Source organism: Astatotilapia calliptera, chromosome 5 (genome assembly GCF_964374335.1).
Source record: "Astatotilapia calliptera chromosome 5, fAstCal68.1, whole genome shotgun sequence".
In the NCBI taxonomy this organism is placed as follows: Eukaryota; Metazoa; Chordata; class Actinopteri; order Cichliformes; family Cichlidae; genus Astatotilapia; species Astatotilapia calliptera.
In genome coordinates, this window is record NC_137426.1 from 13,103,683 (window position 1) to 13,164,630 (window position 60,948).

At 39.2% G+C, this 60,948-nt stretch overlaps 1 protein-coding gene and 2 long non-coding RNA genes across 3 annotated transcripts; 2 read left to right on the plus strand and 1 right to left on the minus strand.

Moving 5' to 3' along the window:
• Positions 1 to 33,301: 33,301 nt before the first annotated feature.
• Positions 33,302 to 46,453, plus strand: LOC145428867 (uncharacterized). The gene is made up of 2 exons (XR_013909201.1): positions 33,302 to 33,454; positions 45,750 to 46,453. It is a non-coding gene; the product is annotated as an uncharacterized LOC145428867 (long non-coding RNA).
• A 1,932-nt stretch (positions 46,454 to 48,385) lies between these two features.
• On the minus strand, positions 48,386 to 52,527 carry LOC113022172 (U6 snRNA-associated Sm-like protein LSm3). Its single transcript, XM_026167303.2, has 4 exons — positions 52,412 to 52,527; positions 49,801 to 49,911; positions 49,533 to 49,628; positions 48,386 to 49,138 (listed from the first exon to the last, which is right to left on the minus strand). Exons 1-4 carry the CDS (start codon positions 52,430 to 52,432, stop codon positions 49,058 to 49,060), a joined length of 309 nt encoding a protein of 102 aa, XP_026023088.1. The 5' UTR covers positions 52,433 to 52,527; the 3' UTR covers positions 48,386 to 49,057.
• A 293-nt stretch (positions 52,528 to 52,820) lies between these two features.
• Positions 52,821 to 55,653, plus strand: LOC113021660 (uncharacterized). The gene is made up of 3 exons (XR_003272335.2): positions 52,821 to 53,636; positions 53,765 to 53,819; positions 54,742 to 55,653. It is a non-coding gene; the product is annotated as an uncharacterized LOC113021660 (long non-coding RNA).
• Positions 55,654 to 60,948: the final 5,295 nt, after the last annotated feature.

A 60,948-nucleotide genomic window follows, 5' to 3' on the forward strand; every position in this document is an offset into this window, starting at 1 on the left:
ATCATCCATTTATGTCTTCCCAGGTTACAGGAATAAAAGTAGGTCAATTGTTTTATTAATTTTTAAGCCTACGTAACTGTCTCGCTCTTTGAGTATGAATAAAGAAATGAATTGGCTTACTTAGTACAGCTTTGTGTATTTTGTGTGGGAAAATCAATGGCTGAGAAGCAACATCTGATCCTTGTTTGGGTAAGAATAGGTTTTTCAAATTTCAAAGCTGTTTCAAATTTGTGTGAGTTTAGATAGATAATAGTGTTACCTGTGCAAGGGACTCGAAAGACTTAATGTAGAGCAACATACTCGAACGCTGATGTTAAACTTAAATCTAAGATAGAAAAGAGAATGAAATTTACACGGAATTTTTTTTAAATTTTATTGATGTTTTATAGCTGTTTGTATGTCTGTGGAATTTCCCAGAAAGTACAAAGAAGTCATAGAAATACTGTAAATGATTTTAGCTCGGCATTCCAGGTTGATTTGTGCCATTGCTCTTGGTATTCTCTTTTATATAACAATAAATCTGAAACAGGAACATGTTTGAAAGGTTTGCATTGTTGAGCTTTCATAGTGTGTTTACCCTGCAGAGAACAATCCCCAAAAGGAGCCATTGCTTCGCGTTTTGATATAACAGAATAGTATGAAAGAAAAAAAATCAATACAATATACCCTTGTTCATATCGCTGATATTTAAAGCTGAGTTTTTTGTGTGTGAACTAATGAAACTGTCCTTCATGACCCTATTGATATAATCTGTAGGTTACAAATTACAGTAGCTGAAAAGAAAGAAAACCTCAGAATTGAGCTTGTGGTGATATTGTTTCCTGGTCTCTGTCTCACTGTTTCCAGTCTGTGGTTGGGAACCACTGATTACTACCCCCAAAAATTTCAGGACTGGCTTTCAGTGCAGACCAAGTCTTTTGCGTAAACAGTAATGTAGGTAGTTAATATATATATGTAGCTAGTTCCTCCTTTACAGAACTTTTGTTCAGCCAGGAGAATTGGATCAACTCTCGTCTGAGACCGCTGATGTTTTGCTGCTGAGGTTTTCTCCACTGCACTGCTGAAGGAAAGTACCACATTTCAAAACAAGTAATGCATATTTTCTGTTGTTTTTATATCTTCCCACTTTTCTTGCTTTGAAACTAATAACCAGCTGCTCAGAATCAGCGCACAATGAATGAATTGTATTGTTATTGTATATCTCAAAACCTTTGAGTACTTCAAAGTCAGATATTTCCTTTTGTTTGTATGTTAATTCAAGTTACTTCAATTTTATTTATATAGTGCCACGTCACAACAACAGTTGCCTGAAGCCACTGATGAAAAGAAACAACATATATTATAACAATATAATATAATGTATATATTTAACTATAAATAAAATTACCAGTTTTAAAGTGCAAATATACCACATGGTGCTTAGTACTGAAATTTGCTACTTACTATAGACTGTGGTTTAGGTAACCTTCTGACTAGCATATGGTGCCGTCTGTCACCATAGCATTCCACAGATGATTTGCAGCAGGCAGGGGGTTTAGCAGGCTTTGTGCCCACCCCAGACAAGCTTCAGATCTTCAGTAACACCCAGCAATAATATTGATTATAAACAGTGGAATCAAGTTTTGATCTTGGAAACGCATAGCTTGTCATTTAAATGATATACATATATACTTTCTAGCATTTTAAAATACATTAATTTTACCCACAAAATAGTCTGTCTTTAAAAGACTGTTTCCAGGCCATAATGAGATCTTAGACCTGGCTGACTAAAAGGAACAAGACAGCTGTCAGTTAAAACAAAGGATTATACAATTGAACGGATTGAAAGGATTATAGAAATCTGTTCAATCCTTCACAAAGGAAATTGAAGTTTGGCAAAAGGTGTTTTTTTTCTTTCTCAGCTGTTTGAAGCAAGTTCAAACAAAACATGCTTAGAAAAGAAAAGCATAGAAGTAAAAACTGTTTAGTGTAATGTCTATGATTTCTTATTTTTTTGCTTCGAAGCAAAACAGCTAAATGAACATCCTCCAAGTGTGGGGATTCCATAATTTCTGCTAAGGTTTGTATATGCTCCCAGGGCGATGTCAATACAGGAATGAAGAGAAGACAAACAGCATATTTCAGTAAAGATGTTGCCAGTGGAAATGCCCTGACTGTGGTACATCATAGGGCGTTGTCTGGAATATAAAGTTTATGTTTAATATAATGTTTAATATTCGAATGGTGACCAGGGTGTACCCTGCCTCTTGCCCTGTGACAGCTGAGATAGGACCCAGCCCAACCATTACAATGAATTTAAAGGCTTGTTATGATACTTTATCATACCTGAGTGACCTTTTCTCTAGAACCAAACTGTTATGTGACTTGGATTTTTTATAAACTTTTTAATTTTAGTTCTTCCTCTTAACAGATGAATCCTTCACTATACTGTTTGCACACTTCAGGAGGAAGTAGAAGAGTTACAGCCTCATTGGGGGATCTTGTCCGGATAGGTGGCATAGAAACTGAAGACTGAAGACTTTCCTGAACATTTGTTTTTTCCTGACTAGGGATGGGTATCGTTTAGGTTTTATCTGATACCGGTGCCAAATCGGTACTTTTGAAACGGTGCCGGTGCTCAAACGGTGCTCAAACCGGTGCTTAAAGAATGGAGAACACAAAATTGGTCCAAAAACCTCTCATGTTCAGCTGGTTTTTTGTAAAAAGATAACAATGTTAACCTTTTCTGCAGCTATGGGGCATATATGGTATCACTCTTGGCTGGAAGCAGTGCTTAAACAATGGAAAAAACACAAACTTTATCCAAAAACCTCTCATGTTTAGCCGTTTCCCTCTTTTTCTTTGGTCATTTTAGCCTTTTTGGTCAGGGTGAAGGGAGCATCTGCCATCAAACAAGAAGACAGCCGCATGTAGCTATGATGATGTTTGCTAGTTCACCTTACATGCATTAATGTAATAACGTGGTTAGCCTACTCAACGTAAATTACACACGAACAACATTAAGCTACTCACGCAGAGAAGAACGGCTGCTGCTGCCATCATCATCCTCATCATTTCTGCTACACTGGCAGAGCTAGGGGTCAGGACTCTCCTCTTCGTGTTTTTGGGGATGTTGCTAACTCCGGGTCTGATAACAGGCACCACACCCGCAGTAGATGTGCACAGTGTGAGGTCTCGCAGCAAGCTATGAAATGCGGCGCATTTTTCGGCTTTTAAAAAAAAGCCCGCTATGCGTCGCCAGGTATTTCATCGGATTTGAGGTGTTACCTCCTTTGACAGTATCACAGTATCAGCTTAAAGCACTTGTTGCAGGCTGCTGAGTTTGCATATTTTGCTGTGAAGTACAGCCAGACTTTTGACCACTTCGCCTTGGGCATTTTTAATCTGTAGCTCTGCTCTAAAAGAACGTACGTACCTGGACCCACCTACTATCCTCGGAAACGCAAAATGATTGGCTAGAAGTGTATCACAGCTCAGGGAAAAAAAGCACCGAAATGTGCGCTGCTTTTCGGTCTGGTTACTACCGTTTATGTCAGAACCGGTACCCATCCCTATTCCTGACCATTTCTTAGCATTTGATTTTCCAGTATTGGATGACACAGTGGAAACACTGGAAAAACAATTCCAGCACACCAGGTGTCTTTCTGAAAGTGCTGTAACATAATTTCTATTTCATTCTATTTCATTCAGATTATTATTGTACCAAATGACATCTAAATAGAATACATAAACAGACACGGGTGCTTTCTTTTATCTGCGCAATGTATTTATTACTTTTAGGTTGAACTATTGTAATTTATTATTATCAGGCTGCTTTGAAAGTTCCTTGAAAAGTCTCCAGTTGATTGTTAAATCCAGAATCAAATCTATAATCTTTCTCCTCACATACAAAGTCTTGAATAATCAGACCCCATCATACTTTTAAGACCTCGTAGTACCATATTATCCTGAAAGAGCACTTCACTTGAAGACCTGTGGTTTCTAGAGTTTCTAAAAATAGAATGGGAAGCAGAACCTTCAGCTTTTAGGCCCTTCTTCTGTGCAACCAGCACCCAGTTTGGATTTAGGAAACAGGCACCCGCTCTACTTTTAAGATTAGACTCAAAACTTTCCTTTTCAATAAGGCTTATAGTTAGGACTGGATAAGGTGACCCTGAACCATCTCTTAGATCTAGTGTTACCAGCTCAGACTACTGCAGGACATCATGTGATACACTGTGATGCACTGAGCACTTCTCCAGTCACCTCTTTTCACTCCCTGTCACTCAACATGTCGTCATTATTATTTAATTCCTTTATTTATTTAAATCTGTTTCGCAAATTTAATTGCTTTTCCCCTTTACTATCATTACATACATACATATATAAAGTCGTTAATGTCGTTAATATATATATATATATATATATATATATATATATATATATATATATATATATATATGTATACATACATATATATTAGGGGTGCAACAATACACAAAATTCACGGTTCGGTTCAGTTCGATACTTTGGTGTCAATATTTTTTCGATACAAAAAAAAATGTTCATGCTTTTTTAATTTGTCATTTATTAAAATTATAAATATATATTTTAACTCAAAAGTACAGTTTTTAAATTTAATGTTGCTGAAACAACAAAGTAATAAAAAATATATATATATCTGATTGAGAAATCACTCATCTTTGGAAAAGAGAGTTTATTACAGAGAAATGGCTCTTTCCAAAATAAAAGCTATACTATACACTTCTTCTGGGCTATATTCTCAGCAGCATATTAAACATATCAGGTCCCCATAAGGAGAATCACGTGCTAACGGATGTCTAAATGACTCGGGTAAAGTTTGTAGCATGCATGCTTGTTGTTTTTGTCTGCTTCTACTTGTCTTTGCACTAGGATGATGTCGGTGTAAATGTGCAGTCATATTTGTTGTGTTCCCACTAGTGCTGTCAGCGTTAATCTGAAATGACGTTAACGCCACAACACGGCAAATCTCCGTTAACGAGCTACCGGGGATCGCCCCGTGCGTGTGGCTGGACGGCCAACACGTTAACGAGCTAACTGCGCTAACGCACTAGTTCCCACCCATGTAATTGAGCATTGTGTGGCACATCCAACATACATACTGTTTTACTTTAGTCCACTGTACACCTTCAGGGTCATATGTCACATGAAAACCAAAAGTGTACAGTTAGCAGGAAGGGGGGAAAAAAACAGCTACAATCTGGGTTTGGAGTTTTGTTGCTGTTCTTTTTTTTCTTTGTCTAGTTTCAAACGCCAGATCTGAATGAGGGTGGGGGAGGTTCAATTTGCCATGTTGCAAGGAGAGCTTAACTTCTGTTTCGCTAGCTTGCCCTGCGCTCAGTGAATCTGCGTTGGACTATTCCGCCTAGGCTGCACTGTCGAGCGCAGATCCACTGAGCGCTCAACACAGACAGCATCGTCAGAAGGAAAGTTGATAATAAATAAATTAAAAATATTATATATTATTCATACATATCGTACCGAACCGAAAGCACTGTATCGAACGGTTCAATATCGATACGAGTATTGTTGCACTCCTAATATACACACACATATATATATATATATATATACACATATATATATATATATATATATATATATATATGTGTGTGTGTGTATATATGTGTGTATATATGTGTGTATATATACATACATATATATATATATACATATATATATATATACATATACACACACATATATATATATATATGTTTTCTGAAGCTTTAAAGTGCTCAAATGTTTTGTTTTTGTTAATAGTCACTATCTCCTTGAGGGGGGGAAAAAGATTATTAGATATAATAGATTAACTAAAACATAACATTTTAAACCTCTGCAACCTCAGCTTCCATGCTGACTGACAATTATGCCAGAAGCAAATTGTGCCAGTTAAAATTTAAATCAAGTGACTCCAACTTCTGTCATCCCACTTTGCAGTTATCTATTTGTAAGAAATGTTTGGAATCATGTATGATTTTCGTTCCACTTCTCACGTGTACAACACTTTGTATTGGTCTTTCACATGGAATTCCAATAAAATTGATTCATGTTTGTTGCAGCATGTAAAATCCTTTTTATTCTAGTTTTTCATTCATTGGGCTTTTTCTATACAACAGCCACATGACATAGCTGCTTCTCAGAACTAAATAACAAATGAGTGAACTATTTAACTAGCATTCTGGAAGATCATATTACTCGTTACTGCCGTGTGTTTCTATGACCGTCCTTGGAACAGAATATGAGATCACATCATCACAGCCATTTGGATCACTTAGAAACAACTAGCACTTGTCAGCATTTCGTCCGTTTTTTTCTCTTTTTTTTCACCTCTAGCTCACTCTGAAAGTTTATTTCACACAATCTCACCCCCACACATGACTGTCATATAATTTAACACCTACCGAAGTCTGATCAAAATAGCAGGTTGCCAAGCTGGCACAGTACTGTGTCCCATTGTGCTTTCACAAGAGTCAACAACATTCTACAGTAGTAAGGCCAAAACCTTCACACATCTCTCATCCTCAGTTCATACAAGGTCGTGCATCTACATGTAGAAAGGGCATAAAGTCGTTCCATTTTGCATTGTTTGATTGTTTTTTCGAGTAACACTGAATCTCAAGAGAATAGCATATCTACCAAGTTATTTGAAAATAATTGTGAAAAAGTATTGCTAAAAGAGGTTTGTGCTGACCTGGCTTCCTCTGACCTAAACCCAAACTCTTGTAAAAACTGGTAAAATTGGCTGTGAGCCAGATTTTATTGCCCAGGATAAATCCTGACCTCTCTAATTGCCAGAATTGAACTAACACTTTCCAGTTTGTTTGGGGTTTTTTTGGAGGGGTGGGGGGGTTTCAGTAAAAAAAAAACAAAACATTTTTTTAAATAGCCTAGCTCTTGCTGAGGCAGAATAATATGGGCTGACCATAAAAGCCATTAATCTCACAGCAGAGCAACCTTTCATCAGAACCTTTACAGAATGTTCAACCCAATGCCCTTAGGTTCTTGGTACAGTGCAAGATGAACTTAGAGCTGATTTAGAGCTATCTCTCAGTTGCCTTACTGGATTCAAAGCTTTTTTGTTTATTTCACCTATAGGTTAGACTAAAACTTGCAAGAGAAGACAAAACAAAACAACCAAAAATACTTTCATTTACTCTTTCAGGCAATATGGCAACATTCATTGCTTCTCTAGTGGATTGCATGGGAAATTAGTTTGCATCGTACCTGTTGCCTTTTATACTGCAATAAAAGACTAACATGCATGCAATGGAGGTGAAGGAATACCATCCTCAAGTTTCAGTTGAGGGTATCAGAGCCCTTACATTTTGCTTTTCCCATGATACCAAGTGTGGGTTATTCCCTAAGGCTGAGCTCTTTTTTGAAGTATGAGGGAAGATAATACTTATACATTCATTCTGTTGTCCAACATCATGTTTGAAAGAACACAGTGTGTGTTGTAAAAACTGTGCAGAGACCACCTCAAGCTAAAAAAGGTGTTCCTGACTCGACTACTTTTGTGGGATCTAGTGAAAATTCTGCTCAGATGACAGTTTTCATTGTTCTCGAGGTACCTCGTGAAGTGTTTGTCAAAATGCATTGAACACAGCTTTCTTGGGATGAAACCATAGATTTTATATAAAGGATGTAAATAAAGACCATGTTATTCTTTTTCAACATTTTTTTTTCAAATTCAGATTTATTTGCCACATATATCATTGTATAAATATAAAGTGCATTTAAATGCATATGTAAAAGTCCACCTGTACACAAATAAAGAAGACACTGAAGAAGACAAATGGAGATGAATTTCATTTATTTAGTTATTTATTCAAATATTCACTAACTTACCTAACTAGTATCACAACTATAGTCAAGGACTTAGTTGACTAGTGGTAGATAGTGGGTCAGGTGAACTTGCCCTGATGGTCTAGGAGTATAAGCCCCTCCTCATTACTTCCTTCTTACTGTCTTCATAGCCAGCACTGTTGCTTCCATATATGACTTATTGTCTAGAGATATGGGGTAATGCATATAAAACAAATACTCTTCCTAGTTTCAAGTTACAAAAGAGCTATAAGAATTATAAATCAATCAAAGTACATAGAACCAACTAACATTTTGTTTATTAATCTGAATACCCTGAAATTTTATGATTTAGTTGAATATAAAATGGCACAGGTAATGTATAAAGCACAAAATAACTTGCTTTGCCGCAGTACTCAGAAGCTGTTTAAAGTCACAGAGAGTCAATATGACTTAAGGGGAACAGATTTCTTTAGAAAAACAAGATAAGTACAAACATAAAGCAGAGATGTGTTTCTGTTAGAGGAGTTAACTTGTGAGTAGTTATGACAGTGATTAAAAAGTTGTAGTTCATTTTCCTTGTTTAAAAATGTGTTTAAAAATAGAGTATTAGAAAAATATATAAATCAAGAATGAAAGGAGCCAAAATAATAATACTGAAACTCTTGCTTATTTTGCTTTGATTATTTTAATGAAATTTAAGTTAATGTAGTTACTCATCTGAGGTGGAAAGTTTTTTTTTATGTCTGTTTGTTTTGTTTTTGTTTGTTTGTTTGTTTGCTTTGTTTTCTTTTACTCTTTGCTTCGAGCCCTATGTATATGAGCTGCATGCTAAAAAATCTTTTGTTAAAAGGGTTGGCGTAATAAGCATATGCTTCAGCCAATACCTTTTGATTAGCCTTTTCTCGTGCTTTCTTGCTTTGTGGTAATCTTTATTCTGTATTCACTGAGATATTTGAATGCTAATCAATCAATCAATCAGAGCACATGGTAGTGTCTCCCTGATGGGAGCATAGAGAACAGTCTTCTGTTAGAGTGACTGGAATCCCTTATGATCCGCCTGGATGATTATGACCTGCTCAATGTGACGGCTGGGGTTGGCACTTCTCTCAGGTGAATGGACTATCCTGCTGAAGGTCAAGTGGTCCATCAGGTGCAGCTGCCCTTTCAGATGGTGATGACGCAGCCACACAGTCATAGGGAGAGGGAGTAGAGAAGAAGGCTCAACTCAAAATCTTGGGGGAGTACAGTGCTGAAGGTGAGAAGCCACTTGGTGGTCAGCCAGTATGATCACCAAGTCTGGAAACTTAGGATCCAACTACATGGGATCTCCAAGCTAAGGTCACTCAGTTATTTGCCAGCCTGAAGGGAAATATCATGTTAAATACTGAACTGTAATCTATAAATAGCAGTCTAGAATAAGCCCCTTTCATTGTGTCCAAGTGGGCAAAAATGGAGAGGAGCAAGTGGACAATGGTGTCATCTGTGGATTTGCTGGGGCGGTGTGCAAATAGTAGACGGTCCATGGTGACAGGCAGGGAGGATGTGATGAAAGTTTTGATGAATAAGGGCTATGGGCTGATAGTCATTAAAGCTGATGAGCTGGTGTTTCTGTGGAACATGGACTATGACTGTCTTATTGAAGCATATGGGAATAATGCACTTAGAATACAGAAACATCTGTGCCGCATATAGTTTAGAAGTGACAGAAAAGATACCACCAAAGGTGGCTGAGAGCAACAGGGAAGCACCTGTGGAACTTCCAGTTCCAGACAGACAAGCAGCTGTTGGCCAACCAACCAGATATAGTGGATGACAAAGTGCAGAAGAGAACCATATCAGAGGTCTCTATTCAGACCAGTGCCCTCCTAGGATCAACCAAAAGACTGCACAAAACTCTCAAACGGCCATGACAACCTGAGTTTGAGGATCGCACGCACGCACACACACACACGCACGCACGCATATATGACTCTTTCTTCTTTGACTTGTTATAATGTGACTGTGTGATGCACTGTTTGAGGTGGCATGTTCTGTAGTAGAGGACAATACATTACACTTCAGCTTGGAACAGCTGCAGATGAATTTCTGTCCTCATGAATCACCCCTGCTGAGGTGAAAATTGCTTTGTTTTTGTCTCAGAAATACCCATACTGTGCATCACCTAAAGTAAATCCTCAGGTGAAATTTGTTACTGTAGTGTTGAAGTTCAGTTATATTCTCCTTTATTTTATTCAAAACATTTGAAGTAGCACAGTGGTCTAAATCCATAGAATGGTGCTGCGGGTCTTAATGTAGTCTACTGGTCTTGGAGACAGTTCAGGTTCTGAGATAACATACAGAAATTGGATCCTCTCTTTGTTCAGTCATCTCTTGGGGACATGGGAATTACAATCATATACGAGTTTTAGGTCAAGCTGACAGTCACAATGTCATGTCTTTAAATGTATTAAAGATATGTGAGTCAAGCTTCACAACACAGAACACGCACAGACACAAACATCAGTGTAACTGATCGGTACTGACCACAGCTGGGGGGTGAGAATGCATCCTGAAGAGAGTGGGAAAGAATGTGTGGAGAAAAAAAAGTGCACTGGCATTAAGGACAAATCTGCATTTCTTATTTAAACATACAAAGCATAATATCATGTTGAACTCTCTGACCTGTTTTCTTTAGCACTCTTTATTTTTTTCCATGGCAAATTTTTAAATAAAAAGGCTCGGGATGAGAGGTGAATGGTCTTCATGAAAGAAAAAAAAAAAGGAAGTCCAGTCACTTTCTTTCAGACCTGTTAAGCCGTTTCTGGTTGTACATCCTTCTTGTTTCGATGCTTCCTTTCTTTACCATTGTATTTTCCTGATTCTCTGTACCGATGTCTTGTACCCTTCTGCTGCTTATATAGTCAGTACGCCCTGTGTACTTTGTTAAGGTGTTGCATTGCATCAGGTCCGGACCAGGACAAAACAGTCAGCTCTGGCATTTCTTGTCCAAATGGCCCACAATGATTGGTCAAAACAGTGCAGTACTATATGGAAAACACAGAAATATAGCAATAATAAGTCACATAATCGCATTATATAAGGGCAGCACGGTGGCACGGTGGTTAGCACTGTTGCCGCACAGCAAGAAGGTCCTGAGTTCAATTCCACTATCAGGCCGGGGTCTTTCTGTGTGGAGTTTGCATGTTCTCCCCGTGTTTGCGTGGGTTCCCTCCGGGTACTCCGGCTTCCTCCCACCGTCCAAAGACATGCACCTTGTGGGGATAGGTTAATTGGATAATCCAAATTGCCACTAGGTGTGAATGTGAGAGTGCGAATGGTTGTCTGTCCCTGTGTGTTGGCCCTGCGACAGACTAGCGACCTGTCCAGGGTGTACCCCGCCTCTCGCCCTATGACAGCTGGGATAGGCTCCAGCGCCCCCCGCGACCCTGAAAAGGATAAGCGGAAGCGAATGGATGGATGGATAATCGCATTATATAATAGGAATAATTTCACTAATTTTACTAGGTTTTGCAGGTACTATTGTTCATGGATCAGCAGAAGCTGCAGCTGCTCCGACATATTGGTTAATTTGACACATTTTGCTGCATTTGTTTCTAGTTTCTTTTTCATTTTCTCTCTTAGCTTTTCTGCCCCAGCTTTTTCAGAGACATGCACAACAGCCCTTCAACTTGGCCCATGGCCAGCATAATTATAGTGTCAAAAAGAAAATAATTATGATAATAAAATAGAATTATATCGACACATCAGCCCAGCGATGTGTCCCAGTGTGTTGTGTTTGTGTTTTTTGCTCATGGCTCACTTTTTGTCTAAAGTTTTGCCTGCAGTGGTCTGCATCTAAGTCCATCTACATTCCACACACAACACTGTGACATTACCAAGCCAGATTGAGATTTTAAAAACAATTTTATTTGTAATACAAGGCAGCCTCTTAATAAATGCAGAATCCTTTTCAGACTTTGACAAACTCATTTTTTATAACATGATCTCATCCCTGTCCCTTTAACTTGGAATAAGTAAAGCATCTGTTGCTTACTTCCAGTTGTTCTAGTAAATCCTCTGTGGATTTGTTTTCCTCATCATTATTTTCTTCTAGCTCCCGTCCTTGTGTTTTTCAGTCTGATAGATGCACTGAAGACAGTAGGAACTGACTTACTCTGGTTCATCCAAACACATTTTGTCTAATTTAGTCTAATTTGTCTAAACATCTATTTTTCATGTTTTTAATTGCAGATATAATGAACAGAATAGATTACAACTTTAGCAAACAAAACACTTCAACTCAGTATTATTTGCGGACACAACAAAAGTGTCACAACTATAAGCCTTCATGGAGCAAAATTAAGAGCCAAAGAGTTACACCAACCATGTGCCAGGTCACTGTGTTCTGTCTTCCTGAATCAGCAAAGTCACAGAATGCAGCCAACTAACCCAAGATATAAATTTAAGACTCGAGCTCAAAGACAGCACCAATAAGTAAAAAGTAAAATCCTGCATGGTAACTAAAGAGCACAGGAATATGTCTCATACATTCCACACCAGGAATCCATAAATAAATGCATAAGTATAATGTATTAGCAAAACAGATGGCAAAAAAGTACTGTAGTGTGTCTTTACATCTTTTCATCCAGCCGTGTTGCAGCATCTCGGCTGGGTTTAATCTTATGGGGCAGGATATGCAGTAGCTGTTGCAGCTGCTGTCTAAAAAGAAGTAGAATTAGTGATATTTTAGAGCCCTGAACACTTTGATGTTGCATTTACACTAATAAGCCACAACATTAAAAACCAACAGACAAGTGAATTGAGTAACATTTATTGTCTCAATATGATAAAGTCTTCAGTTTTAAAGCCTTGGGTCCCATCATACCTGTGTATGTTTTCAATGTATCACGCACCAAACTCCAGAACAGGTACCTCTGTCCAGTCTACTCCCAAGGTAACTACACTTCCCAAAGACAAGGACATTTTTATGGGCTCAAAATGTGGTCATAAATATTTTGTACTTGTAAATCAGTTTTATACTTGTAAATCAGGATTTGTATGTGTAAAAAGAATTTGTGTGTGTGTGTGTGTGTGTGTAAAAAAGATTTGTATGTGTAAAAAGAATTTGTGTGTGGACTTAGCCAAAAAAAAACCCTACAAGTTACAAGTACGAACTTTGACCCTATTTTTCGTCCTTTCATCTGATTGGTGAATGTCATGTCAATCACAAATGTAACAATCCAATCAGAGGACAGATGGGTTTGGCTGTCGGAGGGGTGCTTTTTTGAACTGCAGGTCCTTGAAGGGTGATACAGTTTGAAGCTGGAGGATCTCTATATAAATATCCGATAGCAGCTAGGTTCCCTAACTTTCAGCAGCTGTTGAAAGGATAAAGTTGTGGTATATCAGTAGTTAGAAATACCATTATTACTTTAGGATTAGTTTAACACAAAGTCAGGGCAAAGTCAGCCCAAAAGATCTGCAGCCTCTTACCAAAGTGTTTCCAAGACAATATTAGGTATATGCTGTTGATGTTGTGGCTGAAAAGAGGCTCTCCAGTCAACAAAAATGTATGGCTGTAGATTTACTGTTAGTTGCAAATACAACATAGCGTAACTGTGAGTGCAACTGGATAGAAGATGTAATGAATGTAAAAAATGCTTACCCCTTCTTAGCTTTGCTTTTTTACATTTTACAGCATTTCACACTTCATCTAGTTGTTATTAGAATATTTATGATTTTATGGATGGAACAGTACAAATGTGCCTCAAAGACACTGATTCAACAACTGGTTTCAGTTTAATTTTATTAAATTTAACATTTTATTATCCCCTAAATCAGTGAAAAAAGATATGATGAACAGCAACAGGGTAATAATACATGTGAGACGGACCGTATGGAAAAATGCTACAAGGCTTTTATTTCTCAGCCTTGATATTAGAAGAATCAAGTATACAAAGCTGTGTAAATAGCCAAACATCCATATCCATATGAGGTATAAACAGTTTTGCTGAAATTCTTATCAGGCAGAGGAAATACAAAAGAGCCAGAAAGAGCAGTTCAGCAATTTGACACCGTAAGAGAGAAATTACTTTTGATGAGGAACATGTTTAAACAAAAGACACAGACTGTTGTTACACTTGTCCACAAAAAACACAAAAACAAAAGAAAAACAACAGTGTCAATCTAAAAAAGTAATTAATATAAACAATAAATAAAAAAGCTCTGTCTTCAACTATAACACAATAGCTGCAAAAGGCATTAAGTCAGCATGACATACAGGCTTTCTCCCCTAGAAATTAAGATGTCTTGGAGAAACTGGTACTGCATGAAGAAGCCAGGACTGGGGGAGAAGCATGTGAGGGTGGAGCAGGACATGTAGGCAAGGCAGTGATGAGGTTTGTGGTAGGAATGACATAAGGGTTCAAGGTAGGGCTGTGGTTACAGCAGGGATCTGCTCTGAGCCCCTTCTTGTTTGCAGTGGTGATGGAGAGGTTGACAAATGAGGTCAGTCAGTAGTCTCTATGGACTTTGATGTTTGCGGATGACATTGTGATCTACAGTAAGAGTAGAGAGCTTGTGGAAGAGAGCTTGTAGAGGTTACTTAATAAGTACCACTTACTTATATAAGTAACACTTATTGTTATCACATTACATTTTTTTAGTAATGCAGTAATTTAACTACTAGAAAGTAGGGGCAAAATAGTGGTGCAGTTTATAGTGTCGATAAAGACATTACTTTTATTTTTACTGCACAAAAGATCAATAGTGGGATGGTAAAGTGGAAACAACATCCAGGACAGAAACAACTGCATTATGCTGTTAACACAACTTTAGCTGTTTGCAAGTATCTGCACAGATAGCATGCTAAAGCTAAGCTAGCCAAGAACCCAAAGTGATGCTAAAGCTAAGTGAATGCCAACCCTAGTCAGTTTGAAACAAAGTCAAAACAAAAATTTCCCATTTGAAAATCATTATTCAGCATTTTTTAGAAACAGGAGCTGGAGGCCTGTAACCACACTGTCACATTTTCAGACAGTTTCAGTTACTTGCTATCCTTAACAGAAGTTGACAGGCCAAAGAGGACAAGAGAAGGGGTGTGCTGAGGAAAATGATCCACCTCAACAGTGTAACTACATGAATAAGAGAAGGGAGGAGAGCAGTAAATGGGCAGTTTCATTTTGCCATCAGTCAGCTGAGTGTAAAGTTATACCAGTGCGGCTGGTCTGCTGACAGCTGAGGTGGGTGGAAGAATGCGCTGGGTAAACAGGGCCTCTATGATATGAGTGCTGGCTGTAAAACATTCAATCAACTGTTCAGTTTGAGTGAGCAGTGTCAAAATAGATGTACTTCCAATATCAGCCAAATATAAGAAATAAACAGACACACACACACAAACCATATTGTGTTTCATAGCCATGCAAATGCAGCATTATTGTAATCTGTATAAGACATACACCTCACTAGGGATAGCTTTGAGAACTTACTGTGCAATGTATATATTTAGCTTTGCATAATGCATAATGCCTACATCAACTCAATAACAAAGACATTTTTATGTGTAAACAAATTTTTGCACAGTGGAAGTAAACATAACAAATTAGCCTTTTATTCTGCACTCTGCTAGAAACTGATTAACAGCAGTGGTCTGTATTCCACTGTGGCTATAACCACATGCTCAGACTATTAAACACCAATTAAAACAACAATTTTTACCAAATGCACAAACAATTAATTATACACCAGACTTTGCAGCCCCATAAAGAACTTTGGCATCTTTCAAATATTCATATTCAGTGTATGGTGCTTCATTATTTTGGGTGACTAACCCAGTAACAACTAAAGACAGACTGAAGCCTGAAGGGTATATTGCTTAGTGTCTGCAGTGTAAACAAGCAGTGTTTGTCTTCCAGGTTCATTACATAACTTTTGCAAGATTCTTCCAAAGTAGAAACCAAAGCAAGTGTTCAATGAGAAGCATGCCTGCTTCTCAAGTAGCCTTTACTGTACCTGAAAACCAAGTACTGGTTACCCTACCTTAAAAGCCCCCCTTTCTTAAAGAGACAGGCTCAACTCAGTGGAACCACTACTCTCTCTGGAACGATATGTTGCTCTGGACCTGCTGGTGTCTAGTGTTGAAGTTTAGCATCGCTGTATGTGTCAATAAGAGGTTTTGTTTGCTTACTTTACTGCAGGAATTTTCTAGAGATAACTGAGAGAGCTTTTTTTTTTAAAAAAAAAGCCATTTTTAAAAGGAGAGTGAGTCAATATTTTTATTTCTTAAAGAGCTAATATGATATGACAACAGCCTAAACAGGAAGAAAGAATTGCTTTGCTTCTCCCCGGATACATAATCCCTCATGCAAAATCTCCCTCTCCTCTGCCTACTCCCTGCTGCGAACAAGATATTAGATGGCAATAACTTGTTTGTTTAAGTATTACTGAAGTTAGGATGAGGAGGTTAGGTCCACAAAGAACTCTGCAGGAAAGCCACATTTTACTTGGCTGAGCAATTGGAAAAGAAAATGCAAGAAAGGTGTTGTTTTGCTAAGCTAGAAAGAGATTTATATCAGTGCATTAAAAATAATAAACAATGTTTTAAATAGGTCTTAATTATCAGATTATCATGTGACACAATCATGTTTGTGTAGTTATCTAGGTTCAGTTTTATAAAACCTGTCAGATTCAACAAAGCTTGACAAAACACTTAGACAGATGTTCAGTCTTTTCTGGTTCAAATATATATATGTAAGAGTTTGGGCAATTCATCATTTTGTGCTTGAAAAAAGACAAGAGGAAGTTGTTTTCTGTGAGAGTGCTGAAAATCACAGCATCACCCTGAATCACAGAGAGCAATATAGGTCACCTGTAATCAGACCAGACATCTGTGTGTGTGTGTTTGTGTGTGCATACACAACTGCACAGAATGGGTGCACTCTGATGTGATGAGTGTTCTGACCTACTAACCTGTTGAGGGGGAAAGGATCATCACATATCAGGGAGATGTGGATTACAAAAGAAAGGAAAATAGGAGAATGGGAATAGAAACATGGTATACCTGCTAGCTAGAGCTTAAGTGTGTTTGTAATTCCTTCACAGTGCAGAACGGTACCTACAAATGAGTGTCGTTTAAGCATATCAACTTCAAATCTCCCTGAAGTTAAATTGAAATTTCATGTTGCTAGCTGTGAGTCAAACACTTTTCACTTGGTTCAGTACGTAAAATATTTATGATTAAAAATTGCTAATCCTAACCCAAGAGATTAGACATAAATTGCTCATTACATAAATTGCTCTAATAAATAGTAGTTTGAAGCAAGTTAAATAAATGCTGTATTCTGAACAACAACATAATTATTAATTTGCAGCTGTCATTTAATTTTAGTCTGAAATTAATCAAAGTTTTGAGGGCACGTTTAGCTTTTTCATTTCAAGAGGCTTATCCACAAAGCCATCCACCAGCATAACTGAGCTGACCTGTTTGTGTGTATACATCTTTTTTTTCCTCTGTCTCAGTGAGGATTTCAGTTTTACTGCCTAGAAAGCAGTAAATACTGTGGTTAGAGAGTTGTATAATGGATAGTCTCGTGCATAAAGCCAATTACAGCTCTTGACCTAAACACTTTGTCAGTGCCATTACACTGTAACCAGAAGACAGAAAATAATGAATCGTCCAAGAAGCAAGCCAAATCCACCACAAGCATTCAGACTTGCATACAGCCAGGACTGTGACAATAGATTAAAGACCTAAAACAATCCTTAACCAGCTTCTTTATAACAGACCAACAAGACACTTTACACTCTCATATCAATTTAAATCAAATCAAGCTGCCATTTGCAACAGATAGCTGATTATACACATCATAAGAAGAAGGAGAGGCCAAACACTAACCCAATTAACATTCCAGACCACTTGCTGTTCAGTTTGACAATTTTAGTCATACGCTCGGTTTCCCATACTGACAACCAACACTAAGGCTGGCAGTACTTGAAAGACTTATTTTTACTTTTACTTCCTTATGTAATAAAAAAAATCTTCGCCTGAAAAGTAACGTTAACGTTATATTCGAGTAACACTGCAATTAGTCATCCCAAACCATCCTGTTGTCAATGATTTGTTTGTCTTGGTGTTTGTGGTCTTATTAGTTCTACAAAAACATCCGTAGCTTCCAAACCTAACCACTCACATTTCAGGTCTCTTTCCCACAGTGGAGCTTTATTGCCGCCTGAAGATAAAAACATTTCTGAACTGCTTTTTTCCCCCCACTCCTGTTTACTGAATTTTCATTTGGTTTTATATCAGCAGGGTGGAAAAATGACTGTCCCAAACCACAATCCACACACACACGTTAAAATTTCTTTTTCACATGTAAGCTGTTTTGTCTATAGTTAGACTGCCTCAATCATAAACTCCTTACAATAACTTGCACAGGTTTTCAAAAAAAGCCCCCAGACAACATAGCCCCTGGGATCCCTGGGACACACAAACCCCTCCACCACGATAAGGTAGCGATTCAAGGAGGAGCTTTTATCTAACAAATGATTTCTATTATTATGCAGTTAATTATACAAACAAGAAGTCTGCGCTCCAGTTTTGGTTAAGTAAAGTTCTTGTAACTCATTTGTATATTACATAACACTAGCCACAGTCACCCTGTCTGTGCAATGCATCCACAGACTGAGGATGTTGTTTCCTGACAAAGTTCCTAGTATTAGCATATTACTTAGTGTTCTGATTTTCTGGTTGCAAATTAGGTGGAGAGCTGTCACAGGTGGCAGAAAGTAGCACAAGGTGTCCACCAATTGGAAGGTCAGTGGTTTGCGCCGTGGCACCTCCAATCACCAAGTCAAAGTATCCTTGTGTACAATACTGAAACCAAAGCATCCATCAGAGTGTGTGTCTGTGTGAATGTTAGATTAAAAGCACTTAGAAAAAGCACTTGTACGAATGTCTGTGATCAGATGATTGAGGCTTGTGTTTTGGATTCTTGGAGTAGAAACTTGCTATACAAGTACCACTCAGTTTACCATAACAGTAATTATTGACACCAATGTGACATTGTTTCTGCACATAAAGGTATAATAAGGTACAATCCTCAACAGCTAATGCTAAATCTGACTCTACGACCTGTGCACAAGCCAAATATAAATACTCTACTGAAGTCTTAACCTACCAAAAGATTGGTTTTTCGTTCGTTTATGCTTTGTTTTCAATAAAATGTTGTTTTATGTTTTATCCAGACATGATAATGTGACGACATTCATAAATATTATATGTGTGAATTTATTTACATTTTTATATTCAAATACTTCAAGTGCATATGGTTAAAGGTTTGATTGGATTGAGTTTATGCTTATGACCTCAACCATCAGGCTCTGCTTGTTGTATGTATGTATCAAAATAAAGTTCTGCATCAACATATTGCTCCTGCCAGAATTTCAAGTAAACAAATGCCTGCGGCTACACAAGAGCTCGGTTACATAACAGAAAGTTCCTTGTTTCATTAACCTTCCTGGCATTCCTGTAAATGATTTTGTTGTTTCTTATTTGCGTCTCAGTGTTGTGTACATGAGCTTGTGATATCAAGTGCATATTTTACATTGTTGGTCACAGACAATGTCGATGGAGAAATCTGAGTCTAATCAGTTTTATTTGTGAACTGCAGAAGTTTGTCAAGTGGGTGTTGAGTTAATATGTGGAACACAACACTGAAACAAGATTAAATTCATATACCTTCATTCTCCCCAGCATAAATACATTACACTACCAATAACTTTCAGCCTGTCTGCTGGTGGCCTCTGCACTAGGAGAATATTAAGGGTCAACAAAATAACAGCTGTGACTGCTTAGTGCTTTTTATTTCTTAATCCTCCAATTATTATTAAGATAGAGGTGATAAGAAAAAAACAAGCAATGATTTTATGAAACTGATCATGTTTTTTTAATGTTTTTATTGCCAGGTGATGTGTTTTTTTTGTTTTTGTTTTGTTTTGCTTTTAGATATATCAAGTATGCTCCTTACAATCATATAATTTCTGTTATTGTTCCCTGAGAGAAATTAGCTTTCCCTGCAGAGATAAATCATCTCTACTTTGACTCTACACATGATTTAGTATTCATTAAAAAGTAAACAGTGCTCTTTTACCTACAACACTGAGAAAGTCAGAATGGGAGCCTTCTTGGTAACTTCTCTGGGGGCTTACCAGGAAGGCCAATTCTAGGAAACTACTAAGGAGTAGAGCATATCAGCTACATCATGTATCATTTGATTCCTCTGGAGACTACAGTTAGCAGTCTGTGGGCTAATCTGTCTCCTTCCAAAGGTAACAAAATCCACTTGCAACACATCCAGACACTTGGAATGTGTTGTATGAGTTAAGACAAAGTTTAAAAACTAGAATTTTCAGTGGGTGGGCTGCTGAGCACAGTAACAACAAGTGCTTTCCTGAAAGATTTGAGATGTCAAAAAAGTTCTGGCTCTAGAAACACATCCAATCTATGCCCCCGGTGTGCCACCATGAAGATCAGCCAGCATATCCACCAATATGTAGCAGAATCAGTCACAATGACAGAAACATACCGTCATTACTCATTTGAAAATATATGCTCTTATTGCACAGTACCCAAATATACAAAGGTAGATTTATAATCATCATAATTATAATTAAGGTGTTTTGTGGAACAGACTTTGTGGCAATTGGATTGACCAACGTATGAGACTTAAAAACTAAATACAGAAGTTGTGTTTAAATCAGCTTACAGTTTGATGTTGTTGTAGAAACGCAGACTTGTTTATTGGTTTGTGTACTGCCTGGTTCTATGTGCGCAACTTTTTTTTTTCCATGTGTGCAACTTGAGGTTTTTTATTTCACAAATTTCTTGCAAAGCTGCTCTTTGTTATTTGTTTCATATTAAAAGTGTAATGCAAATGACTATGGCTATGCTAATGTCAGGAGACGCTCACATGATACCTCAGCCAAGATGGTTGAAAATTTTGTTTACTATTTGCCCAGGATGGTCAGATTGTTTTGCTTAAAGGGAAATGAATGCATAGGATCACGTTGTCAGGATAGCTGTAGGGATTTGTGTTGGTGTGTGGCCTGTTTATATCGTTAAATGATAGTTAGTGTGTTTCAATTATTTTACAGAATAACATGAACGTAATGTAACAAGTAGTATAATGAATTACTCTCTCCTTGGAGTAATTAGGTAATGTACTTGATTACTTTTATTGTTCTGTGCAATATGTGTAATAATTACTTTTTTTAATAACGACCCCAACACTGATCACAACCAAGAGGGAAATACCTCCAACATGCACAAACATTTGACCCACAACATGCACCTAATCTGCATGAATGTGATGTTGTTTTATTGTTGAGTGAGGCAATGGGGACCCAATGAAGAATTTAATCGATACATGATATCAATAACAGAATAGGCATCCTTAAATTCTTATCAATTCCAATCCCAACTGTTAAGGATGTTTACTTTTGTGCCAACCTAAATCTAATAAATTTATATTATGAAACATGATATCAACAATTGCATCAGCAGTTAGAACAATTAAGGCACCCAAGGTAAGGATTAAAGTCAAGGAGAAGAATCATTAATGTAAGGAAGAAAAGAGAGCCAATTTAAAGCTTAGCTTACAGCTACATTTTTGGATTTTCTTCACTCCTTCCATGTGGCAGACCACATGGCTAACTGCAGTGCATACTTTAATCCCTGTTTCACATAGACCTTGTGGCGGCACAATGACACTCTGGGCAGCCAGTTGCCATAAAGCTGCACAGTCAAAACAGCTCCATCAAGCAGCTGCTGAAAAATTCAGAAAATTGTGCGACCACGTCAATTTAACAAGAAAAAACACACTCGCCCATAAAAAACAAGTGGTTGAGTTCCCAAGAAATATTTGTTTAAGATTCAGTCCCATAAAACCACTCCTTTTTTTTCAAAGTCATGAAAAGAAAATATATTACTAGCTCCTTAATCATACAAATATATGAATTCATCTGCCAAAGCTTCCCACTTTAATCAACATTCTTCAACTGTTTTTAAGTTCACTGTTCATTTTTGGCTTACCAACTTTTACTGTAAATGCTGTGTTTTGTGTTAAATGACCAAAATCAAGTTAATTACGGTCAATTTAGTAAAAAAGAATATCATCCATAAAATTAGTTGTCATGGTGACCACCCGTGCACCACAACTGGTAAAAAACAAAAACAAATTCAAACTAAAAACTATAGATTTAAACAAATTTATTGCCAGGATTATACATGTATTACCAGGCTGCAAATATTAAGAAGCCACATGATATCAGAACCAGCAAATTATGTAAACAGCTTTTAACTGACAACTATGTAACATCTGAATCTAAATTTCTTTCAATTTTTTTATTTTTATTTTTGGATGAAAAGCAAAACATTGGCATATTTCACTTTGGTGGGTTTCTGGTTTGGTACACAATGTGCCTACAGTGTGTGGTCTCTTCTTCTGGGAACTGGGAAAAATGGGTGCAGACTAGAGGCAAGCCAGTCCTCTAAAATGAACAAAATATTCTACCACGACTTGCCTAAGCTGTAGTGCATGCCCTATTTACTCTGCAGATGTGTTTTTCTTTTCTTTTTGAAAATAGCATTTAGGCCTAACCACAGGCACTGTTCAGTTTTAACTATCATTTCGGGTTTATAAAGTGAGTGCTTCAGTCCCTGGGTCCTCTAATCTTCATGCTGAACTATCCTCTGGCAAGACTCCAGCCTATTTGCCATTTACTATAGCTTTGTTTAAACATATATATGTTTTCAGCAGGGTTGCTCTAAGAAAATGAAATTAAAACTGATTTGCCTCTAAATGCAAGCGTATGAGACTAGATAAAAATATCACACTGCTGTTATATCTCCTGAGGCTGTAGTACTGCTGTCCATTTAAACTCCCACAGGTGCTGAAGAAACAGACGGTGATAAGCCATGATTATCCAATGCCGGTGTTCACCCATACCATATTTTCAGGCTCTACTTCCACCCTTTTTTATTAAGGGCTGGGACACATGTATTTTACTAGTTAAATTAGTCCATCAGTTTTCCTAGAAAAATGTACAATATACCACTTTCATCTTATCAGACGTAACTAGTTCTATGTTTAGTATTTATTCTTGCAAGAGGAAAAGCAAGAAAGAATTACTTGAGTGACTTTTTCTTTTGTGATGATGAAAAACAGAAACTAGCTGCATGTAAATGGATTTAAATTAGTTTTAAATGGATTTATTATTTATTTTTCACATACACTGTTGTCACAACTGTTAGGGTATGGACAGACTGGTGCTGGTCAGTTGTTGTTGCAGGTAAGGTCGTCTCCCAGCGGTCCTGGATTGCCTTCATTAGATCGGTGTCGATGCAGCCCTATGATCCACTTAGACTGATTTTTAGTTTTAGTGTCATTCTCTTTCTCTGAGTTATTGATTCTCTTAGTTAGCTAACATAAATGAATATAAGTCTATTAGAAGCAACCAACCAAACAACCACATGATGTCATGTTCCGTAACGACAGACGATGGCGCTAAACATGTTTGAAAATTTTAACTTTCAGCATTTATTTCTTAAATCCAACTTCACAGACAATGTTACATTTATGTCAGTTTTTGAGAGCAAGGCTCAATGGTGTAAATCCACCATTATATGTGTAGTGTTTCATCTCTATGGTGATCACATCATTTACTTGATTTCTACAAAGGCAAAATAATTCAGCCCATTTTAAACCTTGAGGAGGTAACCTAATGACCAGAAATAGTTCCAGCACATAGAATTTATAGAACAACACATAGAACAATTGTCAGTGGGCTTGTATGGAAAATGCAAACTGTTACGTATAGAAGCAACAAATGGTATTCTAGTATTTCTAGACGATCCTAGTATTAAGATGTCTATCCGCATGAGGTTGATGTCAGCAAGTAGCAATTACAAGGCATTAGTGCCAATGAAAAACATGTTGTTTTTTTTTCATATTTTTCAAGCGGAAATAACTCCTGTCAACTTGTCTCTGATAATTGCAGCATACATGCCATTAACCCAGAGCACTGTGCTGTTGCAGACTTTGACAAAGGCTTGAATAGGAAGCAAGCAGTTTGAAACTAACACCATCAGACATGTACAGTATTGTTGCAGTGGTCATAACAAGCCAAGACCTGCAAATATTAACAAGCTTTGACATATTTACTACACCACATGCTGCTCCAGCCTCTGGCTCATGCCATTGTCATGCAAAAACCTTGTCTACAACTCTAGAGCAGCACATGTTTTCGAAGTCTGCTGATGACTGTAAGTGCAGTTATAAGTCTATAATTTCATATATTTTGCAAATAATACATTTTTTACCAGACAATAATAAACAGATAGGGGAAATGTGGTCAGACAGGAAAACCAATGAATCCTTAGTACACTGTGTGCTTCTGCAAATGGGGCTGTGCAGCTAATCAGTTCATTGCCCGACTGCTAAAGTAAATGTTTTCTCTTCTTTTTCTCTTCTGCTATTGCTTTTTGTTTTCTAAATGCACAAACATTTTTAAAACCTCCACCCACACAGGATTAGTGTTTCTGGGTCAGAATCCCGTTTTTGTTTGCTCTAAACAGATTTCAGTGAACTGCCTCTAAAGGTCAAAAGTTCAAAGTTTATTGAGGATACCATTAAAGGTTTTAATTGCAGACATTACTCCTGACACAGCACTGTGTCACATAACACATATATCTCGCACATACCTCCTTTCCACTGGAACCTACAACCAGTTCCACACATCCATCCATCCATTCGCTTCCGCTTATCCTTTTCAGGGTCGCGGGGGGCGCTGGAGCCTATCCCAGCTGTCATAGGGCGAGAGGCAGGGTACACCCTGGACAGGTCGCCAGTCCGTCGCAGGGCCAACACACAGGGACAGACAACCATTCGCACTCACATTCATTCGCACATTCACACCTAGTGGTAATTTGGATTATCCAATTAACCTATCCCCACAAGCTGCATGTCTTTGGACGGTGGGAGGAAGCCGGAGTACCCGGAGGGAACCCACGCAAACACGGGGAGAACATGCAAACTCCACACAGAAAGACCCCGGCCTGATGTTGGAATTGAACTCTGGACCTTCTTGCTGTGCGGCAACAGTGCTAACCACCGTGCCACCGTGCTGCCCCCAGTTCCACACATTTCCACCCAAAATAAATAGATGCTGGTGCACCTACTTGGCTGTTAGCACCACAAAAAGGCTGGGTCCAAAGTTGGAGCCACTGAAATTAACAACTATAAAGAGATTTACTAAATACAATGCAGTCCACAGATCATGTTTCCACTATGTAAGCTAGCACTTTGAAAAAATTACCATGACCATACTGGTGGACAAGAGTTTATGTCCACTTGATCCATAGAATAAGTATTAAAAAAAAGAATATTTGCAATCTTGGTTACTATTTACTTTACATGACATAATTTGAAGTTGAAGCTGCAACAGTAAATGAGAAGCATTTTATTCTTAAAAAAGTTCACCACAATAAAGACACATGAAATGAAAACTTGACTCAGTGCTGAAAATGTTAACAGTACCTGATTAAAATTGGTTTTGTTTAGAAATAATTAATAAATAATGGGGTTGGGGTTAGCACTATAAGAGGCATGCTTCCACTCACACAAAAGAAAGGCTTACTACCTACGCTTGATCAGTGTTTCATTATTCTATACATATAAAGTGTATAAAATAAAGAATTGCATGTAATGACTGCTTGTTATGCTTGTATACTGACAATAAAGTGTCATGTCCGGTTAGGGGCTCTGTTGGCTCTCAGGTGACTGTTTCCTCGCGGCTGCGTGCAGCGGGGCTAGGGGAGGGTCTGTGCTGACGGACGTGGGTTACTGACCTGGTAGCCTGGCTGCCCCTGGGTGGGTCCGGGATGGGCGTGAGGTTCTGGGGGCGCTCCGTCTCTGGGCTGGGACCCAGACCGGGCCTCGGGGGCTTGGGTCCTGGTTGGTGTGTTGCCGGGGTTGTGGGCGGGTGGGTGCATGGGGGCCCAGCCCTGGAGCAGGGTGCCGCCGGTGCATCGAGCCACCTGGGGGGCTCTTCAACTGGTGGGGGAGATTGTCACATCTTGCAGGAGCTTTCCTCTCCTCAGGAGCTCCCTCTGCAGGAGGGGGAGATACAGGAGAGGTGGAGGAAGATCTCAGCCTGGGTGTTTATTGTCTTATGTAGTCTGGAAGATGAGTGGATGGTGGGGTGGGTGCAGTTTTCTCTGTGGTGGGGTTGGGTGGACTGTCCCGGGCTCTGTGGGGCCGGGCGGCGCTGCTGCACTGGGCCCCGGTCTGGATGGGCCTGGGCCCCCTTTCCCTGGCGGGTCGCGGAGTATGGGGGTGCCTACTGGGGTCAGCGGGGGAGCTGGCCCCAGGGAGGGGTCACTTGCCCCTCCCTTCCTTCCCTCCCCATCTCCAGCTGCCTCCCTCTTCCCGCTCCACCACAACCACCCACACATGCACCGCCTTGGAGTAGGGGTATGTCACCAGGGTGCAGAGGAGGCTACCCCCCCCCTGTCCCCTTCTGGCTGCCTCTGCCTCAATTTTATCCCACAACTTAGACATTCACATTACTCACACTCTCATTACACATACATATAGGATCTTGGGGGTGGGCACGATACACGGAGTCCAAAGTACCATCAGGGTGTACACCCCACCCCTGGCATCGTTGCCCACCTCTCAATTTTAAATACACATAGACATTGAGGGCTAGCAGGAGGGACCATGCGCTTACCTGCTGCTCTCTGGCAGGTAGCTCCAAGCCCTCCTGGGTTTTAAATGCACCTTAAAACGCACATGCATCAACACTACAATGAGCGGCTGGAGGGAGGTTTGGAGTTTTCTCTCACCCCCATTCTCTGCGACCTGCTGGAGCAGGGGGGCTAGGAGGAGGAGTTGGCCGTCCGACTGCGGTCTGGAGTGTGGAGCCTTCCTGCTGCTGCGGAGTCGGGGCGGTCTGCCTCCCCCCACCGCAGGGAAAAGGGAAACACCACCTGGGTCTGGGTGCAGTTCCCCCCTCCAGGGGCGGGGGCACCTAGACCCGGTTTGTAGAGTACGCTTGGGGAGTGTGATCGTGTGTACAACGTCTCTTTATGTCTGTCTCCACGTTGGTTGAGTGTGGAGTAAGTGCATATGAGAGCATGAGGGTGGGAATGGATGTTTGTATCTGTGTGTGCCTGTATGTCTGTGTCTATATGTCAGGTTGGGTGTCAGGCGCCACCTCTCTGGGGACATCTCAGGACCTCCAAGGTTTGGAGGCCTATCTCCCCCTACCACCACTTCCCCTGCCAGTGGCGGACCCCCTCAGATATCGGTGCGTTGGTGGTTCTTTGTGTCCGGGGGTGGGCGTCCAGGTACACACCGGCTCACTCCTTGGCGGCCGCTTATCGGGGCCTGGAGCCTGGGGCTCGCTCGGGCCACTTCGGAGGTGGGGTGCCCCCGGCCTCTCGGCCTGGGGCTCGGTCACTCAGGCGCAGCTGGCTGCCGGCGGAGCTCACGGGCGCGTCACTGCAACTCCCCCTGGCTTCTGCTCCGCGGCTGCTGAGTGAGCCCTCATCTGGGACTCTCCTCAGCTCTTTCCGGGACAGTGGCGCGGCTGCCCCTCTGTTGGTCTTCCTTGGTCTCTTGTGTTCTGGGGGCCTCTGGATGTCTGGAGTTTTGATCTCCTCCACACCTGCTTCATGCCCTGGAGGACGGGGCTGTGGCCCCCCCACACCCTCTAGCAGATCATTACATGAAGGAACCTTTTAAAAAAACAAAAAACAAGCGCGTCCATGCTCACAGGTGTACACACGGGTGATCACACCCACAAACTACACCCTTTTTGGCTCCTACCTCAAAGCACACTGTGTTCTGTTGATCTTATGTGCTGCACAATAATGTTTAACATTTAGTATTTACTGTCATATTCCCATATATCATTGTGATGTTGTTTATTCTATTACTCTTGTTCTCTTCTGCTTGCTTTCTTTTTTCTTTCTCAGCAGGTGACCCAGGTGATTGATATATGCATTTTTTTTTCTCTGCCCGTTCTGTTGGTTTTTGTCTTTTGCCCTTCTCCCCCGTCCCTCTTCTCAGCTGTTTCTCTTTCCCTCTTTCTTTCTCCCCTTCTTTCCCCCAGTCAAGTCTGTCCCGTATTCAGTAAGTGAAAATAAAATAAACAATAAAAGGTGAATCAAATGGACCATTACGGCAAGGCTGGGATGGTCAGTTTGGTAAAGTAAATCCGTTGGGCATCTTTCTTTGCCTTTAGACAACAATTCTGATGGCAAAAGAGCCAAACGGGACAGGCCAAAAAAAAAAAAAAAAAGACAATAAAGTGTCTTGAAGATAAAAATCAACGCAAAGTTCTATAGAAAGCATCCTACTTAAGAGGCAAAATTCAATTGGTAAGTGCTTGTATCTGTTTATAGGATGTTTTCAGCTGCTCTCATCTAATTCTCTGATGATACTACATGATGAGAGAGGTTGCTCAGAAATTAGTGATGTAACCAAACACCTCCAGGCCAGCAGTATCTCCAGTTTTGCATTCATGTGCTGCCACGTGGACTCGCCCTTTCTGCCATGTGACCTGCCTTTTTAATTTCTCTGAGGTCTCCGCCTGGCTCTGCAACCTTATCATACTTCATGTCCATGGATACAAGTAGCTAAAGTATCACACACCAACACTAGACTCAGGTGTGCAATATGACCAGAGACAGGAGCCATAAAGCAGCTTTATCATGATTATAATCCAGTGACAGAATGCATCTGTTCACACTGCACCTCTATAAACTCCATCTGCAATGCCCTAAGGCAGCTGTCACAGTAACACTAAAGTGTTTTGTGGTATATTTAGCTAATTTTTCAGGAGAGACAAATCAGTTCCAGTCTTTTTTTTTCTTTTCTTTTTTTTGAATACGTTGTATAGACACAGTGTAAAGTGTATAAAAATGTAAAAAAATGTAGCCAATTAGATGTTTGGGATGTTTGGGAGCCAAATGATATAACAATATTTGGATGTGCTTGGGTGAGTGCTATACTATCAGCTAAACCATAGCAAGTTTAATTACCAAGCTGTATTCATAAGTGCAGTTAGTAAAAATGCACACCAGCTAGTTAGTACTAAGTATCAGATTGAAGATAAATACTAGAATTTCATCCCCCGATCTGAAGAACACATTTTTCTTATAAGGACTTTACCCAACAGCAGTCAGCTGTAGCTTCATGTGCAAGCATTCAGGCCAATCAAAGCAGCCATGCCGATTATACCTAAAAAAACATGCTGTGATAAATCAGTTCTTACCCAAGCTGTTCAATCTGCCACTGTGTTACTTTAAAATCACTTCAGTGCTTATTTTGAAGTAGTACAAAGAAATAAATTATAAGCAGATCAGTTTAAAGTACTGCAAGTTGTGGAATAAGTAGTAGCGACAGTAAGGTGTTAAAGAGTTGCAGGCAACATCCTGCAAATCTCCAGCTTTTCTGCCAGGTAACCAGTATTTGACTATACCCTGCTGTTAACAGTGTTGGGGGGTAACAGAATACATGTACCGCCGTTACGTATTTAAAATACAAAATATGAGTAACTGTATTCCGTTACAGTTACCGTTTAAAAAGGTGGTATTTAGAATACAGTTACTTTGTTGAAATAAATGGATTACACTGCGGTACTTTCCTGTTTAATTTTGGCGCGGGTCAGGACTGTTTGGGTTTTGTTTGACAGCTACGTTCTGTTGTTCCAGGCGGCAGCGTTACGGTTGCCATGGTTACAGGGCGACGCTCTCTCTCTCTCTCTCAGCGACTGTGTGTTTCCTGGGTGAGAGAGCGCCTTTTCGTTGTTGTTGTTGTTGTGCTAAGCTAACAGGCAGAATGCTACAAGCATAGCTCTAAAGAATGTAGCATCATGGGCAGTGTAGTCCGTGTTGCAGGGAGAATGGACTGCCATACACGTTATGGGTCTGTGAGCGCGAGGAGGGAGAAAAAGGGGAGTGGAAAGGTACGAGTTGTCATCGAGCAAAAACGGGAGCTGGAAGCATGTAAATATAATAATAACCACTGCAGCCAAGAAGAGTGCCTGACGAGCCCAGTTGTAAGTAAGCTATTAAGACTCGACTGTACACCGTGTTCGTGTTTTCCTCCGAAAACAATAAGTTCCGTTGGAGCAGCCTTTCAACGCCTCTCTCTGTCTCTCGCAAGAAAAGTTGACCCACACAACAAAGTAGAGCTATTTTTCGGCTACGAGCTGACAGGGACCCCGCCGTATTAGTCAGAGGTCCCTTTACTACAGTTCGGAGACGCGGACCTTCAGTAATAGTAATAAATCACACAGCAATAGTACATTCACGTTGTTGTAAAAAGCATGATAATATATTAAGTAATCCAAAGTATTCAGAATACGTTACTGTCATTGAGTAACATAACGGAATACGTTACAGAATACATTTTGGGGCATGTATTCTGTATTCTGTAATGGAATACATTTTAAAAGTAACCTTCCCAACACTGGCTGTTAATAAGGTTAACAAGGTTGATAAGGTGCTCACAGACGTCCTAATTAAAATGTAACAGCTTGTTTTCCATTAAACTGCACGCTATAATGTGTAGTTACAGCTATCACAAAATCAAGTATAAAAGTTTACTTTCAAGTGTTGCAACCTTATTGTTAACCTTATTAATGTTATGTGCTTATTATTTATCATAACTGTAAGGTTGGTATACTTCATGCAATGACATAGTACCGTTGTAAAAATGTTTACAACTTTTAGCATGATTCTTTAATTAATAATTTAAAAATACACAGTTTCCTTGAGGTCTTAAAGCACACTTGTTTGGTCCCTTGACAGGATCAAAGAGAAAAATGCAAACAAATAGGGTTGATAAAGATTAATAGCTCTGCCCACTAATGAATAACCAAAAGCTCATGGGTTACTGATTGGACACAGGTAGAATCTTTTGCTACAGTGAGCTCTCTTGAAGCTGAGCCGGTGTTGGAAAATCTTACTATTATTACAGTTTATCATTATAACTTAAAAATCATGGCTTACTTTAAAAATAACTAATTTGCAGATTTGTGGCATTTAAACTGGCATCCAAGCAGTCGATGGCTGGTTATGGCCAAAGTAAGATTTTTTTTTGACCACCAGTGTGTTCACATGTACTTTGGTTCTATGCTGTTTTGTAAGGCACCAATCAAAATTGTCTGCAAGACATAGATGTAAACAATTCTGGGAACTTATTAGTAAGTGCTGAAGACACAATCGATTTTGCTAGGAAAATAAGATGCAAATGTAAAATTTGTTTATGCAGATTTGTTTATCATTTAGACCAGGGGTGCCCAATCCCGGTCCTCGAGAGCTACCGTCCTGCAGCTTTTAGATGCATCCCTACTCCAACACAGCTGAATCAAATGGTTTGATTACCTCTTCAGCATGCCATCGTGTTTGGCAAAGGCCTGATAACAAGCCATTCATTTGATTCAGCTGTGTTGGAGTAGGGATGCATCTAAAAGCTGCAGGATAGTAGCTCTCGAGGACTGGGATTGGGCAGCCCTGATTTAGACCTTACCTTATATGGACAAATTGTCTGTGTAGTAGCATGTAGGTCATTTTCCATTTTAAATGATGATCTCGACTGATGCTGGTCAAAGTAGCTTTAGTAACTAATGGTTTAAAAGAGCAATGAGACCCACAGACTGCAGTGACAGCAGGCACCATGAAGCCACATTTTATTTTATGGACTTGAAGATTTTGCCTGTAGCCGTCTTCATCTTTTGGAACCAGAAGTTACTATATTTGGACAAGAATGCAAGAATGGTTAGCAAGGTGTATCCACAGTGACTTTAAGAATAAACATTTTTTTTCCTATAAAATTCTAACATTGGGGACTGTACCATTTTTGCAGCCAGCATCAAGTTTATTTTCTTCCCTTGAGGCTGCTGGATAATTAGATTCAAAATTATAAGAGTAAAATACTGATAAAAACCAAACAGTTAAAACAATTCTATAGAGAAGCCATTAAACTGAAATCGTAATCTCTTAATCTCTAAGAATACAAGTGTATGATAATTTCACCACTGGGTGCGCAGTAACGCACAAACAGTTCTGACCACTTCTGAAACATTTTTAGAACATTTTCCCTCCCATGAGTCAGTGCTGCCCTTCAGCTGAATAAAAGGATGTCTATGTGATCACATCAAAATAAATGCACTCACATGGCTATATGAAGTCACGTTATTAAAGGCACATGTAAAAAAGAGGTACTGACTCATATCCTCGGTCCCAATAAAATCCTGCAAACAATGTGACTCATATTATGATGGTCCATGAAGTATCATCTTATGCATTCACCGTTACTGGAGAGATATAAAGGAATGTATAAAGAGTTCTGTAGATATATACACTGCTCAAAAAAATTAATAGAAAGATTTTTAATTTAAGTATGGCATCACATCAATTAAACGTCTGGGATATTAATCTGGCCAGTTAAGTAGCGAAGCAGATTGTGAATCAGCTCCAGCTGCTTTGGTGTTAATGAAATTAACAACACACCTACTAGAGAAGCAACAATGGGACAACCCTCAAAACAGGAATGGTTTTACAGGTAGAGGCCCCTGCTATTTTTTTCCTCTTTATAGTTTCTGAGTGTTTTTTCTTTTCTTTTACTATTTCAGCATTTTGCACAGCAAAGTCTCCAGTGTTAAATTAACACTGGAGTGTGTCCATATATGGGTCCACACCTCTGAGTGTTAAATACAACACTGTTGAGTGTTAAATTAACACTTTTGACAGTGTTATATGTTTAAAAGTAACCTAGTCAGTTTTGAAGATTAACAATGGCTAACACTGAGCAGTGCTGATTTTCTAACACTGGAATATTTCTAACATTTTGAGTTATTTTCCAGTGTTAGAAAATCAGCACTGCTCAGTGTTAGTCTTTGTTAATCTTCAAAACTGACTAGGTTACTTTTAAACATATAACACTGTCAAAAGTGTTAATTTAACACTCAACGGTGTTGTATTTAACACTCAGAGGTGTGGACCCATATAGACACTCTCCAGTGTTAATTTAACACTGGAGATTTTGCTGTGTAGCTGTCCAGCATATTTTTTTTCCATTGAGATCTGATGTGTTTTCAGTGTTCCTTTAATATTTTGGAGCAGTGTATATAGCTTTCCAGTGCAACTGAGAGAAACTTAAGAGATATGATTATTCATGTTTCTGTAAAAGTCACAACTTATACATCATATTCTGAAATTATAATAAGAATGCTAAATACATTCAAGAAGAAATAGTGGAAAGTTTAACAAAAATACATGGCTTGAAGCTCTGTTTGACTGGTGAAAGTCAGAGGAAAAACAATACAAAAAGGAGGCTGCTGTGTCCTGTGCCTCCTGCTGTATGTGCCAGTAGTCAATTTCAGAGGAATTTACCCTCATTACCCTCTGAAGCCTTCATTACAGCCCAAAAACAGAGAGAAGAAACAGCAGCAGAAGTCTAAGAAGAGTCTGACCAGTGGGTTGTTTGTTTGGAAGCCAGAGAAGTAAAGAGATGTACCTCCTAAATACTTCACTAAAGCTGCTGCAGAAGACTGTGGTCGTGCTGGCAGCTCCCAGGTATGAATGTCTGCAGTCACCACAAAAACCTCCTGAATTATTTTTTATATACTGTTGTGAAATGAGAAAGAACTCAGGTTACGTGTTGTGGGCGCCGAATTTACACAAAGATTTTATTTTTCATATGATTATATAATGTTGTTTATAATGTTCTTCATTCCTCTGTCATGGGAAGATTGTGATAAAACCACAAACCACACACTACTTTCACATGTTTGTTACATGAAAAGGTTTGCTAACAGTCTGGTTTTGCAATAACCAACTCATTATGGCAACATGGTGTCTGGCCTGTGGTTGATTCCAGTATTTCTAGCGTGTGACCAGAAATGAGAAAGAAAAAACGTGAAAAACACAAGTGCATGCAAGGAATATTGTAATAGATATTTTCGGTTGCATAATGACCAAATTACTAGGGACAGACATCAGTTCCTTTTATGATATTTTGATCTCAATTTTAAGACAAAGTGGCACCTCTAATTCACATTCATAAACACATGCATGCACACACGCACACATGCACAGTAGCGCCTGGGTCTCTGCTCTCGGGCTCGGCAGGCAGAACTGCCTTGTCATCATAAAACGGTCATGGCATCTTGGTATTTTCTGGCATTTTGTCCTGATATCTTGTGTAACAGATCCCTCAGGGCTGTTATTTTTCAGCTCATACAATGGGTCATTTGTGGCAGATGGAAACACAGCATATTAGTGTGTCTTCGCTTAATAATTGTAATTTTTAGTTAGCATCTCAGTCGAATTGCAAACAGATAAGCTGGTAATGTAGATGTTCCTTTCTGTACATCTAACATCTGTTTATGCTGTAAGAAATAAGCAGTCATCATCAGCTCTATGGTGAATAAGAGAAGAGTTATGGTTCCCAGCAGGCTATTACCACATAAACACTGGTAGCACAGCAGCATTTAAAGTATTCAAGGAAACACCCACAGAAAGCATTTGTTTTTCCCCTGGTTCTTGACAAACACATCAATTTAAAGTTAAAGGTTACAGAGGACAACATAATGTGAACTATAGGAACATTTTAGATATGCTGATAATAAAATACCGGGTCAGTATTATAATATCCATCCATTCTCTACCGCTTTTCCTTTTCAGGGTCACATGGGGGATGGAGTCTAAGTATTATAAGATAATAATGTAATTTTGTTGTGCTTTTGGCATAATGGCAATAAAAGATTGATTTAAAAGATTCTGATTTAGTACTGGCCTACAGGAGCTGTTATGGAAAACCCATCTGATGAAGCTCCTAGCACACACTTTTTGTGCTGATGTTAGTAAATCGTGAATTCAACAAAAAAACATTACCACAAAATGCAACACAAATGTTTTTGTCCATACAGTGTGTGTTGTAATTGTAGCAGGATTCAAATCTATCAAAAGAGTTTTCAAAAAAGCTGCTTTGAAACTTTGAAACGTAGGTAACTCATTTAGTTTCAAGCATCTTTATGTTAAACTGCTTTTAACTAGTAAGTCAGGAAAGTTATTTTGCATACACCCACTAGCAGACTATTTTGTTTCAAATTACCAAATCCCACTAATAATCTGTGCAGTTGGGTTATTAGCTGTTATCAGAGCGTATTAAACATTAGATATATATCATGGGTTTCAAATGAATGATGACATTTCAATAAAGTCAGTGAAAAGCTCTTGGTGACATTCGACATTCAGTAAGCAGCTCTCTGGTCCCTGCGGTTCACTGTGCTGCTGCTTATTAATGAATAAAGTTAATGAATCTGAAAGTGAATCATGTCAGTGAACCTAAGATGCTGCTTAACCTACTCTAACAATGAGGGCATCATGTATGATTCTCGTGGCTGTCACAAATTATTGAGTCAGTTCGAGTCTATTTTTACAACGTTTTGATCAGTGACCTTTGCAATGGTGGATATCAGGAAATTAGCAAGATGTAAACTAATAGTTTAGATCATTTAAATAACTGATAGCATTCAAAACTTTTTTTTGATTTTGGAAATAGCAGATTCTAACAAAAAATGAGGATTCATAATGTGGGCCAAGTATCTTAATCCAATACTGTCATGTTTTGTAGAAACAGGAACTAGGTTATTTACACTCATTTATTAGCGTTTTTGTGCCACTCAAACCACAAATCATCTTTTATTGTTGTGGATCGGTTTCAGGAACTTATGTTTAAATGGCCTATAAGCTTATTATTATTCCTCTCACACACTTGGTTTGTTATCTTAAAGTAAACTATTTGCTCTTTTTTGTGAGCATCAGTAAAAGCAAAGGGCTATACTTGCTACTGTTATGAGAGGATTTCTGTGCTTATTCACAGTCTTTGTGGTTTTCTACCTTATTGGAGTTATTTACAATGGTGGAAGGAAAGTGCAGGTAGTCTGAATATGGTGTGTCTTCCTGAAACACCTGGCAGAGTTTAGTCAAACTGGAATTTAGCCCTTTTTTTCACGATTCAGCTATTCTATGTGAATGGAGATTTTTTTATTTACAGATACCTCAATGAAATGACAATAAATTACTTTAAAAGCTGAAGTATATTTTAAACAGCTATCAATTCATATACAAACACAAATGTTGTGCATGTACATCAATCAGACAAGAGAACCACAGGGATTTAGTAATGAGATCACACGTGTGTTCTGCCAAGCAGCACTGACATGATGTTATGTAACTTATAACACACACATGCGCGCACACACAGACAAAAACTACCAAATACAAAACATAACTAACTGTTCAACATGACCAAGGGGACCGAGGCAGATATGCAGTCTGGTGAAGACCACACTGTTTCCCTCTCTGCTCCACAGTAACAGAAGGACACATGGAACAGTGTGTTCAGATGAAAACATGCTCCAGTTAACAATACTCATTTTGCAAGTCCAAATCTCTACTAACTTGGAACAGGAGAACATGCATCTATACAGTCATCTTCTCACCAGCCAGTATCACAAACTTGCTTTTCTTTCACAGTCTGTCAAGCATGTGACACCGCCAACCTCCTCATACCTCAGGAGGTGTATGTCAGCAGATGGTTTTTTGTACATAATAGCACCAACACGGTAACATGGTTACAACATGAGTGATCTGAATGGAAAAAGAAACTGTAGATGGATTAGATAGTATACATGACTGTGCAAAACTCTTTTTATTTTGTTTCCAAGGAGACAGGCTTTCTTGTACTTTTTAAAGCAGTCTTGAGCTATTTCCCATTTATATTTTTAATATTTAATATAAAATATAAAGAAATCTGGGGTAGCAGTATGGAGAATATGCTATAAACATCTGATATCTGCCCATTTACTCAGTTTTTCTAAGCAGGTGGATATGAACCTACATTCGAGGACAGATGCTTAGTGTTAAATACAGAAAAAAGAGACATAAAGTAGGAGGTCAGTAATATTTCTAGCACTTCAGTGAGAAGAAAAGAGCTGTTTTTTTTTTTTCATTCAAGGACACATTGATCCAGGCCCTCATAAGCCTTGAAATGGTCTATTTTTGTGCGTGTGGGACACATGCCTTTTTAAATAAGCACTTGTATGGAGCCTTGCTTACGTGTGCTACATGTCCTTCTGTCTGTTACGCTTGGCTACAATGCTTAGCCACGTAATGGCCATTTTTCCTACAAAGCTGCTACTTGTCAGTACATGACCACGTCTTTGGTTTTGTACTGACATGTAGTGCACACACACTAGGTAAAAGTAATACATCAAGATCACACCAGCACGTCAGCAGCAGCTGCCATCAAGTGAATTAACACCCGGCTTTACACCTCTATAGTGCTCGTCACACTCTTTTCTTTTTTGTGTATGCTTTAGCGCACAGTACATATTGTAATAAATCCACTGTACCCGCTGTATAACTGGAGATAAAAACTGAGCAGGAGTCGATGAACACCAAACGTCAGCTAAACAGAGTGGAGCTGGAAAGGCTTCAGTACAGACTTGCCCTGTATTAGATCAAACCATTTTTGTGATTCTCTGCTGTAATAATTAGCACTTTGGTCTTGAAACCCAGAGAGCTGAGTTCAAATTTTAGTGTGACCTTGGAGATGTATGCAATAAAAATCATTACATCGAAATGTTTTCTGAGAAATACGTTGGAAAAGATATACTGTACATTTCCACCACAACCACCCACACATGCACCGCCTTGGAGTAGGGGTATGTCACCAGGGTGCAGAGGAGGCTACCCCCCCCCCCCCCCCCCCCCTCTGTCCCCTTCTGGCTGCCTCTGCCTCAATTTTATCCCACAACTTAGACATTCACATTACTCACACTCTCATTACACATACATATAGGATCTTGGGGGTGGGCACGATACACGGAGTCCAAAGTACCATCAGGGTGTATACCTCACCCCTGACGTCGTTGCCCACCTCTCAATTTTAAATACACTTAGTCATTGAGGGCTAGCAGGAGGGACTATGCGCTTACCTGCTGCTCCTTGGCAGGTAGCTCCATGCCCTCCTGGGTTTTAATTGCACCTTAGAACACATATGCATCAACACTACAATGAGCGGGTGGAGGGAGGTTTGGAGTCTTCTCCCACCCCCATTCTCTGCGACCTGCTGGAGCGGGAGGGCTAGTAGGAGGAGTTGGCCGTCCGACTGCGGTCTGGGGTGTGGGGCCTCCCTGCTGCTGCGGAGTCGGGGTGGTCTGCCTCTCCCCACCGCAGGGAAAAGGGAAACACCACCTGGGTCTGGGTGCAATTCCCCCCTCCAGGGGCAAGGGTACCTAGACCCGGTTTGTAGAGTACGCTTGGGGAGTGTGATTGTGTGTACAGCGTCTCTTTATGTCTGTCTCCACGTTGGTTGAGTGTGGAGTGAGTGCATATGAGAGCATGAGGGTGGGAATGGATGTTTGTGTCTGTGTGTGCCTGTATGTCTGTGTCTATATGTCAGGTTGGGTATCAGACGCCACCTCTCTGGGGACACCTCAGGCCCTCCAAGGTTTGGAGGCCTATCTCCACCCACCACCACTTCCCCTGCCGGTGGCGGACTCCCTCAGGTGTCGGTGTGTTGGTGGTTCTTTGTGTCTGGGGGTGGGCGTCCGGGTACACACCGGCTCACTCCTTGGCGGCCGCTTGTCGGGGCCTGGGGCCTGGGGCTCGCTCGGGCCCCTTTGGAGGTGGGGTGCCCCCGGCCTCTCGGCCTGGGGCTCGGTCACTCAGGCACAGCTGGGGGCCGGCGGAGCTCACGGGCGCGTCACTGCAACTCCCCCTGACTTCTGCTCCGCGGCTGCTGGGCGAGCCCTCATCTGGGACTCTCCTCAGCTCTTACTGGAACAGTGGCGCGGCTGCCCCTCTGTTGGTCTTCCATGGTCTCTTGTGTTCTGGGGGCCTCTGGATGTCTGGAGTTTTGATCTCCTCCATACCCGCTTCACACACTGGAGGACGGGGCTGTGGCCCCCCCACACTCCCTAGCAGATCATTACATGGAGAAACCTTTGGAATGCAAGCATGCTGATCCACACAGGTATGCACACATGGGTATTCACAGACGCGGACTAAAGCTTTCTTGGCTGCTACCTCAAAGCACACTGTGCGCTGTCTATCTTGCGTGCTGCACAATATCGTTTATTATTTAGTAAATATTGATATCTATGACTAGCTAGTTTATTGTGATGGTGCTTTGTTTTCTCTATTATTATGTTGCTCTTTGTTGTTTGCTGTCTCCTCTGTTTGTTTTTTTTGTTTGTTTGTTTGTTTGTTTTTTTGTTTGTTTTTCTCCATACAGGTGACCCAGGAGTTCTTTTTTTTTTCTCTCTCTTCCCCCCCCTTCTCACCGTCTCTTCTCCCCTTTGGTTTTCTTTCTTTCTCTCCCCCTCTTTCTCTCATTCATTCCCCCTGTCCTATTTATTAAAAAAAAAAAAAAAAAATGACAAAGGATGAACTGAAGCTCTGCCATCACGTAATGTCGCATACTGCTGTTTCTGATGTCATTTAGAAAAAAAGAAAAAAAAAAAAAGAAAAAAAAAAAGGAAAAGATATACTGTGTCATAGAGAGAGCCTAGAAGGCCATCCTAACCTTGACCTATTTGCAAGATTCCTTTCAAGCAATTTTATATATTATGTCAAACACAAAACGATCTAGTCTGAGTATAAATTGTAGCTGAGTGATGTAAATGCATAAATATATGTAAAGTGTGGCTAAAGTGGTACATACTGTGAACCATATGATTTAAAACTGCCATGTACTGCAAAGAGTAATGCTTCCCCAATATACAGGTAACTGCATTAAGAGACAAGTGCAACCCAACCAATCAGAAGGATGATGGTTCAATCCCTGGCCATTCCAGTCCATGGCTGTATCCCAATTCAGGGTCTGCAGCCTTAAAGTACGTATTTCAAGGCCGATTACGTCACAGTGGCGCGCCGAAGGCTGTCCCAATTCAAAGGCTGCTCGAAATGCGGCCCTGAAATGCGTCCTTCATTTCCCTGAATTTTAAGGCTGTGGCAGTGTAGACTTCGTGGTCCCATATATCCCACAATTCATAGCGCGGCAGTCGGTGCGGAGAATTCTGCCGCAGACGGCAGAAGTGGAGCGGCCGAAGAGTAAACTGTGAAAAGTAATTACTGAATATGATGTCACTTATTTATGTGCAAATGTTTAATAACGAAGAACATTAAAACATTACTGTTGGCCACATGTCGGCAAAGTTATGTGACATTAGTGACGTTTGTACTAACTTGGTTTTAAAGCCTTTAAATATACGCCGTTCAATAGCTGAGCTTAATCTTACAGAGAATGATCAAAGCTCATGTAGAAACAAACAAATGAACAAAAGATTTTCTCCTTCATTTCTGTCAAACAAAGCTGTATGACACGTATCCAGCTGTTAGTATCATGGTTGCTAGGCAACCTGGGCAGCGCAACGGAGGCTAGACCGTCCCATTTCACAAGCCTCGCACTTCCGGCCTTAGTGGTCTTTGAGTACGCGGCCCTTGAGGATCGTTGAGGCTGCGTACTTTAAGGCTGCAGACCCTGTATTGGGATACAGCCTATGAGTATCCTTGGGCAAGATACTGAACTGTGAGTTGCCTTCAGCGTATCCATCGGAGTGTGAGTGTGTGTGCTGTGTAGTAAGAATGTGTGTGTGAATGATGCTTGTAGTATAAAACACTCTCAGCGCTCAGTTAAAGTAGAAAACTTCTATAAAAGTACCTCTCTGTTGAACAGAAACTTTGTTGTTTTTTTCATTTTAAAAAATCTATGAGCACCTAAGAAATCCAAACCAACTGGTCAGTCACAAGTTTGCCTCTTTAATCCATCAATGATGAGACTGTGAGGCACTGTTGTTGCTGAGTATTGGTGGAAAAGTGACAGGGCCAGACCTAAATAACTTGAGCCACATCAGAGGCATTCTCAGCCTGAGTGTGAATGCAGAGCTATGTGGCCTCATCACATGAGAGCTCCAGTGATTAGAGCTCAGAAAGCATCCCTGACACAAGTGCAAAGACTTCTGAAGTGTGAAGTCATTTAGTATTTATTTGATAGCCACATCAAAGACTTCGACAACATAGCTTTTGAGGACAGTCCCGTCAGTCAGCCACTGGGATGTGCTGAATATCACAAACTTGTGAAAAATTGCATTAAAAAAATGAAATTACATTTATGGTTTAGTCCAGTCAATATATCCCCCGAGCTCCAAAGGACATGCAGGTGATGAATGCAGCAGTGTTCTATTTTATTAGTGTAAATTAGGAAGAATTTTAATTTAACTATTGCTACTAACAGGTCACAGAGGCAATGAGCCAAAAAGATATTCAAAAGGCTCTGCAAGAACACTCAAAGGGCTAAGTCACTATTTGCCTATTTTAAGAACTCTATAAATGAAGTTTTGCTTCCATGTTTTGAAATGTATCTGCACATACAAATTCAATTCAATTCAATTCAATTCAATTTTATTTATATAGCGCCAAATCACAACAAAAGTCACCTCAAGGTGCTTCATAGATACAGAGAAAAACCCAACAATCATATGACCCCCTATGAGCAGGCACTTTGGCGACAGTGGAAAGGAAAAACTCCCTTTTAACAGGAAGAAACCTCTGGCAGAACCAGGCTCAGGGAGGGGCGGGGCCATCTGCTGCGACCGGTTGGGGTGAGAGAAGGAAGACAGGATAAAGACATGCTGTGGAAGAGAGACAGAGGTTAATAACAGATATGATTCAATGCAGAGAGTGCTATGTCACTCACTATGTCACATACAAACACAGTGCTAAATGAGGCTGTAACTGCCCAACTTCCCCCCATCCATCTAATGTTTATGCCTTTATTCATACAATGGCTACAATATGTTTTGACTCCGCCCCATTGTTCCTATCACCTTTGATTCTAGCAATTCGATAATTTGTCTTTGAGAAGTAGATTAGAAGGTAGATATTATATGATCTTGTAAATCTAGAGATAATCGACACTTTGTATCACTTTATTGTTATTTCGAAGAACACGCTGACTTTTCTTAGAACAACATGAGATTCTTACCTGCAGGGTGTGGTTCCATGGTGTAATGTTTAGCACTCTGGACTTTGATTCCAGTAGTCAAACCCCAGTGGGGTATGACTATTAAGATAGACATTTTTTTAATGGTAAATGTTAAGATTAAAATTGCACCTGAATGATCCATCCATTTTGTTCTGCTTATCCCATTTAGAGTCACAGTTGGGTTGATACCTGTCATGGGTCCTGAATTATGTTTACAGCTATAATTTGGAAGAAGCCTTCTGGGGGGCAATTAGATCAAAACAGATTCCTATGTGTGTGGGTCCATGGTATAATGGTTAGCACACTGACCTGAGTTTAAATCGCAGTGGGACCTTTATTTCCTTCAGACAGATGTTTCATGTGGAAACTGAAACACATCTTGATCAAAAATAAGAACTGAAAGCAAGCTCTTTTGTGAAGCATTGGCAATCATGATGGTTCCAAGGAAACCTGGAACCGGGAGAAGATAAGTGAAAAACATGCCATTCCTTAAGTGTGTTATCAACACACTGTTTTGAGCCTTTGTTTTAGACTTCTCATAGTCTTGACCCCAGCTCTTCACAATGAATCTTGTAATACAAGATATATTTTATACTTTATATTGATCGTAATGAAAGGAACACATTTTTTCCCTGGAATTAGATCAGAAGATTGCACCAGGTTGTGACTCCATAATTAACACTCTGAACTTTGAATCCAGCAATCTTTGGCACATTCAAAGCCAAAATAGTTCGTTAGTTGTGCCTTTATTACATGTGATAACTGTACAATTACATCATATTGCAGGCCAAGACAAATTATCACACATTTAATATGTCCTGAACAGTTTAGCAAGTTTCTGTATTTGTTTATAGACGTATTTATAGACTTGGCTTTGCTCATTAGATCCCAGTTAGGACATCTAAAAGGTGATAAAAGCACGGATAGTTCACAGGCATGTACTGTAATAATGTGCAGAGCAAGCAATAACCACCTTTCAGTTTACAGTGGAGCATAGAAAATGGTTTTATGGTCACCATTATTGTTTCTGGTTTGAGCTGGAACCTTTTAAATATGCTCTATTTCAATTCCAAATGTGTGAGGCATGGTGGAGCACAGGGAGTGACACTTTAAACCTGATTAAAGCAGTACTGGTAAGTTACCTATTGGGCAAAGTGCACCTCAGCTCACATGAAGCTGAAACAGTAGATTATTTGGAGGGGAGGGGAGTGAACACACTAAGATCTTAAAAATGCTATGAATGTAATATTTGTCTTTTAAAACATAATAATATTTGTGCAAAAATGAATGCTAATTTGTCTGATAGTTGCTGAAATATTTTATTATGGAAGAAAGTGGCTGTTCAAGCATTAGACCTGTTAGTGATATGCATACAGGTCTAAACTTAAGCATCTCTAAAGCCAAAGTGTTGTGCATAAATGCCAAGCCAGAGGCACCCATGACAGTGTACGGTGATCCCCTTGACAGCCTTGTCAAAAAGACATCACTGCAAGTCTTGGGAAGGAAAGGGGACAGGGAACATTTGCAACACTCCAGTCCATCTGAAAGTCAGAGCAATACTGTCTGAAAACAAATGCCAGACTCCATAAGAGTAGAGTCAAAACTTTTCTCCTTTACGGATTGGAATGCTGGCAGGGAGTAACAAACAAGATCAGAGTTTTTATAATCAGTGAAAATGATGCAACATCTTTTTGCTAGAAAAAAAAAATTCTCAAATAAAAAACTCTAGAAAAACATCACTACAATAACATCAAAAAGCCAGAATGGACAGGTACCACATAACAAAGATCACTCACAAACAAAGTGGCATTAAACTGTGATGACCAAGGTGAAGGACGAGAGTCCAGGAAAGCCCCAGACAGGCTGCCAGTGCCTCTCAACAGATGATGAGGACTAACTAGCATGTACCGTAAGGTGCTCCAGGTCGACAGTTTGACCTGAACAGCAGGCCAGACATCTCTAAATTGTTCAAAATTGTCGAAATTCAAAATTATCATTGCTTGGACATAGTTTCTCTCAGGTCCTGAAGTGCTGTTCAGCAATTGATCCCGACCTCAAAGTAGTCAAGAAAATGCATGGACAAATACTGTTTTCAACATTTTCTATCTCATAACTTCTGAGGAAATATGAAAGTTCTGGACTTTCCTTTAGTATAAAAACTTTCACTATTGTATTTAATTTATAATTAATAAATTATTATCATTATAGAAATGTGGGAGAATGGGAAGCTCTTGGGGAAGCATTTTAAAAAAGGCTATTTTTGGTATTGCACTTATTGTTTCATAGTTCCAAGATGCTGAAATCCCCATTAAACTGCCTGTATCCACTGGAAATTAAATTGTCGAATTATTTATTTGGAGCTAGTTTTTATAAAGGGCAGTGTTTATGATGCAGCCAGGCCAGCAAGACAGCTACTTATTCCCACTTAATCCACTGTGGATTTTTTTTTTATGTTTTTGGCAGTCTGGCTGAAGTGACCATGAATATTTCACAGCTGTATTACTGATACGTGGATGAATAGAAGATTTCATTTCAATTCAGCATCCTGTGCATTGAGTAATAGTTGGAAATATTTTTATGTTTCCATGTCAGTGATGCCATGGTCAGAGGCATTATGGTTTGTTTGTCTTGTTTTTCCTTCAGATCTGGCAAAAACATTCATTTGGGTTCAACATGATTAGATTTTAGTGGTCAGGGTTGCTGTGACCCACACAACACATTTTGGGCCGTAACTACATAATGTATGTTATTTTCAGCAAAAGATTTACGTTATATGGGTAACTTATATCAACAATGTCAGCTTCAATTTGTTAAAGCTGTTATACAATATTTTTTCATCCAGCCATCTGCCTGACCACCTCTATTGAGTTCTAAAGTTTGTGATCTGAAAGTCTGAGTCCACAGTTCAGTAATATAAAGTGGTAAAGTATTCACTATATCTATAGGTTTAGGAAGAAAGGGAGCTAAAATATAACTTTAGTTGTTTTTACTTGTCAGTAGTGTTAAAACCTCCCAACAACTGGTTCTCACTATATATGGTATTAGTACTGCTGCAACCCAGTAAACGTGTGCAGGGATATTGGATTGGATTGTTTTGGATATGCCTGCTTCTTGCAACATAAAGTGTTGCAAGAGGCAGGAATTGTGCTCAGTCATAAAGAATTCTGCACTGTTCTTCCGTGTGTACTTTCATTAGTATGTCCTGTACTGAGGCCATCTGAACAAACCACACATTCCTTGAACAGTACAGAATGATAAAAGCTGATTATTGTAAGAGTGATGATGAAAGTTCAGTCTTGGCTTTGGAGAACATTGGTTGGGAAAGGGAATTAAATACAAACGCTGCTCTTTTAAAGTCAAATGGAAAAAATCAGCATTCCAACTTTCCCCCACAAACACACATGCTGATGTTTAGCAACTATAATGTTTACCACCTTATTGTGCTAGCTTGTTTACGCTGTATAAAGTGCACTAAGCAGAGGACTCCAGCTAAGGGGGATGGACAATGGGATTTTTTAAGCTGATGGTGGCAATAAATAAATCATCACGAGATGGATTTATCCTCTGTGGGCCATCAGTGCCTATATAAAAATAATGGAAATGCATCCAACAATAATTCTGTAATTCTCAGTAGGCAACAATTAACCTGAACCAAGGTGGTAAACCCACTGACTAACCAACAGTGCCTCATGGAGAGACTCACCAATAACATCCTTCCTATTTTTCTGCTGTTTTCAAAAACAAGATATGACTTTTTTTTAAACAAGTTATATGATACCAACAGTTTTCTCTGTTTGCATACTTCCCATACAGATTGCTGCTTACCTGGGACCTCTTTCACAAAGCAGGTTCAACAGATTCTGATTTGATTGACCCCCCCGAGATGAACAAGAATGGGTTTTTAGCTCAAGGATTCATCATGGCAACAAGTAAATAAAGAGTCAGAATAAGAATACTTTATTAATCACTAAGGAAATTATGTGGTCAGTTTCTCCAAGAGAGTAAGCACAGTAACTGACTAAATTAAATAATATAAAATGTAAAAATATTGCAAAGTTGCAAAATATAACAAAAAAGTTAATATTTACAAATAGCTCAATTATAAATATCCCAGTATAAAACCCAAATTAAATATATATGGTTGAAATTGATGTGCCCCCTTTTTTTAAACCTTTATTTCTCTGTAGACAATGTGCAAATATTAACGGTGTGCAACTGCTGCACTGTGTACTGTGCATTAGTTGTACAGAGAGTAGATTTTCTGTGTCATCTCTCAGAAAATCATTTGGGTAATCTCAGTCTCTCACTGAACGTGCTCCTGTGACTGGCCAGCACATGATGGGAGTATATGGGAGGTCTACTCCACCTTAAGAGAGTCCAGCTCCATCCTCACGTCATTACTGGCCTTGCAGATCAGTTTATTGAGTTTGTTGGCATCTGTGACCCTCAGCCTGCTGCCCCAGCATGCAACAGCACAGAGGATGGCGCTGGCCACAGAATCATAAAAAATCCTGAACATTTACCAACAGATGTTAAAAGATGTCAGCCACCTCAGAAAATAGAGACGACTCTGGCCCTTCCCGACTCCGGTGTTTTTCACACAGTCCAGTTTGTTGTCAGTGTGTACTTTAGGGTATTTATAGTCCTCCACAATGTCCACATCAACCCCCTGGATTGATACAAGGGTCAGCGGTTTCCTAGTCCTCCGAAAGTCATTTCCTTGGTCTTTGTCACATTGAGCTGCAGATGATTCTGCTCACACCATGTGACAAAGGAGTCAACCACAGCCTGGTACTCATTACCCTCACTGATGCATCCAACCACCGCAGAGTCATCAGAAAACTTCTGAAGATGGCAGGTCTCTGTGAAGTGGCTGAAGTCTGTGGTATAGAGGGTGAAGAGGAAAGGGGAGAGGACAGTCCCTTGTGGTGCCCCTGTGTTTCTGATCACCTTGTCAGACACAATGTTAAAGACGCACGTATTGTGGTCTTCCTGTCAGGTAATCAACAATCCAAGACACGAGAGAGGCATCAACCTGCATCGCTGTCAGCTTATCACCCAGGAGGGTCGGCCTGATGGTACTGAATGAAAAGTCAAACAACATGACCCTCATTGTGCTCACCAGTTTATCCAGATGGGCGTAACTATGGTGATTTGAAGATTCAAACTTGACAATTTTAGATTTCAACATGTGGATCAGCAGAGTTACACCATAAAATGTTGTTAAGAGTACATTCAGACTTTTTGAACTGAAGTGAAAATTATTCTAGTGGTTGTCATCTCTGATAGATGACAGACTTCACTGTGTACTGTAGCACTGCACATGGTTGATATGACAATAAAGCCGCTAGACTTGACTGAATCTAAATATCTGATTATATTTAAAAAGGATTTTATATGTGCAAAGCCATTATGTTCTTTGCACATATAGTGTGTTCTTTGACGTCGACTGCATGAACGGGGAAATTCAGTCAGTCAGCTGGATCAGGTGCAGCAGGAGGGGAGAAACAGTTTTTGTGGATGTTAGGTTCTCAGTCTGTTACCCTGGTAACTGTTTTATGTTAGCTCTTTTAATGGAACATAAATTCCAGATTTTTCTCAGTCTTAATAAGCTCCTGCTTTTGAGAACACAGCCCTGGACTTATTCTGCATCCAGACATTTGTAGAAAAAATGATTAGACAAATTATTTCCATTGTATCACAAGTGAAATGTTCTAAACTTGCTAATGTTGTTGTTAATGTAATCCTAAGCACTACAGTAATCTAGTTGTGAGTGTGATCAAATGTAAGGATTTCAGTTACACTTTTTTAAACCAACTAAAATGTCAGTCTGTGGTAAAAAAAAAAAAACAACAGCCCATTTAGTTTTCATGCAGAGATCACCTTCATCCTTGCTAGCCTGTTAAACTGAAGGTTCTTTTTTTTTTTTTAGATGTACACTGACATCTAGTGGTTACAATGCAACAATACAACAATCCTGACAGCATGCAATAGACCCTGAAAGTTCTGCTCCGATGTTACATTAGAATGTTGCTAATGCAGTGGTGCATTTGCAATTTAAAATGTTATATAACTGCATAATGACACAAATAACACCTACAGTAACAAACTGGACTGTATCAACAACATATTGTAGTATAAAAATTGTATACAGTCTGCTAAATTGAGATTTACTTGCAAACAGCTTTTCTACTCTGTACTTAAAAGCATTTCAAACTACAAGCCATATTCACTCATTCACACACGTTCCCTTAGCACTTAGTTACATACCTTCAGTCACTTTTTACCACCCACTCTAACCAACGAACCTGGGCCAATTTGGGGTTTAGTATCTTGCCCAAGAATAGTTTGATGTGCTGGCTGATTCAAACCACCAACCAGTTAACAACCCACTCTACCTCCTGAGTCACAGCTGCCAACAAATTTCAGCTTATTTACACGACAATCAATAAATTTTCCAATTACTTTTATTTTTTTATTCAACTTTACAAGACCAAACTGAAAAATCTTTGCACACATTGACACATCTGTGTGTGATTTACTCCCACATCCTCCACAGTACTACAAAAATATAAAATATTCAACTAAAATGTTATGATAGAAACCAAAAAACACCCCAACATATTCACAGATCTTCTGTTTGGAGTAAACTGACAGACTTTTGCTCGGAACAAACCAAAGTTACAGTTGACAAAATTTAAAACTTAAGAATCATACATATCGCTCAGCGGTACGTTTGGTGAGCCTTTTTAAACAAAGAGCACATACAGTCACAGATAACTAAAATGATGCGATTATGTTTAAACATAATGAGTATTCTTAGCTTTGGAACTTAAAATGGACTTTTTACCTGATCTAATGTTCTGAAATAGCCTAAATATCCTGTTAAATGAAAATGTGGCTTGAAAAATGGCAACTTGCCAAAATAACACCTATTAAACACTGACTTACAAAAGTTCTCTCTTCTTTCCATCGACATGTTTTACATCTGACAACAAAACAAAAATTAATCATTTGTCTCATGTGAGTGGATGATGTTGACAAAAAAAGAGATTTTATCTCTTCTGTGGGCTGAAATTGTACTTGAGCAAACCCTGCTTCACACCGGGATGTAATCGAAGTTAGCCCACCCTGAGAGGTGGAGCTACAAGGACAACGCCGTCACCTCTCACAAACAGCATGGGGATGTTTCTCTTGGTAGACTGAAACGAAACAAAGATTCACACTTAAAATATTTCACTACTTAAAATATTGTATACACATAGCTTCCAATAAATGTGTTTAACAACAAAGACTAAATATATTTTACTTAAAAATTAAAACATGCATTTGCTTTAATTACATTTTTGTTGTTAAGATGATCCCTGTGATTTTCTCAGTAATGTTAACCCTTGTTAAAACAGAGCAGCGTTTTTTTGAGGCCATGATATAACAAATAGTCAGTGAAATATTATCCATTAAGTACTGTCTGTTATCTGAATGACACATTAACAGTTTTAAAAGATGAAACAGGTTCAACTCAGATCAATGCCACAATAGACCACCAGCACCTTAAACCAAAAGGGCAACGGGACTGGAAAGAAAATGATGTGGCACCTTGTAGAGTTCTTCATAAGTCTCCTCATCGATCTCCACTGTCGTCACAGTCTCCTCCACATCACCAAGGATCATGTTCAAGTGCTGATCGTAAGCCTGGGACAAACAAGAACAAATAAGAGTGCAAAGTAAAAGAGGACAAAAACACTCCAAAAGAAATTGAAGTGCTTGTTTTTAAAAAGTCTTCCGAGCAGCCAGGGTCACACCTGCAGCACTCAAACAACAAAAAAACAGCAACAACAACAACAAAACCCAGCACAAGACTCACATGAAGTCGGCCTCTGAGCTCGCGGTCATTCCTCATCTTGACGTAGATTCGCTCATCTAGACTGAGCCTGATCAGATCAAGTGGCTCCTCAACTGTGTTTGTAGTTGGTTGCTGCAGCACACAGAAAAAAATGACACATGTATTAGGACTGGGCGATATATCGATATATTTTTATACAAGATAAGAGATGTGACAATATCCTTTATATCGATATAGTCTATGTTACGTTATAATTATACTTGTGGAACCGCAAGTTTGCCTCTCTTTCGTCCACTTTTGTCTCTATGCTGTGTTACTCTGCCTCGCCTCTCTCCTTCACTGAACACAACTCCCCCTCCCCCATCGCTTCACCTGCAGGTAACGACAAGATGGACACGGCAGCTATCAAAGAGGAGCTGGTCGGTAAAAAGAAAACATTTGGAGATTACTATTTTAGTGCGGCAGTGTTACTCTCGTTAAAATGACATTAACGCCATAACTGTATTAACGCGGAAAATCTCCATTAACGAGTTACCGCAGGTCGCCCCGTGCGTGGGGCGTGTTGAGGCCGTGCAGCTAGCACTACTAGTATTTTCACCATTTACAACAGCACCATAAAGTGCAAAATGAAGAGTGTGTGAGAAACTGTGTGCTGTATCCCAGACCGCGAAGTCTCCCAGCCTCCTGCCCCGAAACAAACTACCTTACAAAACTCGTATACCGTATTTTTCGGACTATAACCTATAAAGAAATCGACAGCGCGCCTTATGTATGAATTCTGGTTGTGCTTATTGACCGCAAACTGCTTTTATGTGGTACACGGCGCTCAGCAATCTGCCAAAAATGCTTTAGTACGACTTTGGTAAGCTACGAAGCCACACTGCTTGATGGATTGTTGGAACATTACGGCTACCGTAGTCTGGAGCCTCGCGGAGTAACGCATACTGTGCTTCAACGTAAAATTACCGTATTGTGTGCATATAAGGACCACAAATGGCACCTGTAAGAGACATGGTTACGAAGCGGATTTCAAACTGAAGGTTGTCAGTCACGCAGTAGAAGTTGGGAACAGAGCAGCTGCGAAATCTGTCTGTCTTTGTTATTATGCTAAGCGTCTTTTAATTTACATTTTGACTGCACAATTGTGAGCGTTTTGTTATCCACAAAAACAACATTGTTTTATTTTATTTATGGAGAATTATAATTTAATAAATGCTGATAATTTATTTCTGAGTAATTTTTTCATGTACATCTACGCTGTATGTTAATAAAGATGTGAGATCTGGGACACAGCGTGACTAAGAACTCTTTTTGTTCTTTCTTTATGGCTTTAAAAAAAATATCGAGATATATATCGTATATCGCCATCCAGCTAAAGAATATCGAGATATGAGTTTTAGGCCATATCGCCCAACCCTAACATGTATGCTTGACATATCAACAGGATATTAACATTCAACTGCCTTAGAACATTTTCTGTGGGATCATCCCTGATTTGCTTAAAAATGTTACGGTCTAAAGTTTGGACATTTAATGATTGCTGTGTAATTTTAGCTACATGTATTTAAAACTTTAACTACATGTAAGTTACTTTTTTTTTTTTTAATGTTCTGTCCATCCACTTTTTTTTCTTCCGGACTTCAAAATCGGAGGCAATACTTGTACATGAATATCCAAAAATAAAACAATGTATAAAAATAAAAGCTGGAAACTTTCACTAGTCTTCCCTACCATATCTGTAATTTGGCCCAGGTCATCAAACATCAAAAAATGCCTGAGCACTGGCTAAATAGATATGAAAAAATGTAAGCAGTCCTATATTGGAGCACACACTAATAAAAAACAAACCAAAAAAATAAACTATATAACATTCGGAAACTGTCGCACTTCATAATAATGTAAAATGAAACGTGGAATATTTTCTAATATGGTCGAGCAGCAGGCACAGCTGAGATGCAATGACCTATTGCTTGTTCTGCCCACTCGCTTTCTTTGCAAACTCCTTATGCCCGAACCAAAAATAATGAATTTACTTTAATACAGATTAAAAACACAACAAATACCCCCATGTACAAGTCTCTTCTCAAGTTAGCATTTTCTGTGACAAGAATAATCGAGTGATTATCATTTCTAAATGACATAGGCCAGAATTAAATGCAGACCTTTCGAGCAGTTTTTTTGTAAACACCCAAAATATTTAAGGCAAAGTGAAGAAACGTCGTGTTCCATGAGTTAACTGAGTTTTCAGTGAGTTGTTTAATGTTTAGCCCAAATAGCTGTGAACTGCAACCCAGACGCTACAGACCTAACTAACCCAACTTTAGACTAAAAACAGATAAAGAAAATTAAACGTGGACATACATTAGCGGTAATCCTGCGCTAACACGCTCTGCTCTGCCTAAAGAACAGTGGTGCAAATCCTACTGGCGGTAGCATTTACACGCTAGACATGCTAAATCAGCTAGCTTTTGACAGGCCCTTCCGCGCTTTTACCACATCAGTTATGAACAAAGTTACACAATAAGCTCGTTACATCAAGTACACGGGTAAACCTGTCTCCTCTTCACCCATGGGATAATTACATGCACGCTGTTAAAAGAACAACAGCAGAATTGAAGGCAGTTACACCAACCTGCTCAACTTCGTCCGCCATGATGTTTGAGTCTGCGTCGAATGACCGAACCAGTGCGGAGGTTGCCAGGTCTGCAAAAAACCGCGTTTTCACATAACACAAAGCACGCCTCCTGGATGAGACTATAAACATAACGATGGAAGAGGGATAGGGTTACATTACTTAATTGCATTTTAATTATTTATGTTGTTACAGCTATAGGCAAGGTGGGGGTGAGATTACATCAGGGATCTGCTTGTTTTCAGTGGCGATGGACAGGTTTACAGTGGAGGTCAGGCAGGAAACCCTATTAACTACGATCTTTGCAGATAACTGTGATCTGTAGTGAGAGTAGGAAGCAGGAAGAGAGCCTGGAGAGGTGGAAGTTTGCTCTTGAGATAAGTGGAAGGAAAGTTAGAATATGTAAATATGTAAATGAGAGGGCAAAGCTGCAAGGAGTTGCAAGGAGCAGAGATAGTAAAGGTAGATGAGTTTGCATACCTGGGGTTGACCAAGGAAAACATTGGATCAAGAGGTGAAGAATATAGTGCAAGCCAGGTTGAGCAGCATTTGTGACAGAAAGATATCAAGCAAGAGTGAAAGGGAAGTCTACAAGATGGTCGTGAGATTTGTTGCGATCGATGGTTTGGAGCTGGTGACAGAGCTGAAGATGGGAATGGATGGACAGGATTAGAAATGAGTATGTCAGAGGCTGAGGTGATGCAGTTTGGAAAGTTGGAGAGGTAAGACTGAGACGGTCTGGACATGTGATGAAGAGGTATAGTGGAAATGAAGTCAGTATGGAGCTGCCAGGAAGGAGATAAAGAGGGAGAACGCAGAGAAGCTTCATGGATGCAGTGGAGGAGGATATGCAGAGGGTTGATGCGAAAGGGTAGGATGGTAGAGATAGGGAGAGATGAAGGCAGATGATCTGCTGTAGCAACCTCTAAAGTGAGTAAATAAAAGAAGGAGAAGAAGCAATATTTATTGTCTAACTTATTTTAAAATCCATGGTACACATTCAAAAATTAAATTTTTTTTATTGTCATTGTCCTTGTAATTATAACTGTAAATTTGATTTATCCAAATAAATACAAATAAGCACTCATACGTGCAGGAGAGTGAAGTGCAAACCTGGCAACCCGAATGAGGACGCTAGCAGTTCCTCTGTCCTTTATATTGCCCGTCTGCTTTTCCAGACTTTTCCATCCCCCGCATCTCCGTACAGTGCAACGGCAGATCAGAGGTAGGTTATTAAACATAAACTATATATATATATATTTGCATCATTTTTTTCCGTTTCTAATGGCTCATGTCTTTACGAAATTTCAACCTTACTGATGCGGCGTATTCTGTCTTGTTTTTCTGTTTTAGTAAATGCAACGCAACAAAAGTTTACAGTGTCAGACCTTCGCATTAACAGGTCAATGTGAGTTCATATTAAAACAAGCATCCAATACTTTAATATTACAGCTATAAGGCAAACAGTACAGGTTAAACCCACAATACCGTTGTTGTTGTTGTTGTTGTTGTTGTTGTTGTTGTTCTTAAAGGAAACTATGCCCTATAACTCTGAATTTATCCAATTTATTAACTGACTTTAAAACCGCAAGTATCGCAGTTGAATTCAGAGAACTAAAGCTGCATTTACTGCATTAATTCAAGCAAGAAGGCATTCATTTCCGGACATTATTCATTTTTATAACTTTATTCCGTTATTGTCACACTGGGCAGGTGCCACGTGTAGAATGGGCAGCTGTCCCACTTTTTATCCAACTGCGCAGTGAGACCATTATTATTACTGTTGTTGTCATCGTCGTCATTGTTATTCTCTGTCCCACATGTTGAGATAATCTCCCAAATTTTGCTGTAGTTTGCAAAGGTCAGAAGTGCAGAACAGACACTTTTCTAATGCAAATGAAGAAAGTAAGGCTGAGATCATGACTGAAGTTTAGGCGAACAATGCTGCCTATGCTATACCCAACAAGGAAAGCTGTATATAGATATTGTTATATTCCCTCTGTGTGGCTCCAAAAGAAGTGTTCTATGTATATCTCTGACTGTAACCCCAGTAAAATACAGTAAAATCAAATGTATTTATATTTGCAACATATCCTTCACAAATTCCAGTGTCTTTGTTCCACATTAAGTTTGTTTGGATTTGGTCACACTTGCCACATGTGATTACAATTAACAGCATTTTTCTTATACAGAAAATCTTTTTGTTTTACAAATAGTTAACTTTATTCACTCTTTCTCTTGTCTTGTTTTTCTTCTCTGGCTTTCCTCTTTTTTTTTCCTTTCTGTAAATCTGTGTGTGTGATTGACTGCGTGTGCACCTCCTCTCCCAGTTCAGTCCAGTGTTCCATACTGGGTTTGTGTGCAGGCTGAGGAGGCAGATCAAAGCAGTGCTGTTACCCATTCCACCCTCAGCTTCAGCGCGGCTGTGTGGTGGAAGAAGTCCCTGCTACAGATAAGCCAAACAACCTGTGTGGCCCAGTGCTAGGACCACTGACTGCACACAGTTTCATATTTGTAAATTTGTTAAAGTTTTGTGAGAAAGCAGGCAATATGTCTGCGCTTGTGTGGGTGAGGGTTTTTTTGCATGCTTGTTTTTTTGATCTGTCATGTCAAAACCAGATAAGGGTGTGTTTGCCATTAAACAGTTGGCAGCTGGTGGCCTAGAAACTGAAACTGGTGCCTAAACTCACAGTTGTTTTGTTTTGCTCACTTTCTGCTCGTCAAGGTCCTCTGTGTGTGTTACCTGCCAAAAGATGGCGCTAAACGATAGGAAGACAGAAGCTGACGTCATCAGTCGTTGAAGGTCAACAGATAAGCTGTGGGAAACTGTCACTGCAAATCAGTCCTGTTAACAGCTATAATAAACACGACAGTCAAAAAGGGTGATTTTAAGACATTTTCTCAGGTGAAACACTACAATAAGCTGCACCTGCTTTTACTGCATTGAAGTTTTTACTGATTTCAGTGGAGCACAGCTGAAATTAGCATAAAAAGTCAAAAGATTATGCAAGTGTCCTAAACTGTGTAATGATTTATCAGGTGTTTCAACTTTGTACAGATTTTTTGTTTGTAAATAGAAAGAAAATTATTTTTGTATTACATTTCAAATAATAAGAAGCACAGATCAAATGTTTTATACACTTTGAACAATGTTTACTGTTCGGCTTTAAGCAAGGAAAATACAGAGTTGTTGTCTGAATGTGATACACACTGAATTAAAGTTATCATTTTTTCCACTTTAACATATTGTCATAAGTGTTTGTACTGTGAAGATTAACAGTGTTACAAGGTCATCTGCTGTAGACCTACTTTACTATATGTAGTCCAAAGAGTCTGCGTCTCAAGAGTGTTCCAGCAGACACAGAACCAGGGTCCAGTTTCGCAAAGCTATTTTTACCCAGTCTTAATTTTGTTATTGCACAAGTGTAGCTTACTCAAAGGTACATGATTTTAAGGCTAAACGAAATTAGTCATCTTCACGCCAGTTGAACTGAGCTGTATTTCCATGTAAACAACCAGTGTCACCTAGCCACCAGCTTTTCATGTTCCCATCAGTGACCGCTTCATCAAATGACTAAACATGCAACATATGATTGAGCCTCATTCTATACGGATCAGTTAAGCCCTGTCTACACTTAAGTCCATAAAACGGTGCTGAGTCTACAGTAGTAAGTGCTCTAATTGGTAGTTGCTTCAATCAAAGTTAAGACGTTTCATGGGAGTCCTGTCTGTCATCGCTTGCAGTTACCGGATCTTACTGACTTTCTATTAGCTATCAAAAAAATCACATTTTACATTTAAGCCAGAAGATTTGTATTGTAGGCTGATTATTTCATATTCATGCTTTTCCTGTTGTGTAACAATGGCATTGTGTGCGTGTGTGTGTGTGTGTGTGTGTGTGTGTGTGTGTGTATGTGGACAGTGAGAGTTCCTCTACTGGCCTGAAATGAGGTCAGTGATATCATATGTATTGTAGATTGATACAAAGGATGATATAATACAAAAATCGAAAGCAACAACCTGCAGCTGATATAAAAAGGTCTGCATAGATCACACAGCATAAACACAAATACAACAAAAGGCTAAAAGCTCATAGTTGAAATAATTGTTTATAAAACACCTGTAATTTATTTTATGGTGGAGCTTAATTATAACTGAAATCAGTGAAAAACGAATCCTTTCATTTATAAGATGCCTCTCAAATCTGATTTGGATCGTCCATCTCCATCTTACCCTGTTCTTAGCATCCTCCTCTTACCGACCCTCTGTATGTCACTACATCTGTGGAATAAGCTCCAGCGCCCACCCCACCTCCACCCCAATAAGAAAAAAAAAACTGAATTGGATAAGCGGTTAAGAAAATAGATGAATGGATAAAAGGTTGGCTGTATGAATAAGGCCTATTTTCTTCTCAAAATAAAGTGAATGCAGTGTCATTCGTAGCCACAGCAGGCCAGTGTTGGATCACAAAAATGCTCTTTCTATTCAGTCTGAGCTTCCAATATAATATGTGAAAATAAAGTTGAGGAGAATAAAATCAGGAAAGACAGTGTCATATATGACATTGACCATTTTTTTTATATTGCATATGTGCATTACAAAGGGATTTTGTTTTTTTTAAATTGGCCTAAGGAAGTAAAATCAGCCTTAAGTCACTTATATGTTATAAATGCGTACTAATGGGCCAGTGAAAATTTTAAAAGTAATGATAAAGAGTGAAATGCAGCTCATTTGAGTGTTTAAACACTTAGAGTACGTGAGCCAGGGGAAAGCAGCACTATAGTTTAATTATCCTGGTTTATTCTTGATAAAACTCCAAGCTCTGGGCAGGCTAGTCAGTTGTCCATACCAGTTAGTTATTATGCATTTTTGGCTATAATATCTTTGTATTTTTCATTATTACATTTGTAAGTTCTGATTTCAATTCAGGTTAGTTTCATCTGATTTGTAGTGTTTTTTTTCTCCTGTCAGTTTTGTAATGTTTGGCTTTTGTTTGTATTTGTCTTCAGTAATTTTATGATGCTCAAATGGTCATACAAGCGTTACAATAAACATATTCACCAAAGCTTGTCTGTAGTGACAAATTTGACCTATTTTTCATGTCTCCTTGTTTTTGAAAGGGCGCCAAATAATTTTCGGGGTTTTTTTCTTTATAACAAACTCCACAAGAACTATGAAAACACACATCTAAATATCTGTCTAATTTTGTACATGGGAGCATTGTTGCTGCAGAGTGTTTGTTTTCTGATCGTGTAACATGTTTTGCACTGATTGTTTGAATAGAAAAGGAGACAAAGGCAGGGAGCTGGTATGAACCAAATGCAGCTGTCCAGTTTCATCATCCTGCAGTCATGTGCACACACACACACACACACACACACACACACACACACACACACACACACACACACACACACACACACAAAAAGCCTTAAACACTCACAGCAGATTCACACCTTGTCACCACCACTGCTCACTTCATTGTTTCATGAAGATTACTCACATTGACGCATTTACATGAACAACACCTCCATCTGGATGAGGACGTGCAGCTAAAGAAATATGACACCGGCTCTACTGCTTGCTGAGACTCGTATCTGTGTGTGTGGCTATATTCATATAGACTGTGATATTCTGACACTGACCCAATTAAGACAAATGTCAGCCGTGAAAACAACATTTTATGATTACTAAAGGATGGAGTAAGGCCTTTCTCCAATTATTTGGAGTAATTCTGATTAAAGTGCTGCCTGAATTTGTATCACGCAGTCAAATTTGCATCAGATTTAACATTTGATGTTTTTTAACATTGCGGGTTAATGATTCAAACATATGAATATGACAAGAGGTTAAAGGAATTTTTTTTTTTACATTAGACCTTATCTGACAAAAATGACTGATGGGAAATTATTACACATTCTGTGTCCTTTATTAAAGGACATCCAGTAACTTTGCAGCTGCACTAAACAACTTCTCATTCTTGCAACTCTAAGGTGGAAAAATGTTAATATGTCAATGAAAGGCACACGTTGCACTGATGTCAAGCCTTCCAAAAAAGAAAGACGAAATAAGAAAACATGCCATTGTTTACTTTTTTATTTGCAAAGAGCTCATTACATGTGATTCTGTATGTTCTGTGTGTGTGACCACCACCATCACTTCATTTTGCTCAGGCTCGCTAAATCTAAAGCATTACAGTACACTTTGTTTTTGTGTATTTGGAGTGTAGTTGAATTTAGCTCAGATAATGCCACAACAACTGTGTTTAGCGGTTAGAAAAGTGTGCTTGTGTCTGAAAGAACTCCAATTTAAGACTAAAGATGTGCTCACAATCACCCATAACATTTCCAAGCTTGTTTGAGCTCCAAGTCCAGTTTGTTGTCTGGTGTGATCCCTGTGTTCTTTGCCCAGTTCCAGTTAAGAGAACCACACTACTTAAAGAGGTGGCCCTGTGTACTGTATGCTTGTAGTGATACCAAATGACTCATCAGTTGTGCAATTAACATTTATAAAAGGACAACATGTCAGTGTTTCCCTATTTAAGCCACCAAAAACCATCAAATCATGAACTCTGTTGTGCTCTGCTGAAAGAGTGTAATAGCAAGCACAAGAGAGAGAAGTTGAGATCCTGAGCCAAACGGAAGCTCTTAGCTTTCTCAAGGTGCAGGGCATGCGCAGCCAGTGGGGAGTAGGGAAGGTGTACAGTCTTGCTTGTACAAGGTAGCCAATACCCTTGAAGTCCTGCTTCAAAGCTTTGACATCAACATTTTGGCAGTTGGTGTAAAGGCAAAGTGTCTGAGAATCTCAGGGCACTTGCATGATTTTTTGGTAGCATGATGTCAATCACAAAGTAGTCCCAGCCTTTACATAATTTACATAACTAACTTCAATATGTGTTCAATAACACCTGAAACCAACAACTGGGACTTTAAACACATCAGGAAAATTTAAGTGACTTGCAGGCACATTTTTCTATAGACTTCTTTATAACTGTATTTCTTTTTGCAACAAAAAGCCATACTGGCTGTTAGAAAGATTGCAGCTTGAAGGCACTTCCATGTTGGCATCACATTTCAGGCCCAACGACTAAAGTTTATGTCAGTCTGGACTCCACCAGTGGAGTTGCCCAGTGATGAACAGCTGATTTTTATTTTAGAACTTCCTGCGACCTCCGACCTCCGTGTTTGTTGATTACTGCCAAATTTACTTCACATCCTGATATCCTGGATGACGTTACATACCAGCTCATCTTTGCTCTAATTTAGAGCCAAGCCTTATGGTGGAAGGTTTGAGTCCAGACAAATGACATAATAAACATGGTGCTTAAAACATGGTGGTTTCAAACTACAGCATCCTATCAACAGGCTGCTCTCAATCTAAAAATAAGCACCAGCCAGGGCGATGTACACCAACATTTGTCCCTTGACTGGTGTTATTGTTTTGGTCATTCTGTCACAGTCTGTCGTCGTGCGTCATCTTCTTTTGGAAACCTCCAAATGTGACTGTGGCCTGGCCAAACATGAAGTCACTGTTTCACCATCTAAACATAAATGATTTCAGTTATATCTCTGCTGTATTTCAAGGTTCAAGTGATTATATAATCCTAAACAAATGAATCTCCCTGGAATATTGGGCATATGGCTTAGTAAAATCTCTTTAGGTGTTTTTCAGAGTGATCAAAGCAGTTTAGAAGTTATTTTTGTAAGTGGTTTTACAACAATTAGAATAAAAGGAGTGATGTTATTCACTGCTGTTGGCATCTTTTGCGATATTTTTCTGACTTTGAGGAAAATTAATTAAAAGGACTTTTGTTTTCCATCTTGGGGAACAGCTCAGTCAGCACGGCACCGACTTTTAAACAAAAATATTAATACTTTGCCAACTGGGAGAAGATTCCCTATATAATGTTTAGTTCATCTATTAATTGATTCCTCCCTTTATGAGTTCTTCTGTACTAACCTTGAGCCAAATGCTGAGTGGCCTAAAAGAGTAATTAGTTATTTATTACTGATTACTATAGCAATAGTTACTCTTTTGAACAGGAGCCATTGTATTATTCAGCAGCCATTTCATTATTTGAAGCTTCTGGCCTGTACGTGTCAAAGTGATCTGTCATTTAAAAAACTCTGTATTATTATTTGCATCTTTATTCTTTTAGCCACTACAGAAGAAATCTGCCCATTTTATGTTTATTTGATCTTTGATACTTTCAGAGGACTTGTAGAGCAAAACTGAACGAGTGCACCAGCTATTGGCTGGTCACTATGTTCCGGTGCTTTATTAAATAATGTCTGTCCTTTAAAAAAAAGACATTTATATTCCATGCAAGTATCTAAAAATACACTGTGTCAAGAAAAGGAAAGACCAAGAGATGAAAGTCGAAAAATGGAAGGAAGGAAGGGTATAGGTATAGTAGAAGAATAATGAAATACTAAATATGAGTGATGAAAGTGCCTACCTGTTAGGTCAGCCTGACCCTAGAATAGCCCTGCAGTCATTAAAATGTCATTCAGAGCTTCACATTACAGCTGTGACTG

Bases quoted from the DNA above. Each gene is read 5' to 3' on its own strand.
- LOC113022172 (XM_026167303.2), bottom strand. From the start codon at position 52,432: ATGGCGGACGAAGTTGAGCAG. The intron at 49,912-52,411 runs GTTGGTGTAACT...TGTGTGCTGCAG, and splicing joins TGGCGGACGAAGTTGAGCAG to CAACCAACTACAAACACAGT. The intron at 49,629-49,800 runs GTGAGTCTTGTG...TGTTTGTCCCAG, and splicing joins AGCTCAGAGGCCGACTTCAT to GCTTACGATCAGCACTTGAA.